At 39.5% G+C, this 61,294-nt stretch overlaps 1 protein-coding gene across 1 annotated transcript; it reads right to left on the bottom strand.

The window, feature by feature from the left end:
* Positions 1 to 10,995: 10,995 nt before the first annotated feature.
* On the bottom strand, positions 10,996 to 37,079 carry KBTBD8 (kelch repeat and BTB domain containing 8). The gene is made up of 4 exons (XM_083355694.1): positions 36,918 to 37,079; positions 26,388 to 26,598; positions 21,962 to 23,076; positions 10,996 to 15,741 (listed from the first exon to the last, which is right to left on the bottom strand). The coding sequence occupies exons 1-4, from the start codon at positions 36,931 to 36,933 to the stop codon at positions 15,278 to 15,280; spliced, it is 1,806 nt and encodes a 601-aa protein (XP_083211820.1). The 5' UTR covers positions 36,934 to 37,079; the 3' UTR covers positions 10,996 to 15,277.
* Positions 37,080 to 61,294: the final 24,215 nt, after the last annotated feature.

Here is a 61,294-nt window from a genome sequence, read left to right as displayed (position 1 = left end):
GAGCTGTTCCACTGGTTAATTGTTCTCACTGTTAGGAAGTTTCTTCTCTTCTTGGTTAGTTTCCATCCATTATTTCTTATCTTGCCTTCAGGTGCTTTGTAAAATAGGTTGACCCCTATTTTGTGGCAGCCCCTCAAATATGGGAACACTGCTATCACATCACCTCTAATCCTTCTTTTCACTAGACTAAACATACCCCATTTCTGCAACCATTCTTTATACGCTTTAACCTCCAGGCCCCTAATCATCCTTGTTGCTCTTCTCTGCACTCTCTCCAGAGTCTCAACATCTTTTTTATAATATGGTGATCAAAACTGGATGCAGTATTCTAAGTGTGGTCTTACTAAAGCTTTACAAAGTGGTACTAATACTTCTTATGATCTTGATTCTATCTCTCTGATAATGCAGCCTAGGATTGTATTGGCTTTTTGGCTACTGCTGCACACTGCTGGCTCATATTTAGGGGGTTGTCCATTAGGGCTCCGAAATGAGGTGAGGGCCAGTGGGGTGGGAAACAGAGCCATGCCCTGTGTGGACCCAGCATGGAGAATGGGGGCAGAAAATAGGCAAGGGAGGCACCACAGCATCCCTGTGGCCAGTTGTAGGAGCACACAACCATGAGGCACTGCAGTAGCTGTAACTTCAGGATCGGGTTGTAAACCCAGGGGTCCATTGTAACTTCATTAAACAAGGACCATTTGTATTAGATTTAAAATCTATAGGACTTGGGCAGCTGTACTAAATAAATAATTTACTTGGCCACCCATCTTGCAGACTCCAAATCTGGACTCTGGGTGGCTAGCACAGTAAGAACATCAATATAACAACAACAACGAAACCACAGGAAAGAAAAAAAACAGAAAAGCAAATAAGAGCCCATTACAGAAACCTTCCGTTTGCAAAATTGGAATCTGTAATATTTGTGGAGTAAAATGTAGCATAAAATGGTGACAAATCATTTGATCCACAATAGAATAAACTATGTGAAAAATTGAAAAGTACAGGACTTGATTGGCTCATCACCCAGACCATTGGCGAGGGTGAAGGTGACTATAGCCTCCTTTGGACAATATGGATTTTGTTCTTTTTTATTTATATCTACCCAGTCCTGAAGACCTTTTGCTGTATTTTGGCTCATTTCTCCTTCAGATTAGGAGGAAAACTCTTTCATATCCTCAGCTGAGAAATCCCCACTATATATATTGGAAACCCCAAATCTAACTATCTGACTAGCTATTTATGAGCAAGAAAATTGTAAAGAATATCTGAGAACTTTGAGTGTTTGCCCAGGAGGTGAGGGAGGATCCCTTACAGGGACAGGCCAAGGAGTTTAGTCACCATCTGACGGACTAAATCGCTCAGATCCGGGCCGGCTTGGACTCTGACTGGGCGGAGTCTGACGCAGAGGAATCGGATGGTCTTGAGCATGTTATCTGGACTGAGTTCGATCCTGTTTCCCCTGATGATGTGGACAGGATCATGGGGAGGCTGAGCTCCACCACCTGTTTGTTGGATCTGTGCCCCTCCTGGCTGGTTTATGCGGCCAAGGAGGGGACACGAGGCTGGTTCCAGGCAGTAATAACTGCTTCTTTGAAGGAGGGTGTCTTCCCCGCCGCCTTGAAGGAGGCGGTGGTGAGACCCCTCCTCAAAAAGCCTGCCCTGGACCCGGCTGTTTTATATAACTATCGTCCAGTCTCCAACCTTCGCTTTCTGGCGAAGGTTGTTGAGACCATGGTGGCGCATCAGCTTCCTCTGTTCCTGGAGGAAACTGATTATCTGGACCTGTACCAATCAGGTTTCAGGCCCGGGCACAGCACGGAGACGGCATTGGTCGCGCTGGTGAATGATCTCTGGCGGGCTCGGGACAGGGGTTGCTCCTCTGTCCTAGTCCTATTAGATCTCTCAGCGGCTTTCGATACCATTGACCATGATATCCTACTACGGCGTCTCAGGGGACTGGGAGTGGGAGGCACCATTTTACGGTGGTTCTCCTCCTATGTCCTGGGCCGCTCGCAGTCGGTGTTGACTGGAGGGCAGAGATCCACCCCGAGGCCTCTCGTTTGTGGAGTTCCTCAGGGGTCGGTTCTCTCGCCCCTCCTGTTCAACATCTACATGAAGCCGCTGGGTGAGATCATTTGTGGTTTTGGGGTGGGGTATCATCAGTACGCTGATGATACCCAACTGTTTTTCTCCACCCCGAACCAACCCAGCGATGCCCTCGCCGTGATGTCCCGTTGCCTGGAGGTGGTCCAGTTCTGGATGGGGAGAAACAGGCTTTGTCTCAATCCTGCCAAGACTGAGTGGCTGTGCATACCGGCATCTCGGGTTAACCAGATTATTCCACCTTTAACGATGGGGGTAAGGTGTTACCCCCCCGTTGATAGGGCTCGCAACTTGGGCATCCTCCTGGATTCACGGCTCAATTTTGAAGATCATATAGGAGCCGTGACCAAGGGGGCTTTTGCCCAGGTTCGCCTGGTGCGCCAGTTGCGACCCTATCTGGACCGAGATGCCCTACACACAGTCACTCATGCGCTCGTGACCTCCCGTCTAGACTACTACAATGCTCTCTACATGGGGCTGCCCTTGAGGACCACTCGGAGCCTTCAGCTGGTGCAGAATGCGGCCGCGGGAGTTGTGATGGGGGTTTCCCGATACTCCCATGTAACACCTCTACTCCGCGAGCTGCATTGGCTTCCGGTTGCCCTCCGGGTGAGATTCAAGGTGCTGGTGATGACCTATAAAGTCCTAAATGGCCTGGGTCCGGGATATCTGAGGGAACACCTGCTGCCAGCATCAAGTTCCCTTCGTCCAGTGCGCTCACACAGGGAGGGTCTTCTCAGGGTGCCGCCGGTAAAAGACTGCCGCCGTATAACACCCAGGGGGAGGGCCTTCTCTGTGGGTGTGCCTGCCCTCTGGAACCAGCTGCCTGTGGAGCTTAGGACTGCCCCTGACCTTCGTTCATTTCGCCGGGATCTGAAGACCTGGCTCTTTGAGCTCTCCGGCCTGGCTGAGAATTTTTAACTGGAGTTTTTATTTTTAGGGATGATTTAATCTTTTTAAAATTGTTTTTAACTTTTGTACTGGTTTGGTTTTAAATACCCTGTAAACCGCCCTGAGTCCTTCGGGAAAGGGCGGTATATAAATCTAATAAAATAAATAAAATAAAATAAATTCTGAATTTTTGACTAAAAGCTTGAAGGGAAAAGTCTAAACTGCTGCTCCTGTATTTTTTTGAACATTCATAAGTAGGAGTTACTTTGTGCACCTTTACTCTGGGGAAAAGCAGTTATAAAAATTCTGTTTCTTTCCTTTTTGACTATATTTGATTAATCTACTATTATTCTCTATCATTCAAACAAGCATGTGGTGCATCAAGCCCAACCTTGACATGGCCAAAGCATTCCCTTCCATTTTTTATTTACCAAACACATTTTTTCCCATTCAGTATATGATTAGTTTTGTTTGATTGAGATCAAGGCTGAGCAGCATGGTGTTTCTTTCCTAGGACGCAAAGAAAAAATATCTGCTGCAAACTCTGCTTGGCATCAAGAAGACCATCTGGCCACTAAATGCTCAGCTCCATCCACTTGCCTCAACTCTACCCTGAATTAAGGAATTACAGGGTCATAAAAAAGGGAGCTTGTTTATTGGGATGGAGGTTATAATAAACAAACACTTAAAATACATTTGTCTGTCATTTTCATCATACCCAGTTTAAGTACAAAAAAAACTGTAATACATTTAAACACAATAAACAGATAACAGAGCAATCCTAGACTTGCTCCCACTGTTTAGCTCTATATATAATGAGACAGGAGGAATTCCACTGGGCATGGGTGGGATATGTTTTTTAGAGATTTCCAGTGGTGCAGATCAAATATTGATAACCATGATGTGGAAGAGTATTCCGAGAGCAGCCTGCATTTATGGATCCACTGGATCTAAGTTCTTTTATCTGTCAGGCTGCAAAATCAGGAAGTTTGCACAGAATGGTTTGGAGAGAAAAGATAACCAAGGAAAGAAAATAGGCAGGTTCAAACACATGAACACATGGACAGATATGAACACATCTGGACAATATAAACCAAGAGGCTTTGAAAGTGTCAGAAATCTTTCCCTATAATTCCCCATCCACTCCCACACTGTGACATGTATATGTTTGAAGATATCGCAGTTTCTTTCCAATTATAGTTAGAGCTGCAACTATAGATTTTGTGTATATGCTACTATTGTTCTGTACCAGCCTGCTACTGGCCCTGCAGAAAAGGCAGGGACAACCCCTTTACAAACGGCAAGAGGCTGGAATTACACCTGCCAAATTTATTCACATAAAACAGAGCAAGACAAGACACCAACCATAAAACACGAGCTAAGAAGCAGGAACAATCCAAGCGGTTGCCTTCAGCAAACCAGTCCTCCCACACATTCCCCTTAAATACAGTTCAGGGCGTGGCCTCTCTGTGCCTCCTTCCGAGGTGCCCATTGCCTTCCTCTGTTTACTCCTGACTGACTGCCTCCTGCGTCGGGCGTCCTTGAACAGGGCCAGCTGTGGGTCATCTTCATCCACGCTGTCAGGCTCACACAGCTGGGTCTGCATTGTGACCAGATGAGAGGGGCCTTGCTGGGGGCTCTCATCAAACTGTCCAATCCCCTCAGCAAGCTCTTCAACACCCCCCTCCTCCTCCTCTGAGTCGTCCGACCCAACTGCCGAACCCACAGGCTGACCCTGAATCACAACAACTATTAGTTTTATTTCTACTCTGATGGCCACAAATATATATATGATCTGCAAGCTCTAGTAATAAAAGTCAAGAAGCACAGAGGGGGAAAAAATAAGACTACGATTAAATATAAAGAAGGCTAAACTAATAACAACCGGTACACAACTAGCCTTAGAATTGACAGTAAAGACTGCTGTGGATTAAGTCTGAAGAAGCTACTTGGATAAGCAATGAAACATTTCAAACCAACAAGAAAAGATGTCCAGTTTTTTAGGAAGATGGTGTATTAAGAGAGGAAATTAAGAAATTAGGAAAATCCTGAGGGACTCTAGAATACGGAATTGTATCATTTGGATCTATGTCACTACCTGCTATCATATAGTTATTATCAGTTCCTCCCAATATTTTGTTAGGCTATTAGTGGAGAGATAATATACATTAACTAGTAGGAAGCTGCAATAGTTAAATTTAACTAATGCTGATAAAATATACTCTTCCATAGGCATAATTTGATACATCAGGTTTAAAGCTTTATGGAATATATTTGTAGCCCTTCACTAGATTACCCACAGATTCAGAGATGCTGATAAGGAAACTAGGTGATCTCATCTAACTTAATATTCTCCCATATTCTGGTCTGCTGCCCAAACACCATATCACACCTGGATAACTGATAAAATTAGCATCCCTGTATGATGTTTTGCATTCTCAGGAGATGATTATAAATGGGCAGAGTGAAGTTGGGAGAGCTTTCATTTTATAATGTTATGTTTGCTATGTCTCTGGAATCAGTGGACTTCGGGATCTGCTTCATCAGAGATGATTTATTATATTTATGATGGGTAGCTAGGAAGGCTCCCTGTGAATCAGGGCATAGCATGCTGGATGGGGATGTCTGGGAGTTGAAGTCCACACATTGTAAAGCTTCCAGGTTTGAAAAAAACTGGTCTAAAATGTTGGCAACTTCAGCAGCTTCTTGCTTATGATCTTCTGTTAAAGCCTTCGAATCCTATGCAAGTTCACACCGTATTTCTGTTGTTCTATCATCTTATTTTTATTTTATTTTATTTTAATTCCATTTATATCCCGCCCTTCTCCGAAGACTCAGGGCGGGTTATGCCTGTTTATTAGGGCTTTCACACACATACCCCAAGCCTGCTCCACCAAATGTTCATTATAACCCGAGATGGTTGATTGCCAGTAACCTTCACTTAATTGTAGTGATAAATAAATAAACCCTAAACACTGGTCCTTGTCTAGATAATTGTAGGTTGTCCATAAATTCTGCTCTGCTTCCTGATCCATATAAAACTATTCCATATCCTTTCCTTTCCTTTCCTTTCCTTTCCTTTCCTTTCCTTCTTGCCTTGCCTTTTTTTTAAATTTGCTGATGCACTGAGCTGTTTAATGTTTATTAATTACAAGATCTGACTTCACTTGCTTATCTTTTCTTGGGAACAATCACTTGAAATGGTTGTGTTGCAGTTGTTGTTTTTTTACTTCACCTGTGTAGGTTTGTTTTTGCTCTATTGGTGGAACAGTTTACAAAAACAAAAACTTTTTTTTTTTTGCTGTGTCCTCTGCCTCCCCCTCTCCTTCCCCAACCCATTCCTTCCACCTCTCCCTTCTCTGCACAAACAAATTGGTTTTGGTATCTTTTAGCCTTGAAAATGTCTGCTGACATGTTATCTCTGATGGATTAATCGAGTTATAAATACCTCTTCTGCAATTCACTCCCACGTCAAAGTTTTTCAAGATTGAGGAATAGGTAAATATAACCATATTTAAAAACTCAAAAAATGTGATTCAAAATGTCACTAACAACTTTTTCATCCTAATCATTATCATTTCCAAAGCAGCTTATTTAAAACTTACCACAATTTCTTGCCTTTATTATGATGGGCAGCAGAAAAGTTAATTAAGGGAGAAATTGCTGCTTGCTCTTTGGGCCTCTGTCCTTATTAATTTCATTTGCAACAATAGTTACACATTGTTATTACAAAGTTATTTGTTTACAAGTCTGGAGTACTGGCTCCAAAGTAAGAGTGGGTTGAAGAGAAAGAATTCTCTTAACTTCTGTTTCTTCTTTCTTCCAAATCTGCTTTAATGCATCCCCATCTCCCAGTTTGGACCATTGTTCTATTTTTCTCCAATATTCATTTATCTTTCTTGTAACTTCAATTGTATCTGTCTCAAAAAGAATACTAATTTGACCCATTTCATTATTAGCAGTTGCTAACTGAGCACAAAGTGAGATTGGTGTTTAGGCTGTTAGTAAACAGTTTTTACCCATTAAATCCAAATCAGAATCCAAACGGCGTGATACTGCCTTCCTCAGAAGTCTTCTAATTGACAGAGCTCATCATAAATGTTTCTGTGCAAATATTGTCTACTCTCTAGTTACAAATCCCCTCTAAGCGTGATGGCTTTTCATTATCCCCATCTATCTCAGCATATATCAGATGACGGAAAAGTCGGAAAACTTACTTGTTGGCTTTTGGTGAGATAGTTCCTCTTTTGAATGGTGTTAAGAGCATCTGATAGTTGTCTGCCGTTCCAAACTCTTCCTGAAATGTTTCTTTGGCTTGTTCTTAACTTTATTGCTTTTCTTTGTGTCCTGGTTATTTGTATTTTCCCCTCTTCATTCAGGGAGACTAATTTCTCCTGTACTTTACAGCAGTAAAAATAATAAGTGTGCTATCTCTATAATAAGCAGCAATGAGTCTCTAGAAAGAGGGAACAAATAGATGAACGTTAACAGCTAGTTTTTCCCAAGATTAAATAGACCTGATATGGAGTCTGAAAACGGTACACTTTATTTTTCAAAAGTTGCATCCAATTCGGAAAACATTCGCTGCTATCTTTAAGCCAGTCCCATTAAGTGATAACTTGAAACTGATAGGAACAAAACTCTGCCTTGCAAATCAATGCTGCAATAATGGTTTTATTGCAAAATGGAGCAATTGCTAAGACTCGGTTGACTTCTTGATAGCTAAAAGTCTGTCAATGTAGAGAATTTTCTCAAAACAATGCAACCCTGCAATTTAATCAAATGTAGAGAATTTTCTCAAAACAATGCAACCCCGCAATTTAATCAAAGCCAAGATAACATGCCAGGTTTACTTCACCAATAAGGCTATGAAATGTGAATATGTAAAAGCAGGGCTTTTTTTCTCATAGAACGCTCAGAACGGAGTTCCGGCACCTTTTTTGGATGGAACCTTGTAGGGTAGGCAAGGCAGGTTGTATGACAAGTGTGAGTTCCGGCACCTTTTTCTTTTACAAAAAAAGCACTGTGTAAAAGAAAGAAAGCTATTACCAACTTGGTCAAATGGTGAAGTACACAAGCACGGCCAACCTTTATTCTAAAACTCATATTATTTTTAATGATTTCAATCTATAGTGTTATAAAGCAACAATGGAAGTCCGTAAAAGGTAACGGTTCCCCCGCACATGCGTGCTAGTCGTTTCCAACTCTAGGGGCCGGTGCTCATCTCCGTTTCAAAGCCGAAGAGCTAGCGCTTGTCCGAGGACGTCTCCGTGGTCATGTGGCCGGCATGACTAGATGCCAAAGGCACACGGAACGCTGTTACCTTCCCACTGTAGTGGTCCCTATTTTTCTACTTGCATTTTTACATGCTTTCGAACTGCTAGGTTGGCAGAAGCTGGGACGAGTAACAGGCGCTCAATCTGTTACACGGCACTCGGGATTCGACCCGCCAAACTGCCAACCTTCTGTTCAACAAGCTCAGTGTCCTAACCCACTGAGCCACTGCGTCCCTTAAGGAAGTCCATAGCAATTCTTAAAACAAGAAGACATCCCCAGTCCTAATGCTTCATACATAAATTCAAATTCCTTAGCAAAGCTAACTGCTATTGGCCGGGAAAGCAAGAAGTAGCAAATACAGGTAGTCCTCGACTTGCAATCACAACTGAGACCAAAAGTTCTTTTGTTAAGTGAATTTTGCCCCATTTTATGACCTTTCTTGCCTTAGTTGTTAAGTGAATAACTTCAGTTTAGAAGTTAGTAACCTGGTTAAGTGAATCTGGCTTCCCCCATTGGCTTTGCTTGTCAGAAGGTTGCAAAACGTGAAAACATGACTCAGGGACACAGCAAGGGTCATAAATATGAAACAGTTGCCAAGCATCTGAATTTTGATGTCATAATCATGGGGTTGCCGCAATGGCTGTGTGAAAACTGGTCATAAGTAATTTTTTTCAGTGCCGTTGTAACTGAGTGGTCACTAAATGAACTGTTGTAGGTCGAGGACTACCTGTAACACAGAAGATGGAGAAAATTATGTATTCCAAATTTCAATGACGACAATGCGAAGTGGTTACCAAGCAGTCTTCTGTGTTGGATACGGTGAAGGTGTGTATGAAGATCAGCATTCATGCCTGATTTTCTTTATTTGCATGCTTTCCTTTCTTCAACCAATCCCCGAAAGAGAATCTGTATAAAAAGAATTCACACCCAACCTATCAACTATTTTTAAAGGTAACTTACAGTAATTTGAAATAGTAAAACTCGCATAGACAGCCAAGGAGACTTCAGTTCCATGCCAGTGACTAGGAGTAAAAAATGTACAGTTTAGTTGCCTTTGGGCTACAGCATCAAAAAAAGCTGGAGTAAAAAAGTACTTTCTCCCACAAAAGAGGAAAGCAGCTGCTTTTTTTTTGTCAAAGATGAGACCAGAATATTTAATTCACACTTGAAATTTCTACCGCAAGTCATTTTAGTATTTTCATTTGATCTTACTGTTTTTCTGCATTTGATTTTCTGTATTTAGTGATATCTTGGAAACACTTGTGGAAAATGTTCAGCAGTATGTGATATTAAACATATAAGTAGTATGTCAATGTTACTACAGGGAGTCCTTGACTTACAACAGTTCATTTAGTGACCATTCAAAGTTACCACAACACTGAAAAAAGGAACTTATGACTGTTTTTCACACTTACGGCCTTTGTAGCATCCCTATGATCATATGATCAAAATTCAGACGCTTGGCAATTGACTCACTTATGACCATTGCTATGTCCCAAGGTCATGTGATCACCTTTTGCAACCTTTTGACAAGCAAAATGGGGACGCCAGATTCATTTAACAACCGTGTTACTAACTTATCAACTGCAACCGTGTTACTAACTTATCAACACTTAAGTCAGCAATGAACTTATTAACTGAAACTTAACAACTGGGGCAAGAAAGATCGTAAAATGGGGCAAAACTCACAAATGTCTCACTTAACAATAGAAATTTTGGGCTCAATTGTGGTCATAAGTCAAGGACTTACCTGTATTTACAATAACTCTTCAACATTTTTCTTCCAAACAAACTCAAGGGAGGTAATCTCTGAAGCCCTTGGTTCCATGGACAATGCAAAGGCCATTACCCATTTCGGCTTTGTAAATCCTAGGCACTAGTTCTTCCAAAGGATAGGAGGGCAACAAGTTTGTTTGCTGTAATACTCACTGCTTTTCCTCAGAAGTTAATCCTGGGTTGAGGAAGAACATTTTGCAACAGGGTGATTTACAGCAGAGAAGATGGTCAACATTGGGAACAGTGAAATCAACAATTCCCCTGAGAAACCATGAGCACATTTGCATATTACAATGGTCAAGCTTGAAGCTCACTTTGCTGGTGCAACAATTATTGCTTCTTAGCTTGCCCAAAAACTTGTGGGGAGGATGGGGAATTGGAATGCAGGCTACAAAGATAAAGAAGGCAGACCGTGAGAATCAAGGACGATTGCACCTAATTGGATAATGTGACCTATTCCTAAATGGGAGGAGAAACTCTATTCTTTACTACAGGGGTTTGGGCTGGGGTTTGCTAGAGCTGGTTTTGCTTTCATATGTGCTGAAATGATGTACTTAATAAAGAGATTGGAATGTCTCAGAAGTGTTTGCTTGGTTGGGTTCATCAGTCGGAACCTTGACAACTTTCCAAGGTGGGAAAGAGAAGAATCTAGAGAAAGCATCATTTGACATTTGATGATATGGGCCAAGTCATATGAATCCAACTCTAGCCCATCATTTCCCCTCAGAACATCACTTTGAACAATCCGTAACTGAACTGAGGAGTGTTTTCGAAAACATTTAAAATGTTCTTCAGAGTCTGAAAAGTGAAGAAAAGGGAGGCAGATGGGTCGCTAGTAGTTGTAGGAGACTGATCTTAGGGGGCTTGGTCCTCAGACCTTAGCCAATGCAGGCGTTCTTTAAACCTAAGAGAAAAGCAAGGAAGAGCAATAAAGCTACTGGAAACAACTGCATTTGAACAACAGGTTTATTATAAGAAAATTAACATGACATTACATAAAATTGCAAAATTGTGCAATTATGGCAAAATGTCTAAAAATCCACACATTTGCTTGCCCTCAGAGGACTACAGTACTGCTTTACTAACATACCTGAGCGCTGAACATCTGATACCATTTCTAAACAGATTCGGGAACTTTCTGATATTACACAAACCGCATATACAACATACAGAGGAGAACTGGCTCGGCAGGTTGGCAAACAACCAGCTGCACAGCCTCACTCCATATCTGTGGGGCAAGTGCAAGGTTGTGATAAATATGCCACAAATGTGCTTGGTGGATTTTCGCCTTTAATTGTGGAATTAGAAACGGAGAATGTTTTCCGTGTTTGTTTTTAAAAAGCATGTTAAACTGGAGGAATGATGCACCAGAAAAATAAGCTAAATAAAAAAAAAACAACCCAACAAGAATATAGGTAGAAATATCGAATGCAACTCTGAACTGCTCAGCACAATTTATGGGGACTTATGTCCATCTGGTCTCACACTGCGTAGGGTTCTTTCGGAATTAGATCACTCAAAAAACAAGTTTACACAGGAAAATTCCTATTGGATAATTTAAAGCATGTAAACAACTAAATTCCTCAGTTAATATTACTGCTTAAATAATTATTCATGCATAAGACTCATGGTATTTCACCCCCCTGGTAAAAATTTCAAGATTTAACTCTCAAGTACTGTAGTCCACAGCCTCTCCTCTATCCCCTTCCCCCTCTGAATGGTTAGACAAAGATTTTTATTTAGTGCAGATAAAAAAAAAACAACAAAAATTAAGAGCAAACCTACTGCAGAATTAACCACAGCATATTCTATTTCTATTCATCACATGACAACTTCATTTGCTAACAAGCTAAGTTCTTAAATTTCAAGTCCAATTGACACTTCTAAATAAATAATACAGAAGATTGTCAACAAGCAGCAATGTGTTTTGTAAGGTTTTTGAAAATGACGTAACACTTTTTTTTTTTTTGCAAAAAGTAATGCAACATTAAGGGGAGGGTGCTTCAGAAAGTTTGCAGCTAAGAGGCTTACAACAGCACAAATACAGCCAAGTAAATAATAAAAAACAATTAAATATATGAAAAACTAACCGGCTTTATACAAATGTCAAAGAAACCATAACATTTAAAAATTCAGTCTTGGCAACTACACACTTAAGACATCAAAGCCTTAATTATTCATGTAGAAAAAAACCTAAACTCATTTCTAAAGTAGCAGGTTAGTGCCCTACTATATTGAACTGTAGCTTGAACACACTTAAGTCAGCTTGGAAATTAATCCTATAGCAATCCAAAGAGCATTTGCTACTCTTGAATCATTCTCCATTATTACTTTCAAATTATAAGGGTAAACTATTCAGCCTTATAGTCCTGAATGGAAGCTATATAGAGCCAACCATATATACTATGTAGCACCAATTCCTATCTCTAGTTGGCGGCAAAGAAAACCAGGGGTCAAGAGTAGACACTGTAGAGACTATGTAGTTTTGCATTACTGGAGTTTCCCAACCTGAGCACTACTGAGGCAAGAATTAAAAAATGAAGTTATCGCCTTTCATAACGCTAAGTAATGTACCAACTACAGCCATCTAGCATGTATTCCTTGTCTCTTAATAATAATGCAATAAACACACATACACAGAGAGAGACATTAATATCTAGACTAATGTACCTCCAACATGGTATATGAAAAAGCCCAAAGAAAAAGCTGCCTGCTGAATCTCTGGAAAATGAGGTATGTAACAGAATGAGGCTTTATTGTCCATTTAGTTTCACAGTCATGTTTTCTACATATAATATTGTGCAAGACTTAAAAGGTACAAAATCAAGTGAGATAGTATTTATCCACCGGGGAGTGTGAACTGTATTTATCAAGCTGTGGATTTAAATTTGCTCTCTTAACTAAAGGTTGATTGATCTGACTAGGGTCAAAAGGAGTGACCCACCTTAGAGAAAGGACAATTTATCATTTAAAACAAGCCTTAAACTGAACCAAGATGAAAGTCAAGTATGCTTCTTTCTTGAGGATCAACGTTACTCTAAGAATTGCCAGTTAGCAAATGAATTCTCAGATGCCTCAATACTACCTAGGGATGCAAAACAAATAAAAGCAAACATTCTAAGTTATTTCAAATATGAAAGTAGAAATATAATATAAAAAAAAGTTTTGGACTCTATTTTTCAATTCCACATTTTTTTATTGTAGATTCCCAAAAATAATTATTCTAGGACCACAAAGGAAGCTCAGTAGTGCAAACTTTCACATTACTCCAGAAACAAATGGAGCCAGACGTGCTTTGACACTGCTGAAGTGGAAGGTAGGGATATATTTTTGAGTAACAACTCACCAACTTCATGCCAAGTTAACAATAGTGGAAACAATAAATACATTAGTTTGCTGTACTGTTACAAGAAGGCCCAATATTACATACTCCCAAGAGCTACCCTATACCAGGGGTAGGCAACCTCAGCTCTTTTATGACTCATGGACTTCAATTCCCAGAATTCCTGAGGCAGCCATGCTAAGGGAAAAGGGAGAGGTTTCCAAACTGAGCTATGCTGACTCAGGAATTCTGGGAGTTGAAGTCCATGAGTCATAAAAGAGCCGAGGTTCCCTACCCCTGCCCTATACCAATGCATTCCAATACATTTATCTGGAAGTTTATGGTCAACTACGTAGAACAGTTTTAAGCTACACTGCCAAAAATTAAAAGGAGGGTGGACAAAACAAAGTGCCTTTAGTGGTTAACTTTTAAAGATGCAAGTATTTCCAAAAGGCCATTAAGACTATCTATATTTATATAGGAACCAGCAACATATAAGGTATTTAAATAAAATAGGTGTCCATGCATAAAGCAGCAAGTGTGTTTAAGACTCAAGACATTAATACTACCAACTTGCTTGCATAGTAGCTCGATTTGACCTATTTTGGACTTACAAATATGAAAATTGTACTAGCACCATTGGGTTTGAGCCCTTTATGAAGTGACTAACATATTCAGCTGCTTTTGAACATCTACATTTAATTGGCAGAAATAGCTCTCCTAATACTAATGGAAGATTAAGGACCCCCACTAAATTTAAAATTAAATCTACAGAAGCAGCAGCAGTGTAGCCATCTGAAGAAGGGCAGCTCTCTCTCTCAAATGGGAACTTGTATTCTCCTGTGACTTTAAATCTATTTCTTTCAAGCTGCATCTCAGATTTTAGACAATCCTGAACAAACTGTAGGGTTTCAATGAAGCCGTGAGAAGGTGACATAATCTTTATATGATACAAAACCCTCAATAATTTCTCTCTGCAGATTTGAATGCACACTATTTATGTGCAGTTGTTCAGATTCAGTTTTGGTTTTTTTTAAAAAAATAGCAAGCCAGAGGAAATCTGCAGTGAAAAATGGGGGGGGGGGGGAATCCAAAAGCAAGAATACAAACACTTCTAGCTGACAAAAGAAAATACTTGCAAATCTGTTATTTCTGCCAAAGGAAATGTTACAATGCACTTGGTTAAAGAAAAATCCAAACTTCCCATATTCACAATAATCTTACTTTGAATCTGTAAACAACTGCACATAAATAGTAATTATATATTCAAATTTGCAGAAAGATCTTGTGAGTTTTGTACTATGTAGAGATTATGTCACCTTTTCTTCATTTAGGGACTCATTGAAATACATTATTTGCCTAAACTTTCACAACTTACCAGAGTGCGTAAACTTAAAATATTTCAGTACCATTTCAATAAATGGAAGAGGGCTGGGTATTTTTTATTTATTTATTTACCAAATTGAAAATTGCAACCCATCGATATTGCCTCAGATTTTACCCGTATTTTAAACAAGAAATCACTTCAAGCTTGATCTCTTCACCTTTCCTATTCATATTCATATTCTCGTTATAGTGCATAGTTACCCAATCCATCTACTCTTTCTTTTAGTCAAACTGTCATTCTAGAGTATGATCAAATGAGAAAATGTTGATAATTGCACTTTGTAACCCATTCCATAATCTACAAGAAAACATCCACTAAAAACTGAAACTATTCCCTCTCCCCACTGCAACCTTTAAAGAGCACCCATTCCCACTGTATGTGCGTGTAATTATGGGTGTGTGTTCAGCTCACATTAAATACTGACAGGAATGATTTTTTTCTTAAAAACAGATGTTTCTGACAGCAATGGAACACCAAAGTCACTAAGGCCTTTTACCAATGAAAAGGAGAGGGGAGAGGAGTCAAATAACTTTCTGAAGACACTGTGGATACAGTTTAGCAACAACACATTCAAAATGACGTCCAAGATCCCAAAGCTTATCTGGAGTTTCGTACACTTTCTGCCACTGGTCATTAGCTTCATCGTACTGATAAAGAGAATTTTTCCTGCTGGTTCTGAAGACGTGTTCTTCAACTGTGACTTGAGTAGCACGAACAAACAAATGAAGTTTATTTTTCAAGACAACAAGTTTAATATATGGATTAATGGACTGATCACATGGGAAATCTTTCTTTCTAGTCCACTTGTTCAATTCAATGTCATAAGCCTCTACAGTAAACATACGTTGATGGTTTCCACAGGTTCCAGCAATGTAGTAGATAGAGTTATTGTAGACAGCTGCCAAACCCTGGATCCTAGGCACAGTCATCGGAGTTAAGAAACCCCAATAATCTTTTCGAGGATCATAGCAGAGGAAGAATTCTCCTAAGGGACAGAAAGGAAGGGAAACTAAAATGTAAAGAGCTTGCCTTAAAGACACTATTAAGCAACCTCCAAAGCAATGGATTAAGACTTCAACTTTCCTCAAAGCAACTGACCCAACAATATATTAAGAATAATTTCTAATGAGCTATCAGATATTGGTGCATCATACAGAACATTAAGAGTTGTCCTAAAATATTTCTGCAAAACAATATGCAATTCCAGAAAATATTTACTTAACTTACTTATTAACTTTGTATACTACCAAATCTTGTAACTCAGAAGCCTCTAAACTTACAAGATTGTAAACCACATCTGTAATTTTGAGAATTTTTTAGACATCCCTGAAATTGTGGGCAAAGCCAATTCTAATACATTCACTCACTAGAAGGCAAACTATTTTATTTTTTGAAGGGGTGTGTGTGTGTGTGTGTGTGTGTGTGTGTGTCTATGTGTCTTAACATCTCTTAAGAGGGCGTTCATAACTGGGCCATGGTCACTACGAAGGCCTTACTTTTGGCTACCAATTGTGAGCCAAACTCACCAGTGGGTCCACAAGTAGAGTCTCTCAGCTGATTTTTATATATGAGTTTGATGGTACAGAGGGAGACAATATTTTAATTAACTGAGTTAATTAACTAGGCAAAACTAGAATTGTAGCTTACAGGAAACCAGTGCAGTGCATTTGTGAATTTGTGATATGGACCCTTTCTTTAGCTATATCTGTTCTCTGTACCAGTTACAACGTTCCTCGTCATCTCCACATGACAACTGCATTGCTATAATAACCAATCATATAGTTGTTAAGGCACGAACCACTAAGAATAGGCTATCTGCATTCAAGTAATATTGTAGCCGATGTATTAGCTGAAGCTAAGCATCAGCCCTTCTTGTTATTAAGGTTACCTATGTCTCTAATGACAAACTGGAATGAAAGGCAACCTGTATACCAATTCTTTCAGGTTGCACTACCTCATACAGTACTGACCAACTTCCCATTTCTGGGTCTGAGGATTATTTCAGTACTTCCATGTATCTATGTTCAGTTGCAGTTTGTTATTCCTCATCATGGCTGCAGGCAACACTCAAGCACCAGTTCAACCTCTTCTGATCCATGTGGGGGGAAAAAGCCAGAGCTGAATGTCATCTCTCACAGTTATATGCATTAAAGGAGTCAAACAGCTATTCTCTGGTGATAGTCCTACACGTCCTACATGTAGGATGTTGACAAAGTACCTTCAATTTGAAACCCACTGAGCCACTTCAGTGATATGCCTTAACCAGATGTTGAGCAATTCAAGAGAGTCAACATACCGGTAGTAACATTTCCCATGTCTCTCTTCTAAAATCAGGGCAACCAAAGATTTTGTTATGCTATTCAGGCCTCAAGATGACTTGAAATGGATCAGAGAAATGTAGCTGACTAGCCATCCTTTTCAGCAACTTGTCCAGGAACAGAATATTTGCAACTGGATGGTTTGTTGACAGTAGTGGCCAAAATTGTGGAAACCTTTTGGGAAAAGTGTACAGTAGAAATGCCACCTTTGTTTAAGTTTCCACCAATTTTTCTTCTAATTTCTTTATAACTGTAGCCTTGTTCACTTAATAATACTATTTTACATCGCTTTCTGGGCAACCAGTCAAGTCCTTGCACCATTACTTTAATTTAATTACGTTTTACAAGCACACTAGATGAAACAACACAAAAAACCCCCCAACCAACTTGATAGCAATCACATAACACACTGACAAATGTCGTCCTCTCAGCTTCAGTACATGACATCAATAACTGAATCATACTGTGATCTGATTGGCTCATTGCCAAACAAGATGACGCCTGATTGGCTCTCTATACACTCATGTTCATTGGCTACAATCAGATGAAGGAAAGCTACCTGATACCAACCTTTTTCTGGTTATTTGGCTATAACGTTTCATAAAATACAGTACAGATAATTGAACAAAGTTTGTTGCATTACATTTTTGATTAAATTATCTTTCCACTGATATATAATTTTATGGTACTACTCCAAAAAAAAACAACCAGTGGTGTTATTAGCCATCAAACCTCAAAAATACACTTTTCCCAAAAGGTTTCCACAATTTTGGCCACTACTGTACACTCTCAAAGTTTCAGGGCAGTTATCCAAACCTCAGGTTGAAAGGCATTGATTCCTCCCTGGAGACGTGCAATCATACCTTTCCTCCTGGAACTTAGCCGTCATATTGAATATGTAGGTAGTTAGCCTATCCCTATAAGTATCTGGCTGCAGTAAAGAAACTGATGTTACAATCCCTAGCAGATGTGGTCCCAAAAAATCCCAGGAATGGTGGCAACAAATTTAAAGCAGATACAGTCAAGTGCAAAAGAAAGTGTATCTTCTTTTGAGTTCTATCCTTTTACCTATCGGGACGTAATAAAAAAAAAATCATCCGGTCTTAAAAGTAGGAAAAGACAACCTCAGATGAACAACAGCACATGACATATTACACCATGTCATTATTTATTTTACAAAAAGAAAGCAAAAATGGAGAAGCCGTGTGTGAAAAACTAAGTATGCCCTTACTGCTTCCATAGGTATGAAAGGCTAAGGAGCAGCCAGGTGCTACTATCAAGTGGGGCCCTTGAACATTTGATCATCAGCAAGTGGGACTACTTGTATAAAAGCCGAAGTTTTATACTTCCTGTATAAAAGCCGAAGTTTTAGGCATTTCTAGCGTTGTGGTGCCTGTTAACACAATGCCAAAGAAGAAAGACGTCAGCAATGATCTTAGAAAAGGAACCGTTGCTGACCATCAATCTGGGAAGGGTTATAAGGCCATTTCCAAACAATGTAAAGTCCATCGTTCTACAGTGGAAAACATTCAAGATAGCTGCCAATTTTCCCAGGAGTGGACCTCCCAGAAAATTCACCCCAAGGTAGACTGTGCAATGCTCAGAAAAATTGCAAAAAAATAAAAATAAAAATGCAAGAGTTACATCTCGGATTCTATGTTAAATGTTGAGGTTCGTGACAGTGTAATCAGAAAAAGAATGAACAAGTATGGTTTGTTTGGAAGGGTTGCCAGGAGAAAACCTCTTCTCTCTAAAAAGAACATGGCAGCACAGTATAGATTTGCGAAATTGTATCTGACCACATCACCAGACGTCTGGAACACTCTCCTTTGCACAGACAAGACCAAAGGAAATGTCTGGTTATAATGCACAATGCCACATTTGGCAAAAACCAAACACAGCATATCAGCACAAACGTCTCATACTAACCATCAAGCACGGTGGTGGAGGGGCGATAATTTGGGCTCGTTTTGCAGACACAGAACCTGGGCATCTTGCAATCATTGAGTCGGCCATGAACTCCTCTGTATATCAAAGTATTCCAGAGTCAAATGTGAGGTCATCTGTCTGGCAGCTAAAGCTGGGCAGACATTGGTTCATGCAACAGGACAATGATCCCAAGCACACTAGCAAAACTACAACAGAATGGCTGAAAAAGAAACGAATTAAGGGGTTGCAATGTTCCAGTCAAAGTCCAGACCTCAACTGGATTGAAATGCTGTGGCGGAACCATAAGAGAGGTCTGCATAAACATATGCCCACAAATCTCAATGAACTGAAACAATGTTGTAAAGAAGAGCCAAAATTCCTCTACGGCGATGTGACAGACTGATAAAGTCATACAGAAAAAGATTACCAGTTATTGCAGCCAAACGTTCTACAGGCTATTGAATCATAAGATGTACTTAATTTTCCACACATGGCTTTTCTGTTTTTGCTTTCTTTTTGTAAAAAAAAAAAAGACATGGTGTCATGTGTTGTTGTTCACTTGAAGTTGTACATACCTATTTTTCAAAACTGCTAAGGACCAGATGATTTTTACTATGTCCCGATACTTAAAACCATATAGCTCAAAGAGGGTGTACTTTCTTTTTCATATAATTGTATGTTCAGTTCTTTTCTCTAAATGCCTGACAAATCTATCACAATTGGCTACTGCATGGTCAGTCAAACCTTTCTAAGGGCAAAATGTGTGTAGCCTGGTCATAAAATGAAAAGGCCCTGCTGGGGGCAACGTGAACGCATTGATGACAGACGAGCAAGATTTCTTCCCCGCTATGGGAAAGTTTAAATGCTGACCTGAATTCTATTGAACTCGCTATAAGATCCGTGCTTTAACACCCAAAACTGGTCAGTAAAGTGAGGAGAAAGAGCAGCAGCAGTTTCATAAAATTTGGTTTATAAATTATCTACATATTGTTCATTAAAATGTTAACAAATAGCAATAGCGCTTAGACTTAATATACTGCTTCATAATGCTTTACAGCTCTCGGAGCGGTTTACAACGTCAGCATATTTCCCCCAACCATCTGGGTCCTCATTTTACTGACTTTGGAAGGATGCAAGGCCAAAGCAATCTTGAGTCGATCAGAATTGAACTCCTGCAGTACTGCCTTCTAACCGCTGCGCTACCACAGCTCACCAAAATAAATATTATATCCATAAACTTTTAAAATTCCAATCCATTGGAAACATCCACCAGTTTTATTAAAAACAAGTAGCTCCCCACTGAAAACATAAAGTAATGAAGTGCAGAGCCCTTACATAATCCTGTCTATAGATCCTTCTAAAATTTAGTTTTAAAATTAGTGTAAGCTGTATATTTAAAAACCACTCTAAGATACCTTGTATAACATCAATGCATTTCACATCTGTATCAAGTCATATTTTTTTTTAGAAAAAATAATTAAGATACTTATGCATATTCACAGGAACCTTCAACTTTATTGTATTCTATATTTACCTTACATCACATTCAATCTCATATAGTCTGTTCTGCTAACATTTAACCAAACATAATAAATATTCACTTCTCTAGGGAGAATATATTGGTTCCAGACATGCAACTGCTAATCCAGAACCCATATTATTCAGTAGACCTCAGCTTTAAGTGTATCATTTTTATACTTCTACAGAAAAGTTGGCACATGTACCCAAGCCAACTCTCACCTATTCAACACATCTGGAGGTTAATAATTTGGGGAGGATGAATCAGAAAGCATTCACTAGAAACCTTTCCATTTATTGTGCAAACAGCATTAAAAAGCTTGGTACAAATAACAGAGAACAAAATAATAGTTCAGCTGTAGAAATAAACCTTTATCTCCTTTGGTTTACTGGCTTCATGAAAGCTGAGTACTGATATTATCACAACTGCGATTTTTATATCGTGTCTTTTAAGACACAAATCAAGTGATTTAAAGCAATACTTTAGAATGCTTCCCACACTTTAATTAATGGTAATGACCGTGTGAGTAGAATAGGAGTCCAGTAGAAGCAGGCTTCTAAGATGTCTTTAGATTCAAATGATCATGTGAAAGTGTTTGCAAACCAAATATGCCAGCTTCCAAGCACATTTTTTAAACAAAAAACAAACTGAAGACTGTTGGACAAACTCAACTAGGAATATGGTACGAGGATGAGGACATTTATCTCCCATCTTCACTATAGTTCTATTGGAATTCAGTCCTGACTGCTATTCACAACTGAAGGAAATATTAACTGGTGCCAAATAGGAGCTTTCTTTCTATGCAAATAGGTGCTATCTATATGTAGGTGTGTGGGGAATGGGATTAATACTCTTTGTATCAGAATCCTGAAAATGTGTGAGCTTTTTTCTCACTCCCCTCTCTTTTTATTGCCAATGACTAAGAATATCTGACCTTCAATAATCCAAACCATGGCCCAAACTCTGCTGGTTGGGGAATTCTGAAAATTGCCTAAAAGACCTCTTAAAGTTGCTAAGGTTGAGAAACACTTGTCCAAACATTAGGAAATTTGGAAAGAAAAAAATAGGATGAATGATGGAATAACACTTTCTAAAGTAGTACTTAAAAGTAATTTAAAGTAATACCTTTAAAGAGCATTCAATTATACTTGTCAGTGGCTGTCCCTATCGTCTACAGAGTGTAAATAATTCCTATTGTAGGTGATATCAGAACATCTCAACAGCATGCAAAATTATCACGTGCAAGTGATACGCACTATAGCATAATTATAGTGATATGCACTATAGCATAATGTACTGTAGGATATGAACAGGATCATCCATCCTCTATGGTACAATTAGAAGGGAAACTACCAGCCACAAATTATTCCCTTCTTCCAATACTTCAATTGTCAGTGCTAACTTCAAATCTCACCATATCCCCACACAAAGCATCTTACCCTGTAAAACATAGATACTGTCTTTATATTCCACAGCATTATGAAACTCCATTGCTACAGGCATCGGACAGACAGCTGTCCAGCAGTTCTCTCGACCATCATAACATTCCACAGATTTCAGGGAGTTGCGCCCATCTCCTTCATAGACTCGGCCACCTATTGCGTACAGTTTACCACAGCAATGAACCAGTTTGCAACCTATCCGGGCACGAAGCAGCGGAGCTTTAGGGATCCATTTATTGCCAGAGTGATCGTACATCCAAAAATCACTTTCTGCTCGGTGGTCTATGGAAACCTCACTGCTGCTTGGTCTGTATCCTCCAGCAATATAAATGTCATTGTCAGGTGAGACAAGAATCCCAACTTCTCTTAAATCGTTAGGCGGTTTGCATAGTTTGAAAACTCTCCCTGTAATGGAGTCTAAACAAGGCACTGTTTGTTTCTTTCCTGAGTGTTTGTGGGCAGCATCAAAGCAGATGATCATTTCTGAAGCCGTCATTCCAAGCCTCTGGGTATAGCCATTGGCACCATTTTGTCCTTTCTGTACACTGTTTTGGGCTATAGCCTGTGCAAACATGGGAGGAATGTTCTCTACGAATGCTTCATCCAGTAGGGGCATACGAATGCATTTGGCAAAAATTTCTGGCAGGTGGTCTTCTCTTTTACTAGGCTCATGCTCAAACCATCTTATAATGCTTTCGTAGACATGCTCTTCTTTATCAACGTTTAAGTCATTGCTGTCCAATATGCTGACAAGTTGGTCTTTCCTCAAGTGGAGAAACTCTTGTTCTTTGGTGACACTCAGGAACTTTTTACGAATGTAATCTTGCGATCTGATTTTCAATTCCTGGTGTCCGTAGTGATCAGCAAAAATAAACACCCCAATGGAGTTCTGTGGGTCCAAGTGACTGATCATGTATTTAGCACACTGATCCTGAATGGAAGGGATCTGGAAGATACTAGCTGCAGTGAACAAAGCTTGGACGTTGGCCTCTGTCAATGTTATTTTGGAGGTATATGCGTAGTTCAGTACTAAATGCATGGATTCTGCTTCAACACCAACAATCCGAACCTCTTTCTGGGTACTCTCAGTAAGGCCACTAGTGAACATAGATCTATAAAATGAGGATATGCACACAATTAATAAAAACTAAAATTAATGTATCAACCATCATTTCAACTTTGCTATTAATACTCAGACTTATTTTTTTCTTTGCAAAGCACATTAAGAGTTTAAATTAGTCAGCAGAATCCTGACTTTGTTAAGATCTTACCATTAGATTTTTAACACCTTTTTATTAGTTGGGAGTTACAGAACACTTGCTTATATGCATACTACTGCTCAAAATAAGGATTGCAACATGGATCATCAAAATGCCTAAGAGAGAACTGCCTACATTGTCTGGATTGTCTATGTACCTGTTCCCAACAATCCAGACTAAAATGTTTGCCGCTCCCACGGCAATAAATTCAAGAGTTTTCTTACATTTTGGATACAATGGAAACAAAACTTCAAAATAGTTACATCATGATTACCTGAAGAGTTGTTATTAGCAACTGGCTTATCTATACCACAAAGCACAGATCTGGCTTGGTGAAAGTTGTGCAGAATACTCAAACAAGAAAGTAACTTTTTAACCCTGAAGAATTAAGCCACAACCCTAGAAAGATTTACCAACATAAGTCCCGCTGAACTCTAAAGAGGATTCTAATTTTATTTATTTATTTATTTATTTTAATTCCATTTATATCCCACCCTTCTCTGAAGACTCAGGGCAGCTTACAAGCTTAGCAGTAGCCTTCATTCTATGTAAATGCCTGCTTATTAGGGCTTTCACACACACCCCAAGCGGCATTATTACAAAGTCAGCTTAATTGCCCCCAACAATCTGGGTCCTCATTTTACCTACCTCGGAAGGATGGAAGGCTGAGTCAACCTTAATGAGATATGTATAGGATAATACAGGTGTTGAAGTAAACAAACACCATAGTTCAGGGGTGTCAAACTCTCAACATCACGTGACATGTGACGTTTCACAACTTTTTTGCCACTGCCGGTAATGGAGTGGGCGCAGTTTTGCTATGATGCATCCAGCCCGCGGGCCAACAGTTTGACAGCCCTGCCGTAGTTTTAACAGGTTGGCAGACGTTTTGATGTATAATACGGAATAATTTATATTATTTAAAAGCAACTATTCAAGCATTTTTTTTCTTTCTTGAAGTGACTCCAAAATGGGCAGTGTTGGGTTTTGGGGTTTAGTAACCATAGTCTGACAGCAGATTTCCTGGTATTTTTCTAGTTACTGTGGTGGGCACCTTCAGAAGAAATTGGCTGCCACTAAACCCTGCAGCTCAACATTGCCCAATAAATACAAGTGTGAAAAGCCTATTCCAGTATAGACTTCCTATTGCTGTGAACTCAGAAGTATGTGGGATTAAATTATGGAAACATATTACATCTATATTAATATTCCTTGCAAAAATATGCTATCATGGATGATTCAAATTTCTAAAAATCCCCATTATTTAACAGAACAAAAGAGTTAGAAGGGACCTTGGAGGTCCTATACCATTGCAGACAAATGGCTGTCCAGTTTCTTCTTAAAAACCTCCAGTGTTGGAGCACCCACAGTTTTGGTGGCAGGTTTTCCCACTATTTAATTGTTCTCGCTGTCAGGAAATTTCTCCTTAGTTCTAAGGTTGGTTATCTGCTTGTTTAGTTTGCTTCTTGTTCTGCCTTCAGGTGCTTTGGTAAGATAAACTATGTGAAATAGTTTATCTCGCTTTAGAAGAATTTTGGGGGGGCATCAACCCAAAAGGGCATCCATTCACAAGAAAATCACCCAGGCATCTGACACACCAATATGTGCTGTGGCATTACTTGTGGCAACTGTTTCAATTGCTTTGTGGATTTTATTATTCTGATACTACGTTTGATACATATCTGCAGTTAGTATAGAAATGTAATAAAGGAAAATGTTTGTAGCTCAGAGTTGATATGAGGCGTCCTTGATGCTCCCAGGACTTGCTTGTTTTCGTGCAGACATTTCATTCCCCAAACTAGGTTAAGATTATCGGACTGATGATGTTACCTAGCCTGGGGAATGAAACGTCCGCAAGAAAACAGGCAAGACCAGGGAGCAGCAAGAAAGGACTCCTCAGAAATGGAATTCTTCATCTCTCCCCTTAACGGAGAGAACATTAATTCGGATAAGAATTTCTGTTGCTAAGCTATGTGGTCATCAAGCGTGACATCACGTAACTGCATCGTGTAGTGAAGGCAGTCCCCAAACTACCTACTGCTGTCATTAACCAAATTCCACCGGTCATTAACTGAAGACCCATCCCATACAAGCCATTCCAGTCTTGGTCCCTCCCAACCCCCTGCCTCGGTTCTTCCCAGGTAAGGGACTGGCTTCCTCTTCCTCCCCCCCAACAATTATTCCCTCCCCTCCCCCCGCAAAGCTCCAGTGCTGCTTATTATGCTGTGGCTCGGGGACGTGCCCCTTCCGCTAGCACAGGTGGTGTAGAGTAGACCAATTCTATTGGAGTGAGCCAGTTCCATATGCTTATATTTCCAAATATATTTGTAGGTGTCCAACCATTCTTTTAGAACAGAAGCTTGCATTTGCACCTTCCCAGCTCCAAGTGCCTGCCAGTGTGAGCTCAGCTTTGGCTTACCCCTTTCTTTTCTCTTTCGCAAAGGAGGCATAATTCACATTAGCTTTTGCTATTCCTGGCCTTTTCCAGAGAAGGTGCCTGCAAGTGCCAAAGTAGTGGTGATGCCAAAGGCATAACTAGAAGTCCCACAGATCTGATTAATGTACTGGATCAGATCTAAAGAAAAGACACTTTCAACTCAGTAACCAACTATATGGCAAGAGGTTCACATTAATCGCAAAAACTGTTTCCTGTGGCTGCATTAGGAAACGTGAACTCATTAAATGCTATTCTTTGCTTATCTATTCTGTTGTATTTGAGTTTTAAACAATCAATTGTCATTTCTAACAACTTTCTAAACTGGGAAAGGGGAACAGTGATTTGACTCATTATACAAAATTCTGTCATGCTATAAAACACGTGAAAAGCACATTTAAAATACATGTGGTCCAACTTCTGCAAGTTGTCACAATTTTTTAGAAATATCCGAGATGCCTTGAAAATAAGTTTGGAGAAATAATTATAGACCCTGAAAATTCAGAAGTCAAGAAATGAAGCAGTTAATGATAGCCAAACTACTCTTAACAGCTTTAGTTCCTACATTAATGTTGTAAATAAAAGAATGCTAGTATATGTTAGATCAGAGACTATTCAAATGAATTAATTTGTTGCCTGTTCTCTCTCTCACAAACACACATATACATACCAAAACAAAAATACTTTACGTACAATACAAATAATACACTAAAAATAAAATATTATATACCTAAAGTAAGGACTGATTGCAGCAAGGACATTTCGATGACAGGAAAATGTTTTCCCATGATCCACTTCTACCACAATATCTGTCAGTTGTCCTTCATCGTACATCATTTTGAGCTGTTGGAGAATGCTACAAGCATGAGAGGGATCCATCCCACCAATGGCTATGCTTGAAGAAGGAGTTCCATACAATGTTTGGGTAAATTTGCTTTGTTCTGGTGAAAAATTGAAATAAATGAACTTGAGAAAGAATGGCACATATTATGATTGATTCCCATGGTTCAAGACGTGAACCGTATTTCATTAGATGTGAATGCTGGAAAATATTCTGTACACCAACAAAAGTAAAGATACCTTCCCAAACTTTGCCAAATAACACCTCACACCCTAAATGTTTGTTTAAAAAAATTCTCTGCACAATTCAAATTTCTGAATTTTGGAAAAAAAACACCAAAACCCTCAGTACAATACTAGGATATCTATCAACTTGGGAAACCTTATTTTTATCATTCTGCAAACAAGAAAAAACTAGAACTATTATATTTGAGGACAGTTACATTATTATTTTGATATCCAATTATTTCAATTATATTTTTTCTATACTTTTTATTCTTTTGCTCTTATATGTTATGTTTTGACTTGCAACTCTTTCCCATAGCAGAGTAATAGGCTAACTGAATTGAAAGGGACCTTGAAGGTCTTCTAGTCCAAACCTCTGCCTGCTCAAGCAGGAAACCTTAATACCAGTTCAGACAAATGGTGTCCAATCCCTTCTTAAAAACCTCCAGTGTTGGAACATCTACAACCTCTGGAGACAAGTTGTTCCACTGATTAAATGTTCTGTCAAGAAATTTTCCTTAGTTCTGGATTGGTTTGTCTCCTTGATTAGTTTCCATCCATTGTTCTTATCCTGAGCTCAGGTGCTTTGGAAAATAGGTTGACTTCCTCTTCATGGCAAATCCTTAGATACTGCAGCACTGCTATCATGTCACTCTTAGTCCTTCTTTTCATTAAACTACACATATCCAATTCCAGCAACCGTTATTTATATGTTTTAGCCTCCAGTCCCCTAATCATCCCCTTCATGGATTACTGCCTTGTCGGGGCGAAGGGGCTTGCGTAATTCAATGAAGCTATGAGCTATGCCGTGCAGGGCCACCCAAGACGGACAGGTCATAGCAGAGAGTTCTGACAAAACGTGATCCACTGGAGAAGGAAATGGCAACCCACTCCAGTATCTTTGCCATGAAAACCCTATGGACAGTACCAAAAGGCAAAACGATATGACGCTGGAAGATGAGCCCCTCAGGTCGGAAGGCGTCCAATATGCTACTGGGGAAGAGCAGAGGGCTAGTACTAGTAGCGCCAGAAAGAATGAAGCGACTGGGCCAAAGCCGAAAGGACGCTCAGCTGTGGATATGTCTGGTGGTGAAAGGAAAGTCCGATGCTGTAAAGATTTTTTCTCCATAGGAACCTGGAATGTAAGATCCATGAATCAAGGCAAGCTGGACGGGGTCAAACAAGAGATGACAAGACTGAACATCGACATCTTAGGTATCAGCGAACTAAAATGGACAGGAATGGGTGAATTTAATTCAGATGACCATCAGGTATACTACTGCGGGCAAGAATCCCTCAGAAGAAATGGAGTAGCCTTCATAGTCAATAAAAGAGTAGGAAAAGCAATACTGGGATACAATCCTCAAAACGACAGAATGATCTCAGTTCGAATCCAAGGCAAACCATTCAATATCACAGTAGTCCAAGTCTATGCCCCAACCACCAGTGCTGAAGAGGATGAAATTGACCGGTTCTATGAAGCACTACAGCACCTTATAGAACTAACACCAAAAAATGATGCTCTTATCATCATGGGGGATTGGAATGCTAAAGTAGGAAGCCAAAAGATAACTGGAATAACAGGCAAGTTTGGCCTTGGAGTACAAAATGAAGCAGGGCACAGGCTGATAGAATTTTGTCAAGAGAATACGATGGTCATAGCAAACACTCTTTTCCAACAACCCAAGAGACGGCTCTACACATGGACATCACCAGACGGTCAACACAGAAATCAGATTGACTATATGCTCTGCAGCCAAAGATGGAGAAGCTCTATACAGTCAGTAAAAACAAGACCAGGAGCTGACTGTGGCTCAGACCATGAGCTTCTCCTTGCAAAGTTTAGGCTTAAACTGAAGAAAGTAGGGAAAAGCACCAGGCCAGTCAGGTATGAATTAAATCATATCCCCATGGAATATACAGTAGAGGTGACAAATAGATTTAAGGAATTAGATCTGATAGACAGGGTGCCTGAAGAACTATGGACAGAGGTTCGCAACATTGTACAAGAGGTAGCAACCAAAACCATCCCAAAGAAAAAGAAATGCAAGAAAGCAAAATGGCTGTCTGAGGAAGCTTTGCAAATAGCTGAGGAAAGGAGGGAAGCGAAAGGCAAGGGAGAAAAAGAAAGATACGCCCAATTGAATGCAGAATTCCAGAGAATAGCTAGAAGAGATAAGAATGCCTTCTTAAATGAACAGTGCAAAGAAATAGAAGAAAACAATAGAATAGGGAGGACCAGAGATCTTTTCAAGAAAATTGGAGAGATGAAGGGAACGTTCAATGCAAAAATGGGCATGATAAAGGACCAAAATGGCAGGGACCTAACAGAGGCAGAAGAGATTAAGAAGAGATGGCAAAATTACACAGAAGAACTATACAGGAATGAGCTTAATGTCCCTGATAATCACACTGAGGTGGTCACTGACCTAGAGCCAGACATCCTAGAATGTGAAGTGAAGTGGGCCTTAGAAAAGCTGAGCAACAACAAAGCTAGTGGAGGTGACGGTATTCCAGCTGAGCTATTCAAAATCTTAAAAGACGATGCAGTAAAAGTGCTACACTCAATTTGCCAGCAAATTTGGAAAACTCAACAGTGGCCACAGGATTGGAAAAGATCAGTTTACATTCCAATTCCAAAGAAAGGCAGTGCCAAAGAATGTTCAAACTATCGCACCATTGCACTCATTTCTCATGCTAGTAAAGTTATGCTTAAAATCCTACAAGCTAGACTCCAGCAGTATGTGGATCGAGAACTACCAGAAGTACAGGCAGGATTTCGAAGAGGCAGAGGAACCAGAGATCAAATAGCCAACATACGCTGGATCATGGAGAAAGCTAGGGAGTTCCAGAAAAACATCTACTTCTGCTTCATTGACTATGCTAAAGCCTTTGATTGTGTGGATCATAACAAACTGTGGCAAGTTCTTAAAGAGATGGGAGTACCAGAACATCTTATTTGTCTCTTGAGAAACCTATATGCGGGCCAAGAAGCAACAGTGAGAACTGGACACGGAACCACTGATTGGTTCCAAATTGGGAAAGGTGTCCGGCAAGGCTGTATACTGTCGCCTTGCCTATTTAACTTATATGCAGAGCATATCATGAGAAAGGCAGGGCTAGTTGGAATTAAGATTGCCGGGAGAAATATCAACAACCTAAGATATGCAGATGATACCACTCTAATGGCAGAAAGTGAATAGGAACTAAAGAGCCTCTTGTTGCGAGTGAAGAAGGAGAGTGCAAAAGTTGGGTTGAAACTAAACATTAAGAAAACCAAGATCATGGCATCCGGCCCTCTCAATTCCTGGCAAATAGATGGGGAAGAAGTGGAGGTAGTGACAGACTTTATCTTCCTGGGCTCCAAGATCACTGCAGATGGGGACTGTAGTCAAGAAATTAAAAGACGCTTGCTCCTCGGGAGGAAAGCCATGGCAAATCTAGACAGCACACTAAAAAGCAGAGACATCACCCTGTCAACAAAAGTGCGTATAGTCAAGGCTATGGTCTTCCCAGTTGCAATGTATGGCAGTGAAAGTTGGACCATAAGAAAGGCTGAGCGCAAAAGAATTGAGGCCTTTGAACTCTGGTGCTGGAGAAGACTCCTGCGAGTCCCTTGGACTGCAAGGCGATCAAACCGGTCAGTCCTAGAGGAGATCAACCCTGACTGCTCTTTAGAAGGCCAGATCCTGAAGCTAAAACTCAAATACTTTGGCCACCTAATGAGGAGGAAGGACTCACTGGAGAAGAGCCTAATGCTGGGAAAGATTGAGGGCAATAGAAGAAGGGGACGACAGAGAATGAGGTGGCTGGATGGAGTCACTGAAGCAGTAGGCATGAGCTTAAATGGACTCCAGAAGATGGTAGAGGACAGGAAAGCCTGGAGGAACATTGTCCATAGGGTCGCGATGGGTCGGACACGACTTCGCAACTAACAACAACCCCTAATCATCTTTGCTGCTGTTAAGAGTCTCAACATCTTTTTTTTTGGGTGGCGACCAAAACTGGATGCAATATTCCAAGTGTGGTCTTATCGAGATGTTATAAAGTGGTAATAATACTTCATATGATCTTGATTCTATCCCTCTGTTAACGCAGCCTAGGACTGTGCTGGATTTTTTGGCAGCTGCAGCACACTGCTGGCTCATATTTAAGTGATTGTCCACGAGGACCCCTGTCCACCTAGCAATTTGAAAGCATGGAAATTCAAGTAGATTAACTGGTACCATTTCGGTGGGAAGGTAAGTGTTCCATGTACCTTTGGCATATAGCCATGCTGACCATAAGACCACAGAAAAGGGTGGACAACGCTGGCTTCCTTGGCCAAGAAATGGAGATGAGCACCACGAGATGGACACAACTAGACAGGGAAACTTTTACCTTTAACATTTTACCAGTAGGACTCCAAGATCCCTCTAGTTACTACTGGTGGTCCAGGTACCACCTCTTCTGTACCCATGCATTTGCATTTTTTTGCCTAAATGTAGAACCTTACTTTTCTCATCACTGAATTTTATTTTGTTAGATAAGGCCCAGTGTTCAAGTCTGTCAAGATTCTTCTGTATCTTGAGTTCATCTTCTGGAGTGTTGGCTATTCTTGCCAGCTTGATGAATTCTTCTATCTTCTTGTCTAAATCATTTATGAAGATATTGAAGAGTACTGGGCCTAAGACAAAGCTTTGAGGTGCCCCCTGCATACTTCCCTGCATGTAGATGCAGTTCCATTAATGACTACACCTTGAGCTCAGATGGTCAGGCAGTTATGAATCCATCTGATGATGCTGTCTAACCCACATTTTTCTATCTTATCAAGTGTACGTTGTGGTCTACTTTATCAAATGCCTTACTGAAGGCCAAGTAAATCATATCCACAGCATTTTGCTGGTCCATTAATTTTGTCACACTGTCAAAGGATGCAATAAGTTCACCTATTTTATTAGAAGAGTTTCTTATTGATGCTACAACTTTTAGGCTTGAAGCAATAGGATGTGTCTGAGAAAACTAGTAAAAAAATGAGCTATAGCAGTAAATGTCAAAATCTTCTCTTAATAAAATTCAATCTGTTTCAACTTTAGACTTCAGCTCTGAGACCTAAGTATGTCTTTAAAGCAACTATTTCTGTAATTATACAGGAGTGTATGTGAGGGGAATATTTTATTTTCTTCTGTCCCCATGGAAGAATGATAAAGTATTGTTTGTTTGGTTAATTCTGGCTGACAAGAGCTACCAGAGGAAGTCTTAACTAATTAGATCAGCAGCTCCCAACCTTTTCTATACCCCACAACCCTAGAACGCTTCTGATATATTCTCACATCTCTTACAAAAGTTTGAAATAATGGCAACAAGTTATGCATATACACTATAATTTTGAAAACCCAAGTTTTCGCGTCCCCTGGAATAGTGTCTCGCACCCCCGGTTGGGAACCCCTGAATTAGATAACAAATATAGTTAATACTTACAGTAATTGAAAGAGGATTGTATTATTTTCTAGAATAGTGTTGTAAAACACTTGCTAAAGAAATCACCATTAAATCCCACATCACAAATAGCTAGTGTACTTTTTCCAGTCTTTTTTTCAATAAGGTTTTAGAGCTAGTGGTAACAACTCAATTCCAAATCTTCTTCAGTGAAGCTGACTGTAGAAAGCACTCTACCTGGTTTGACAATAGGACTTTATTTATATTTCTCATTTTTGGACCACCCATTTTCCTCAAAGAGGGCTTATTCTAGGAATTAGCCAAAGGAAAGAACATTCTATTATCTCACTGAAATGCTATTTAGGGTCTAATTCTACAATTATTATCTGATTGCTCTCAGAAAATGAAAGGGGGTGTATACCCAAGATTTATTACTATAAACCTATTAATAGTACCAGTGTTTCTATATTTATAGTACTTTGTTTTTACTGAAATAATCAACATGCCATATGAATCCTCAGTAATCAAAGTACTAAGTTTCAATAGAGTCAAGACTAATTGGAAGAGGAAGTAGCATACTGATGTTGGGAGATAAATAAATAAATCTCCCTTTGACTTAATGTAAAATGAAGCACATTCAAAAAGTACCTAGAAACAAAAATTTGATAAGGAAGTCATCTTCCTGAAGATTTATTGGATGGCTTAGCTTTATTGAAATTCTTTCAGAATACTGTGATCTTTCTCTATTCACTCATCTATTACTCAGTGTGAAAGGATTTCCAAGTGACTTTTTAAAATCAACAATACACTTCAGTTCCACATTATAATGACTTGAGACAATTAAAAACAAATAAAATGATAACTCTCATGGGTAACTTAGTATTAGGGGCTAACAATTATCTAATCTATATTTGTTTATAATAAATTTTACATACCGCTATTTCCTAAGACACAAAACATTCTTAGGAAACGGGGTTAAATAATAACCAAAATAACATAGAAAGTATAAGGTATATAACAGATAAATAACATGAAAATTCAAATAAAAATGCAAAACTAATGAACAGTAATCACGACACCATTAGCACCCAAATATTTTGTGAAGTAATAGGTTCTTAACTGCCCTCCTAAAGGCCAAGAGGACAGTGACACTCTATACTCCGAAATACATGTTTCAGAGTTTGGAGGCAACTACAGAGAAAATTCATCACTAAAACCCCCAGACTCCTTAATGACACCCTCAAAATGTCCTTATATATTGATTTACTGATACTTTCTTGTCTTGCTCAATAGGTTCTCAAGAGAAATGCTTGGTGGAAATTGCAGGCTAATTAGATGGTCGCTTGGTCTAATCCTGCAGGATTCCCTTTATTTTCTATACTTCAATTTTAAATGTTTTTTTTTCAAATAAATATTTCCATCCAAATTTTCTTTATCAATGCTTGTGAAAATACTGAAGTGATAGTCACAAAGGTATTTTTTTAGGAGGCAACTGGACTTTCTTGTTTTTCTTTGAAGACATTTTGCTTCTCATTCAAGAAGCTTCTTCAGCTCTGACTGGATGGTGGGGAATAGATGGATTTATATCCTTCCATTCCCCACCATCCAGTCAGAGCTGAAGAAGCTTCCTGGATAAGAAGCAAAATGTCTTCAAAGAAAAAACAAGAAAGTCCATTTGTCTCCTGAAAAAGCACCTTTGGGACAACCATGACCTGGATGACTGAGAATCTCCATAGATACATTCAGCTTTTGGGGATCAATTATCAACAGTAAAAGAACCAGCACTTCAGAAATATGCCACAAAGTACAAATACAAAGTAGCGATGAAGACCTTGTAAAAGTCATGTCTACACCTACAAAAATCAAAATTGTGCAATGATTATTTTTTTCTGTGACACTTTATGGACATGAAAGTTGGAGGAAGTGGAATAAAAAGTGTTGAAAGACTCCCAAGAATGGATGGCTGTCCTCTCCCCCTAAATTCAAACAAATAGGTCACAGAACAAAATTAATCCATTGTTCTCACTTGAGACACAAATGACCAGCTCAAACCACCTTATTTGGGACACTTCATGTAAAGGCCTAGCTTTCCTGAAAAGTCTGTATCTGAGAAAAGGGGAAGAAAATAAAAATAACCATCGACAAGGTGGATGGACTTAGAGTGATGATGGGTGCACTGTTGGCAGACTTGGAGGGTCAGATTTGGAACAGATTATCCTGGAGAAAGCCAGTTTCTGTGGTTGCTAAAAGTCAACATCAACCTGACTATACATAATGTATGAACTACAGATCATACATTTTCTGTTCTTTGACAATGTGCTCTTAACCCTAAAGGGCATCTCAGAAATGGCTGATACATAGATATGAAGGAGAGCCTATTCTGTTTGCATGGAACACAACAAGATTGCTGAAAGTCACCCAGTAAGAACTTACAAAATACCAAGATGTTGTATTTGACAATGATTATCATTCCTTTATTGAAGATGGATAGAAGAATTCACTTACGGTATGTCAAAAGAAGGGCTTAAAACTTCTGTCTTCCGTCCCATCTTTAAAACCAAGTCACTGCTCTTGGTGTTCCAAAAAAATGCTCAAATCCACATATCCAATTGGATCCACATATTCAGTTTTTTAAAATAAGAAAAGGCTGTACTCCTCCTAAAAGAAGTAAGCTATCATTCTGGGTGTGCTGTTGATCCTCATCTATCCTCATCTATTAGTCAACTTGCAGGAGTAGTTTTAACAAGAATCATGTATGATGTGAACTGGTAAAATACGGTAAGCATTATTCATGCAGTGTGCTCTATAAAGGCCTATCCCAGGAAAATGTTCCAAACAATGCAGCAACTAGGCTGTAACATGCAAGGGATCATATACCTATATGGAAAGAACTGTACAGGCTATCAAATATTTCTTGGCATTATTTAAAACAATTGGTATTAACTTTTAAGGCCTTATGTGAGTCAAGAGGGCTTTATCTTGCATTACTCAGAGAACATGGAATGCTTTCATTTGGGAGAATTTAGAAAATATTTTTGCCAACTGATAAATGGTTAATTAATTTTAGTGTGAATTTTATGACTTTGGCTTTTCATTTGTTAGCCTTGAATATGCAACACAGATGATAAAATAATAACAAAATAATACATCAACCCTTAGCACATCACCAGAAAGAACACCAAGCTTAGATATATTTCAGAACATCTGGCAAAATGCAATCAAGCAGTATTTCAATATAAAACCTGTTTTGGTGGTAAAAAAAATAAAGAAGCCATTATTCCAAAAGAAAACAGATGATGTGCTTGAGTATTTTACAAATCAGGTTCTGCTGCTTTTTAATTTAGAACATACATTCTGGTAATAATATACATAAAGGCAAGACACTCTCAGGTGAAGCTCAATTCCTGGTGACTGTAATTTTTGTAAGAAATGTGCAAAATATTAAGCTTTTCATATTCTGAAGTCTCATTTTTGGCATTCTATAGATTTCCTAGGCAATCTATCAAATGTATAATTTTACACACTGATGGTGATACACAGGGAGGTCTGGGATTAAGGGGGCAGGATGGAGTTACAGAGTGTGGGGTAGAACAGGAGGCACAGGGCCACAAATCTCCAGTCTTTTTTATTCCCCCATGTGTCTTCAGAACAAAATCCAACTTCTCTCTTAACTTCCCTACCATTTGCAAATTGTGAGATAAAAAGGAGTGTAGCGATGGCCTGGATCTCTCATTAACTTCCTGGTTTCAAACATGATCTAATCCTCTTTGAAACTCCCATCAGAGAACATGGCTTCTAAACTGGTATTTAACTTTGTTATCTCTGACGACATGCCATTCCAAAATAAAGGCTTTCTCTTTTAAAATTACTGTGCTTTCATCTAGGAGAGGAACCTGTGGCTTGCCCTGTTACTGAACTACAACTTCTTGGCAACCTTCACCATCAGCCATGTTGGCGACAGGTTCTCCCAACTGCAGTTTTTTGTCCTCTACCCAAATTTAACAAAGCAGGTGCTCACTGGAATAAAAAAAAAAAAAAGGGAAGGCACCCTCCTTCTTGAGTGCCCGCCCAGGACCGAGTGCTAGGCAAAACAGACTCCCAGCAGACTTCCTCGGAGATAGGGGGTTTCTAGTCCTCATGGGAGAGTCGCTGGCTATGAAAGTCTGCAAAGAAAGGCCGGGTGAACTTTTGAAGGAACCTCGATCCGTATAGCATTTCTTTCTCTGGATGACAGCAGCGGTTTACGCTCACCTAAAACGCCCCTCACCCACCCACCGAAGTATTCTGATAAAAGCCAACGGCGACCACCTTTCACGCCTCTATATTGAGGGGGGGGGGGTTTAAGACCTGGCTCTTCGAGCTCTCTGGCCCAGGCTGAGGATTAATCTTATTTTAAACTGGGGTTTTATTTATGTAGGGACAAATATAATTTTTTTAAAAAAATTGTTTTTAACTTTTGTATCTTGGTTTTTTAATCACCCTGTAAACCGCCCTGAGTCCTTCGGGAAAGGGCGGTATATAAATGTAATAAAATAAATAAATAAATATCATTAACATGAGCTTGAAAGAAAAAGAGCAAAGCAGCCGACCTCCCTCCCTCCCTCTAGCCACCTCTCCCCAGCTTCGGGACACCCCACAAAGAGTCTCGCTCAGGTTCCCACCAGAGGCAGATCCGCCCGGCTCTCTTCCTCCCGAGGCCCCATCCGGCCAGGCCTCGAAAGCCCCTCACCGCCCCCTTCCCCAAAGGCCTGGGGAGGCTCCAGACCGCCGTGCCCACCTCCTGTGGCAGCCATACTGCAGGGAGGGGAAGGCGGGCCTCAGAGAGTCTGCCGCTACCGGAGGAGACAGCCGCGGCTCCCGCCTTTCCACCTCCGTCACCCGCAGAAAACGCCGCCAACGCCGCCGCCGCCGCCGCCACCACTGAGCCTTTCTGTCGGCTCGCCGAAGAACGCCCCGCAGCGCCAGCGAGCCGGGATTGGCGAGAGGCTCCGTGCGAGGTTTGCTGGGAATTGTAGTTTTTCCTTTAGCCCCCTCCCTCTCCCCTCCGAGGTCCAGATGTCAAACGTCCCGCGAATTGCACCCTGGGTGTTGTTGTCCTTTCAGGGCAAGCTTATGTCTGTGAATGAATGCTCTTGTTTCGCGTGGCTCTGATTTCTCTCTGCTGCTGAAATCTCCATTTAGCACAGTTCTTAGGACGGGGGGGGAGAGAGAGAGGGAGGGAGGGAGGGGGAGGGAGGGAGAGGGAGAGAGAGAGAAAGAGAGAGAGAGAGAGAGAGAGAGAGAGAGAGAGAGAGAGAGATGTCTGCCTCAAGAGGAAAGGGAAGAGGACGAGGTCTGGGACTTGCTGTTGTCTCTTCTTTGTCTCTGGCCCTGCTAGCTTCCTAATGAGAAGCACCAGGTTGTCTTCCACAAATAAGGGAGGGTGGGTGGAGTGGGTGAGGGGGGCTCACCCAGGAGGTACATGGACCAGACCCAGAGTAAACTAAAGAGGTTTTTTTGGAAACGGGGGATGGGTTGGGCTAGCCAATGGTTCCACTGTGCCCTCCATAGTACTCAGACGTAGATAATGGGTTATTACTGGATGGCAGCCAACTGCCTTAACCAGTAGATGATGGTGTGTGTGTGTGTGTGTTTCCATACCTGACAATTTTAAGAACCGTGGACTTCAACTTCTAGAATTCCTTAACCAGTCATGCTGGGATAGTGAATGCTGGGAGCTGAAATCCACAATTCTTAAAAGTTATCAAGGTTGGAGACCCCTGCACTATACCATTCATTGGCCATTCATTGACACAAATGGGTATCTCATAAATACTTGTTAGTTGTGAAGTTGTGTCCGACCCATTGCGACCCCATGGACAACGTTCCTCCAGGCCTTCCTGTCCTCTACCATCTTCTGGAGTCCATTTAAGCTCACGCCTACCGCTTCAGTGACTCCATCCAGCCACCTCATTCTCTGTCGTCCCCTTCTTCTCTTGCCCTCAACCTTTCCCAACATTAGGCTCTTCTCCAGTGAGTCCTTCCTTCTCATTAGGTGGCCAAAGTATTTGAGTTTTAGCTTTAGGATCTGGCCTTCTAAAGAGCAGTCAGGATTGATCAGGACTGACCGGTTTGATCGCCTTGCAGTCCAAGGGACTCGCAGGAGTCTTCTCCAGCACCATAGTTCAAAGGCCTCAATTCTTTGGTGCTCAGCCTTTCTTATGGTCCAACTTTCACTGCCATACATTGCAACTGGGAAGATCATAGCCTTGACTATACGCACTTTTGTTGGCAGGGTGATGTCTTTGCTTTTTAGTGTGTTGTCTAGATTTGCCATGCTTTCCTCCACAGGAGCAAGCATCTTTTAATTTCTTGGCTGCAGTCCCTGTCTGTGGTGATCTTGGAGCCCAGGAAAATAAAATCTGTCACTACCTCCATTTCTCCCCCATCTATTTGCCAGGAATTGAGAGGGCCGGATGCCATGATCTTGGTTTTCTTAATGTTTTCTTTCAACCCAAGTTTTGCACTCTCCTTCTTCACTCGCAACAAGAGGCTCTTTAGTTCCTATTCACTTTCTGCCATTAGAGTGGTATCATCTGCATATCTTAGGTTGTTGATATTTCTCCCGGCAATCTTAATTCCAACTAGCCCTGCCTTTTTCATGATGTGCTCTGCATATAAGTTAAACAGGCAGGGTGACAGCATACAGCCTTGCCAGACTCCTTTTTCAATTTTGAACCAATCAGTGGTTCCGTGTCCAGTTCTCACTGTTGCTTCTTGACCCGCATATAGGTTTCTCAAGAGACAAATAAGATGGTCTGGTACTCCCATCTCTTTAAGAACTTGCCACAGTTTGTTGTGAGTGATGTCTCTGCTTTTTAGTGTGTTGTCTAGATTTGCCATGGCTTTCCTCCACAGGAGCAAGCATCTTTTAATTTCTTGGCTGCAGTCCCTGTCTGTGGTGATCTTGGAGCCCAGGAAAATAAAATCTGTCACTACCTCCATTTCTCCCCCATCTATTTGCCAGGAATTGAGAGGGCCAGATGCCATGATCTTGGTTTTCTTAATGTTAAGTTTCAACCCAACTTTTGCACTCTGCTTCTTCACCCACAACAAGAGGCTCTTTAGTTCTTCTTCACTTTCTGCCATTACAGTGGTAGGTTTCTCAAGAGACAAATAAGATGGTCTGGTACTCCCATCTCTTTAAGAACTTGCCACAGTTTGTTATGATCCACACAATCAAAGGCTTTAGCATAGTCAATGAAGCAGATGTTTTTCTGGAACTTCCTTGCTTTCTCCATGATCCAGCGTATGTTGGCAATTTGATCTCTAGTTCCTCTGCCTCTTCAAAATCCTGCCTGTACTTCTGGTAGTTCTCGATCCACATACTGCTGGAGTCTAGCTTGTAGGATTTTAAGCATAATTTTACTAGCATGTGAAATGAGTGCAATGGTGCGATAGTTTGAACATTCTTTGGCACTGCCTTTCTTTGGAATTGGAATGTAAACTGATCTTTTCCAATCCTGTGGCCACTGCTGAGTTTTCAAAATTTGCTGGCAAATTGAGTGTAGCGCTTTTACTGCATCGTTTTGAATAGCTCAGCTAGAATTCAGTCACCTTCACTAGCTTTGTCTCTTCTGTCTCTGTTAGGTCCCTGCCATTTTGGTCCTTTATCATGCCCATTTTTGCATTAAACATTCCCTTCATGTCTCCAATTTTCTTGAAGAGATCTCTGGGTCTCCCTATTCTATTGTTTTCTTCTATTTCTTTGCACTGTTCATTTAAGAAGCTATTCTTATCTCTTGTAGCTATTCTCTGGGATTCTGCATTCAATTGGGTGTATCTTTCTTTTCCTCTCTTGCCTTTCACTTCCCTCCTTTCCTCAGCTATTTGCAAAGCTTCCTCAGACAGCCATTTTGCTTTTTGCATTTCTTTTTCTTTGGGTTGGTTTTAGTTGCTACCTCTTGTACAATGTTGCAAACCTCCGTCCATAGTTCTTCAAGCACTCTGTCTATCAGATGTAATTCCTTAAATCTATTTGTCACCTCTACTGTATATTGAACAGGGATATGATTTAGTTCATACCTGAGTGGCCTAGTGCTTTTCCCTACTTTCTTCAGTTTAAGGCTAAATTTTGCAACGAGAAGCTCAGTCAGCTCTTGGTCTTGTTTTCACTGACTGTATAGAGCTTCTCCATCTTTGGCTGCAGAGCACATAGTCAATCTGATTTCTGTGTTGACCGTCTGGTGATGTCCATGTGTACAGCCATCTCTTGGGTTGTTGGAAAAGAGTGTTTGCTATGACCATCGTATTCTCTTGACAAAATTCTATCAGCCTGTGCCCTGCTTCATTTTGTACTCCAAGGCCAAACTTGCCTGTTATTCTGATTATCTTTTGGCTTCCTACTTCAGCATTCCAATCCCCCATGATGATAAGGACATCATTTTTTGGTGTCAGTTCTATAAGGTGCTGTAGGGTTTCATAGATCTGGTCAATTTCATCCTCTTCAGCACTGGTGGTTGGGGCATAGACTTGGACTACTGTGATATTGAATGGTTTGCCTTGGATTCAAACTGAGATCATTCTGTCATTTTGGGGATTGTATCCCAGTATTGCTTTTCCTACTCTTTTATTGACTATGAAGGCTACTCCATTTCTTCTGAGGGGTTCTTGCCTGCAGTAGTATACCTGATGGTCATCTGAATTAAATTCACCCATTCCTGTCCATTTTAGTTCGCTGATACCTAAGATGTTTAGTTTTGTCATCTCTTGTTTGACCACGTCCAGCTTTCCTTGATTCATGGATCTTACATTCCAGGTTCCTATGGAGAAAAAATCTTTACAGCATCGGACTTTCCTTTCACCACCAGACACATCCACAGCTGAGCGTCCTTTCGGCTTTGGCCCAGTCGCTTCATTCTTTCTGGCGCTACTAGTACTAGCCCTCTGCTCTTCCCCAGTAGCATATTGGACGCGTTCTGACCTGAGGGGCTCATCTTCCAGCGTCATATCGTTTTGCCTTTTGGTACTGTCCATAGGGTTTTCATGGCAAAGATACTGTAGTGGGTTGCCATTTCCTTCTCCAGTGGATCACGTTTTGTCAGAACTCTCTACTATGACCTGTCTGTCTTGGGTGGCCCTGCACGGCATAGCTCATAGCTTCATTGAATTATATAAATACTTAGCTAAACATAAAACCATAGAGGAGTCTCCAAGGAACATTTTAGCTTTCCCCAGTCAGATATCTTGAAGTTCAGCTACCATAATTTCAACTCAGGCCACTCAGCAGGAGTTGAAATCTTACACATTTTGAGGGCACTAAGTTGGGAAACCTCTTTTAATCTATCTGATGACTCTAGTGTATCTGTGAAAAGCAATGTTTAAACCAATTAGATATCAGTCCTACCTCTTGTAATAGAAATCTAATCAGTATATTCAAAACAGAAATCATAGTACATGTCACTCGATAAAAAGATGTGAGCATTATGCATTAGGACAACATAAAGCCTTGAAGAGATGCTTCAGTTTTGACAAAGATGTCTTTGAATGACTGCATCAAAAAGTATCATGGATCAAAGTTCAATAGACTAGTGAATTGAATCAGATGACTGCAAAGCCTCTTTCAACTTCAATAAATAATTTGATTCTGGGATTGTAAAAACATCATACAGCATTGCAACTTTACTTCTTTATTTTAGGAATACTGGAGTTGAGTTATCAGATACAGATACGAGTTCCCAGCTAATGAATTTTATTTTCCAAACAAACCCAGATTATAAGTTTCTTCAATCTTGTTATGGAATTAAGTTTTGTCAATAAAACCTGTCATCCTGGCACCAAATTAAATCCACTGAGATCATTCCTAGAAAGAAAGAAATGTTCTACTAACTAAATTAATTCTCCAGTCAACCCTGAAACAGATGATCAGAGGCAGAAAAAAATATATCACTCCACAAAAGAAAGTCAAGTGAGGTTTTTTCCATTGGCACATAAGCTTGGTCTCTTAGAAAGACATTTGTGTGTGCATGAAATCTACCCTCTAAATCAGTGTTTCTCAAACTTGGCAACTTTAAGATGTGTAGACTTCAACTCCCAGAATTTTGTTCTAAATCATTTTTGCAAATGTTTATTTTTAAATTGGGATAAGGTCTTAATCATGAATTTTTTAAAAAGTGCTTTATATTAGAGAATCTGGAAGTTGCTTTGTTGACTTTTTCTCATCTTGTTACCTGTAGCTTTAAAAAAAATCCAAGGATGTGCTTTTTAAAAAATTAACACAAAACTCTTTATCCATATGAAACCAGGCAGGATTAATGTCCTTTGAAAAGTCCCATTCTTGGACTTCCAGTTCCATCTTGCAGCAATGCGGCCGAGAGACTGCTGGGCTCCGCACCCCACAGCTGGTTTTGCCCTGCCAGGGGACCCTAAATGGGTCTGATGTCACCCCTGAGAGGAGGGGCACCCCAGTGATCACAGAACAATGACGGTTGACCCATTTGATCTGGGGAAAGCCTCTAACCTGACAGGAGAAAGGCTAGCTGCACACCAGCATCTACCCCAAGCTGCTAGCAGCCAAAGTCCAAGAGCACAAACCAGAACAACGGTGAACAGAGTGTGTGGCACTGGGTGAGATTATCATCTCCTGTCTTCTATTTTGTAACTGATTCCTTGGAAAAGATCCCCAAAGCAAGAAATCCTCCGAAAGTGAAGGGAGGGGATCACATCCCCACCCCTCCATAGACGGAAACAGCGAATTAACTTTCAGGGGGAAAGAAATAACTGAAATGAAATTAATATTCCTATAGTCTGGATAAATCTGAAAATTAAGAAAACCATTAAGATTTTATATCCTGGATTACAAAAAACATATATAAAGATAAGAACTATATAAGATTTGGTTGTTTGGATTTTAAGACTGGATGTTTTGATAAGGCTAAATGCAGAAACTATGGTACTGGTGAAAGACTACCTGGAGGGAGGAGACAAAATAGATATTGCATACGTACCTAAACCACACCTAACATTCCCTTCTGAAGGACCTAGCTTGGAACTTCAGAGATCTACAGGAGCAATACTCCAAGATGAGACAAATACTTTCCAGGAGGAAATGTATGCAATGCTACAACTGATTCAAATGACAACAGTTTAAACCATGATAAGATTAAAAACCACTTTGATGACATAAATGAGCACATCTTTAATTTAAAGTCACAAATAAAAAACTCAGAAAACGATGATAAAGAATGAACAAACAAACCAGATAACAGAACACAAATTAGAAGAAAGTGGCTTAAATATGGAAGCTACAAATCAGGAGAACTAGAACTTAATACAAACATAAAAAATCTACAAAATTTTACCATAACAATGAAAATGGAAAAGATATCTATCAGGACTTCAAAACAAACTTGAGGATAAGAAAAAAGATTTAGTAAAATGGATTACAGAGCTGCCAGGAGAATCATTAGAGTCTGGGAGACAAAAAGCGTACATCATGTACAACCTGTCTTTCTTACTCCCAACAATATTTACAAAAATACAGGAATCCTCTGGCAAGCGGAATATACTAACTTGGAAAGCTATCTGGCTAGAGTTAGATTAAAGAGACCTGATTTGACTTACCAGATGGAGTACTACATGATTAAACACTTGTTTGAAGATGGTTAAAAGAATAGATAATTTTGGATATAAAGGAGCTATAGTAAGATAGATAAGAGACATAAGTAGTATAGTATTTTTTATAATATATGAAATGTAAAAATGTTGGGATGATGTATGTGAATGAAAAGTTACGACATTTAAAGGTAATTAACGGAGAGAAGTATGACCGAGAAGAATGATTTGAAGACTTAGGGAAAACTAAGCATAAATAAGAATTTTGAAAAACAGGACATATAGTGACTTAACAAGATGACTATTACAAATATAATTGAAACATAAGCTGACCAGAAAAGATGTTATATGTGGATGTTATAAGGGATATAAGTAGTATACTATCTTTATAATATATGAAATATAAAAATATTGGATGGTATAAGTAAATGAAAAGTTTGAATATTTAAAGGTAATCAATTTTGAGAAAATTATGACTGATAAGAATGGTCTGAATATTGAGGGGAAATTAAATATAAATAAGAATTCTGAAAATGGGATTTATAGTGATTTAATAAGATAACTTTTACAAATACAGTTGAAATATAAGTCAATCAGAAAAGATGTTAGATATGGATGTCATTGTTACTTGTACAAATACAAAAAAATGTCTATATCCAACTTTGCATGCATTGAAAATAGTAAGAATTATATTTGTCTGATAAAGGAGAATATTATTGGAAGAAGGGAAGATCAAGGAAACAAACAATTAATATATTGAGCATGGAATTATAGAAATTATTATTGATTAAATATATGAACAGACAACGTGCTGTTTACGAAGCACTAAAAATTGTCATTGTAAATAAATATATCTGTATTTTATTCCAATTCCATTTTATTTTATTCCAATTTCATTTTAAATTGTATTTTATCTAATTCCATTTTGAATTGCTTTTATCAAATTTTAGCAATAATTTGTCTCTGGAACTTTGCACATTGATATGGCCCAAGGGCTAATAAATAAAATAAAATAAAATATATTTAAAAAGAAAAGAAAAGAAAAATCCCATTCTTGCTATTTTATTTCTATTCTATCAAACAATGAAACTGCTGAAGGCATTTGATTCTTGCCCAGTAAAGCTTATGCATGTATCTTTCCCCCCCGCCCCCAAACTGAAGCTCGAGTTGCAGATTCAGGAGCCCAGATTGAATTGCTTTGCCCTGGAACCACAAAGTCAGAACGAATCATGCCCCTCTCCAGTTCAAATTGAATCAGGGCTGATTCGCATACAGACTTATTAAGGCTTTCTAACATGCTTTGTTCATTCCTTACTGGTTAATTGCAGCACACTGTCTAACTGAAGAGAGAAACCTTCTCAGTTGGGGCCATTCTGTGAAGTTACCCAATTTTAAAAATTAAGCACTGACCCTTCCCATGTGTGATCAACAGCTGCATGAAACATTCAAGTCCCTCTCTTCTGAGCATCACAGAGCATCTCCGAGAACAGCTCCAGCCTTTCTTACCAATTACGAGTAGCAGCCAGGCTACTTTCGATTATAATACCCCCTAACGCGGGAATGATAGCAACTCTGATGAGAGAGCTGTAAAAGAAAATAGACCCTCACTTCTGCAAATCGATTCTGCAGGTTTCCAATTTCCCCATTCAGTATTGCTATGGGCTGTGAAATTGACCAGAGCTGTATAAAAATGAAAGTGGAGTAACAAATGACATTCCTGACTGTTTGTCCTCTTCAGCCAGTGGATCCTTCTTCCTAAAAGCTTTCATGGTGTCAAGGCTCCAGAGGCAGAGGCCAGCTGAATTAGGGGATAAAATGAAGCAGTGGAATGGCAAATGGCATCTACTAGAGATACAGCCGTTCTAATCTTCTATTTCACTGCTGCTTTTTTTGTTTTGTAAACTTGCCTTTGTGCATAAGAGGGAAATTACAAAAAACACTGAGATTTTATTTCTCTGTCCTCCCCTCCTTCCTTCGCTCTCAAAAGGGGCAGGGACCATCCACCTGCCCAGAGAGAAGGAAACGAAAGCAAACATCATGCTTTAACACCAACTAGATCAGGGCTCTCCAAAGTTTGCAACTTTAAGACTTGGGGACTTTGACTGTCAGAATTCTTCAGCCAGCCATGCTGCCTGGGAAATTCTTTAAGTGAACTAGATCAAACTTATCCAAAATGGCCTCAACCCAACTCCATTATTTTTAGCCACCATGACCAAACTCAGTGTTAAAGGTTCAAACGTATAGTCCCTTCCTAAACCAACGTAATAAAATATCCCAAATTTGGGAACCTGGAGCATAGTGTGCAGCATGGTCTCTGAACAAGAAGTTCAATCTGTCAGTTTATTATTTGTTTGCAAGCTTAGCTGGAATGGAGATAATTCCTTCAGCTGTGGGTGATACTTGACTTGGGGATTCTGGGATTTGAAGTCCACACTTCTTAAAGTTCCTGAGGTTGGGAAACATTGCTCTAGGCAGGGGTGTCAAACTGCTGGCCCGTGGGCCGGTTGCATCATGCGGAGGCCACACCCACCCCATCTCTGGCAATGTAAAAAAAGTTGTGATTTGTCGCAACATCTCATGTGACGTGGCGAGTTTGACACCTGTGCTCTAGAGCTTCCTGATTTGTTTCAAAATATAAATACCTTACTTAGATGGTAACTGGGGTAATAGGAAAGATAGTGAAATCCTGGAAGTGTTCCTTTATGTTTCTTGAAAAGTCAAAGAAAGAAAGTCTGGAGAGTGGTGTTTCCTTCTATTCAGGTCAATTTCCTTTAAATAGAAAAGAGGGAGATAGAGGAAGGATTCTTCCTGGTACCTTGTAAATTTGAGGAACAACAAAGCAATGTTATTTGTTTTATTTTAGCTATTAAATTTATTAAATGCCCATCTGACTGTCCTCTGACTCTGGGTGGCTTAAAATAAAATGATACTATAAAATACTATAATAAGAATAAATATATTAAAATTATCTGTTGTGTGTGTGTTTGTGAGAGTGGTTCATCATATGAAAGGAAGTTTACTTCGAATCTTATTGCTTGGCGTATTTTTGATTTTTATAAAGGAAACGGATGGAAACTAGTCAAGGAGAGAAGCAACCTAGAACTAAGGAGAAACTTCCTGACAGTTAGAACAATTAACCAGTGGAACAACCTGCCTCCAGAGGTGGTGAATGCTCCAACACTGGAGGTTTTTTAGAAGAGACTGGACAGCCATTTGTCTGAAATGGTATAATGGTATAAGGTTTCCTGCCTGAGCAGGGGTTGGACTAGATGACCTCCAAGTTCCCTTCCAACTTCTTCTTCTTCTTCTTCTTCTTCTTCTTCTTCTTCTTCTTATTATTATTATTATTATTATTATTATTATTATTATTATTATTATTATTATTATTTGTTCTGAGGGGCCTGTTTTTTAAATTCCTTTAAGAGAGAAATAGTATGTGTATGTACACATATGCATAGCCACACTTAGGTGATCGAATTATGAACCATGAAGTTGGTGTTGACTTTTAGCAACTACATAGACTTCTACATGATAATCTGTCCCAAAACTGGTTTTTGGCATCTTCCAAAAATGCACCCATTGCTGTTGGGATCATATCCACCCACCTTGTTTCTGATGGTCCTCTTCTTCTTCATTTCCTTCCAACTTTCCCAACATAAGAGCCTTCTCCCAAAAAAATCCCAGGTCTTCTTATAATGTTTAAAATAGGGGTCTTCAAACCTGGCCCTTTTATGACTTGTGGACTTCAACTCCCAGAATTCCTCAGCCAGCGTGCTGAAGTCCACAAGTCATAAAAGGGCCAAATTTGAAGAGCCCTGGTTTAAAATATCGTTTGACACTCTGATCTAAGTACTGCCTTGTATTTAGTTTCATGAGCAAATGACTTCTCTTTTTGACTCATTGACCTACCACCCATAAGAACCACATTGTATAGTTCCTTCCGTCTATTTTAATCTGTTTGGAGAATTTGCTGTAATTTTTCCACAGTGGGTTTTGTTTTTTTTTGAAACCACAATGGAAATGTAGAGATCAAGTGATGAGGTCTTGTGGATGTTGGATTTGGGCCAAGAGCCCCAGATTCAAATCTGTAATTCTCTGCAAAGCTAGCTTGGTGATGATGATGATAATAATAATAATAATAATAATAATAATAATAATAATAATAATAATAATAATAATAATAATAATAATAATATAAAGTTGGAAGGGACCTTGGAGGTCATGTTAGACTAGTTGCTCAACTGGACTGAAGAATTGTAATTCTATAGGATTTGGAAGAGAATAGGTTAGGTTAAAAATCTGACAAATAAATTGTGCCTTCAGTTTGCAAAAGAGGACATCTACAAGACATCCTTTTATTGAAACAAAGCCTTTCCACAGTACTGTCTGTCTTTCATCTCTTTTTGGAATATTTATTTGATGATAGGCCAAAAAAAATAATCTAATCTTGGCAGTGGTTTCGTGTTGCTGCCTCAGTGAATTATAATAACAACATGGAACTCTTTGGTTACTAGTTCCTCAGCCTCAGAATTTCTTTCTGGCTGATAGAAGTCAAGTATTTATTAATGCAAAACAGTGTCCTGGAAATTATATCCATGATATTTGAAATAGTAACGTTTTTGTTGTTGTTGTTAGCTGCGAAGTCGTGTCCGACCCATCGCGACCCTATGGACAACATTCCTCCAGGCCTTCCTGTCCTCTACCATCTTCTGGAGTCCATTTAAGCTCACGCCTACTGCTTCAGTGACTCCATCCAGCCACCTCATTCTCTGTCGTCCCCTTCTTCTATTGCCCTCGATCTTCCCCAGCATTAGGCTCTTCTCCAGGGAGTCCTTCCTTCTCATTAGGTGGCCAAAGTACTTGAGTTTTAGCTTCAGGATCTGGCCTTCTAAAGAGCAGTCAGGATTGATCTCCTCTAGGACTGACCGGTTTGATCGCCTTGCAGTCCAAGGGACTCGCAGGAGTCTTCTCCAGCACCACAGTTCAAAGGCCTCAATTCTTTGGCGCTCAGCCTTTCTTATGGTCCAACTTTCACTACCATACATTGCAACTGGAAAGACCATAGCCTTGACTATACGCACTTTTGTTGACAGGGTGATTTCTCTGCTTTTTAGTGTGCTGTCTAGATTTGCCATGGCTTTCCTCCCCAGGAGCAAGCGTCTTTTAATTTCTTGGCTACAGTCCCCATCTGCAGTGATCTTGGAGCCCAGGAAAATAAAATCTGTCACTACCTCCATTTCTTCCCCATCTATTTGCCAGGAATTGAGAGGGCCAGATGCCATGATCTTGGTTTTCTTAATGTTAAGTTTCAACCCAAGTTTTGCACTCTCCTTCTTCACCTGCAACAAGAGGCTCTTTAGTTCTTCTTCACTTTCTGCCATTAGAGTGGTATCATCTGCGTATCTTAGGTTGTTGATATTTCTTCCGGCAATCTTAATTCCAACTTTTGATTCATCTAGCCCTGCCTTTCTCATGATGTGCTCTGCATATAAGCTAAATAGGCAGGGCGACAGTATACAGCCTTGCCGGACTCCTTTCCCAATTTTGAACCAATCAGTGGTTCCGTGTCCAGTTCTCACTGTTGCTTCTTGACCCGCATATAGGTTTCTCAAGAGACAAATAAGATGGTCTGGTACTCCCATCTCTTTAAGAACTTGCCACAGTTTGTTATGATCCACACAATCAAAGGCTTTAGCATAGTCAATGAAGCAGAAGTAGATGTTTTTCTGGAACTCCCTAGCTTTCTCCATGATCCAGCGTATGTTGGCAATTTGATCTCTAGTTCCTCTGCCTCTTCGAAATCCTGCCTGCACTTCTGGTAGTTCTCGATCCACATACTGCTGAAGTCTAGCTTGTAGGATTTTAAGCATGACTTTACTAGCATGAGAAATGAGTGCAATGGTGCGATAGTTTGAACATTCTTTGGCACTGCCTTTCTTAGGAATTGGAATGTAAACTGATCTTTTCCAATCCTGTGGCCACTGTTGAGTTTTCCAAATTTGCTGGCAAATTGAGTGTAGCACTTTTACTGCATTGTCTTTTAAGATTTTGAATAGCTCAGCTGGAATACTGTCACCTCCACTAGCTTTGTTGTTGCTCAGCTTTTCTAAGGCCCACTTCACTTCACATTCTAGGATGTCTGGCTCGAGGTCAGTGACCACCTCATTGTGATTATCAGGGACGTTAAGCTCATTCTTGTATAGTTCTTCTGTGTAATTTTGCCACCTCTTCTTAATCTCTTCTGCCTCTGTTAGGTCCCTGCCATTTTGGTCCTTTATCATGCCCATTTTTGCATTAAACGTTCCCTTCATTTCTCCAATTTTCTTGAAAAGATCTCTGGTCCTCCCTATTCTATTGTTTTCTTCTATTTCTTTGCACTGTTCATTTAAGAAGGCATTCTTATCTCTTCTAGCTATTCTCTGGAATTCTGCATTCAATTGGGTGTATCTTTCTTTTTCTCCCTTGCCTTTCGCTTCCCTCCTTTCCTCAGCTATTTGCAAAGCTTCCTCAGACAGCCATTTTGCTTTCTTGCATTTCTTTTTCTTTGGGATGGTTTTGGTTGCTACCTGTTGTACAATGTCACGAACCTCTGTCCATAGTTCTTCAGGCACTCTGTCTATCAGATGTAATTCCTTAAATCTATTTGTCACCTCTACTGTATATTCAACAGGGATATGATTTAATTCATACCTGACTGGCCTAGTGCTTTTCCCTACTTTCTTCAGTTTAAGCCTAAACTTTGCAAGGAGAAGCTCATGGTCTGAGCCACAGTCAGCTCCTGGTCTTGTTTTTACTGACTGTATAGAGCTTCTCCATCTTTGGCTGCAGAGCATATAGTCAATCTGATTTCTGTGTTGACCATCTGGTGATGTCCATGTGTAGAGCCGTCTCTTGGGTTGTTGGAAAAGAGTGTTTGCTATGACCATCGTATTCTCTTGACAGAATTCTATCAGCCTGTGCCCTGCTTCATTTTGCACTCCAAGGCCAAACTTGCCTGTTATTCCAGTTATCTTTTGGCTTCCTACTTTAGCATTCCAATCCCCCATGATGATAAGAACATCATTTTTTGGTGTTAGTTCTATAAGGTGCTGTAGTGCTTCATAGAACTGGTCAATTTCATCCTCTTCAGCACTGGTGGTTGGGGCATAGACTTGGACTACTGTGATATTGAATGGTTTGCCTTGGATTCGAACTGAGATCATTCTGTCATTTTGAGGATTGTATCCCAGTATTGCTTTTCCTACTCTTTTATTGACTATGAAGGCTACTCCATTTCTTCTGAAGGATTCTTGCCCACAGTAGTATACCTGATGGTCATCTGAATTAAATTCACCCATTCCTGTCCATTTTAGTTCGCTGATACCTAAGATGTCAATGTTCAGTCTTGTCATCTCTTGTTTGACCACGTCCAGTTTTCCTTGATTCATGGATCTTACATTCCAGGTTCCTATGGAGAAAAAATCTTTACAGCATCGGACTTTCCTTTCACCACCAGACACATCCACAGCTGAGCGTCCTTTCGGCTTTGGCCCAGTCGCTTCATTCTTTCTGGCGCTACTAGTACTAGCCCTCTGCTCTTCCCCAGTAGCATATTGGACGCCTTCCGACCTGAGGGGCTCATCTTCCAGCGTCATATCGTTTTGCCTTTTGGTACTGTCCATAGGGTTTTCATGGCAAAGATACTGGAGTGGGTTGCCATTTCCTTCTCCAGTGGATCACGTTTTGTCAGAACTCTCTGCTATGACCTGTCCGTCTTGGGTGGCCCTGCACGGCATAGCTCATAGCTTCATTGAATTATGCAAGCCCCTTCGCCACGACAAGGCAGTAATCCATGAAGGGGATAGTAACGTTTACTAATACCTTATTTTCTTGCAGCCTACAAAGACCAAAGATAAGTTACAAAGAGATCTGCTTATGCCGACAGGCCTGGAGATCCCAGGGTACAGGTGTACTAGTGGGGGTCTCCTGTCTTGTTACTATTCCTTTGTCTAGTAGTTTCTTTGTGTTTTAGTTTTTTTATATAGTTTTCACGCTTTTTGATAATTATATAATGGTTTTGAATAATGACTGTACTATATTTCTAGCATTTTATTGGATTTTTGAATGCCCAGAGTCACTTTCTGTGAGAGGAGTGACCATATAAATTTAATAAATAAATAAATAATTGAATTGGAATAGTTTCAGGACTCTGCCCTGGGGCCAGTAAAGAAAACCAGTGTTTCCTTAATGTGAAGCACAAGATTCAAAGCATATGGACTCCTGATTGATCACTGGTTGTGAGTTCTCTAATTTATTAACAGTCTGGAAATCTTTATTTCTAGAATACTTTAAAGACTATCAGCTTCGTTAATCAACTAAAACAGAAGTGAATGATAAATACTTCTTAAACAAAATAATTCCAATTTTAATAAACCAGGTAATGGGGATCTCTACCTCTTGCAGCAAAAATAGATCAGTCTTGTTCAGTGGTGTGGGTCTTTCGTTAGATCACATTTTTTGAAAGATCGTTGACACTGAATATCTTTGTGCAGCAAGCAGTAAATACACTTGCTTATTGTCGTGCACGCTTTTTGTTTCTAAAGCATCTAAAATCAAGGAGAGAAGCAACCTAGAACTAAGGAGAAACTTCCTGACAGTTAGAACAATTAATCAGTGGAACAGCCTGCCTCCAGAAGCGATGAATGCTCCAACACTGGAAGTTTTTTAAAAAGAGACTGGACAGCCATTTGTCTGAAATGGTATAGGGCCGTGGTGGCGAACCTATGGCATGCGTGCTACAGGTGGCACACAGAACCCTCTTTGTGGGCATGCACGCCATCACCCCAGTCTTAGGCTTTCAGCTGGGTTTTATAAAACTTTTTTGCTTTAGGCCTCCACTGCTGTGTGCAAAAAAAGAGAGAAAAGGTTCAATCAATCAATTTAAACTTCTCGCAGGAAAAAAAAGATCTTGCAAAGTTGGCATTGATTGATTAAACTTTTTAGTCCCATCCAGTCTGCCGTTACCACCGCAGACATGCCTACCCAAAGGGCCACAGCCATTCAATGGTCCACGCCCACCCGGCACCTGACGATACATAAGTGGGTTTTGGGTTGCAGTTTGGGCACTCGGTCTCTAAAAGCTTTGCCATCACTGGTATAGGTTTTGTTGCCTGAGCCAAGTGGTTGGACTAGAAGACCTCCAATGTCCAACTTCTTTATTATTATTATTATTATTATTATTATTATTATTATTATTATTATTATTATTATTATTATTATTATTATATTATTATTATTATTATTATTATTATTATTATTATTATTATTATTATTATTCAACTTTTATTCGTAAAACATGAAAGTCAGTCACCTGAACACTCAAACTGACTGGCACTAATGGTTGACACGAGTTGCTGTCCGCATCCTAGGTATCAACCAGGTATGATGATGATGATGATGATTACACAGACACATGGGCAATTTAGCAGAGAATCTTCTAGTTTTCAGGTTGGGCTTTCTAGCAGTTTTTATTTATACATTTATCTTAATAATAAAAGAAACTATTCAGCTACCTTGTAAAAAGTAACTTTTTCTTTACTCTACTAAGCAGGAAAGAATATCCAAATTCTGGCTCAGGAGAAACCAAAAATTATCTGTGGCTATCCCACTTTTGTAACGAGCTGATGGGTGAGATGGGTATATAACCTGGTTTGTGTGCATATTATTTAGAAGAGTGGTCAACTGTCTATGGAGATTCTCAGTCATCAAGTATGGTTGTCCCAAGGGTGCTTTTTTTACAGGAAGCAACTGGACTTTCTTGTGTTTCTTTTGAAGACATTTTGCTACTCATCAAAGAAGCTTTTTTAGAGCAGGGTTTTTCGACCAGTGGTACAGGTACCACCTGTGGTACATTGGGACCTGGCAGGTGGTACATGACCATCCTAGAAAAGTGGTAGCGGGGGAGGGGAATGAACTTAACCGGTGGCAGCACCGCACAAGCCTGAGTGAGAGACAGCTGGAGCTGCAGGGCTGTCAGGGCTCAGCAGAAGTGCCAGGATCAGCTGGAGATTGGCACTGATCCTGTCATTTCTGAGCCCAGAAGGCAGATGTCTTCCTCGGCTGTGGCTTGGGGGGCACTTTTTTCAGTGCCATTGTAACTTCGAACAGTCACTAAGTGAACTGTTGTAAGTCGAGGACTGCCTGTACTTCATCACTTTTTTCCTTCTTTTTTTTGGTCATCAAGTTTTTGACACCTTGCTAGGTGACTGGTGGTACTCGGATGTTGCCATATCCTAAAAATGGTACAATGGATGAAAAGGTTGAAAAGCCCTGCTTTAGAGTCGTTAAAATCATTTTGGAGGTTTACCTCAGGGTCACCTGAGAAGTGCAAATGTGTGAGGAACCTGGCTGCAGGATGAGTCTGTGCTCTCTGAATCAAAAACTGAAGCACAAATGGTTCCTGTAGTCCAGAAGGCTCCACACACATTTGCACTTCTCAGGTGACCCTGAGGACACAGGTAAACCTCCAAAATGGTCGCAATGACTCTCTAAAGGAATGCAAACGACCATCTGTCTGCAAGCAATATAAATCCTTCCACTCCCCACCATCTAGTCAGAGCTGAAGAAGCTTCTTGGATGAGAAGAGAAATGTCTTCAAAAGAAACATAAGAAAGTCTAGTTGCCTCCTGTAATAAAAAAGCACCTTTGGGGGAATAGTTGGCAAGACAACAGAGCAGCTTGGGAGAAGAAAAGCAGGTTAGAGGGAAATTGGTAAACTTCAGTGTGAAATTGGAGGCTGCTTGTCTCCTCTCACAGTGAAGAATAGCTACTTCAGCTGAACTACAGTGTCTCTATTTGAGGCCTATCACAATCTGTTTAATGGAAACAAGCAGTACTGCATAACCTTTCAGTAACTGTAGAAAAAGGTGGGGGAAGTACAGAACTTTGTGTTAAGCTTTTAAAAACATTTATATCTTATTTACTATTGTGATGTTGTTTCCATTTTTTAAAGAAATCCTGCACTAGGTATATCTGTATGTAGATTTAGCTAACCTATATCTTGAAAGGTAAGTGCTGTATCCAGCATTTTTGGTGGATTTTATTTAGTTTTTATTATTATTATTATTATTATTATTTCAGGAAGCATTTTTGAAGAGATGCTGAGCATTACCGGGCATTAACTTGATGAGGTGAAGGAAGAGAAGGGAAATCACAAAGGGATCTTATCCTTGAAAGCAGATCAGTCTTGTGGCACCTGTAGAATATGTTAGATCTGATTGGACCACAGAATGGCAGGGGCCAATTAGATCACATAATCTATTTCTGAGTACTCCAGGTATTCAGTGTTGTTTAGATAGCCTGGTGGAAACAAGCCCTCTTATTTTCATGATGGTCTTGGTCAAAGAGAATATTTGTAGCTCAGGGTTGAAATCAGGAATTACTAGCACTGCTAGCACTGATGATGTTACCTAGCTTGGCTAATGAAATGTCTGCAAGAAAACAACAAAGCTCAGAGAGCACCAAAGACCCCTCATGATGACCTCACTTCAGTAATGCCGTCCATTTTCTTTTAGGACAGGGGTCAGCAACCTGAAACAGTGAAAGAGCCACTCGGAACCGGTTCCCTCACAAAAGGAAAAACTGGGAGCCGCAAAAAATGTGTGCACATGTGCGTACATGCGCGCATGCGCAGAACAGGGTTTGACTGAAGAGTGGAGCCAAGGTGAGATATGCACCTACCCTGCATATTTGAATTGATTGGCTGAACTTTTTTAGTCCCACTTTTTTTTTTTTGGACTGCACATGGCAGAAGACTGGGAGCCGCGGGTTGCAGACCTGTGTTTTAGGAAAACAGAAGCCCTTAACAAAGGGGCATAGTGAAATAGTGTTCAAGGCATAGAACCTTATCTCTAGTTGTAAATACCACACACGAATTGCCAGTGGTCCTGAAATGAAAGATTTTAATTTTAAAATTATAGTCATACAAATGAATATTGCAAACATCTGTAATTTCAAACATCATGCATTTTGTATTAGGGTGTTTTTAGTATCAATGTTTTCCCCAGGGGTTTGTACAAATTTATCCTGGACTGCAGTGCTCTGTCTGGGTAAATGCAATTTGTAAATAAGCAACTTGAAAAATGCAATTTGTAAATAACCAACTTCTTAATCCATCCTCTGCCTCAGCTCCAATCAAAATCCTGGCACATCCCATTACTTTAAACTCTGAACTTTTTATTTCAAAGCCCTTGAATTTTACTTTGGGAAACAGTCTTTCATATTCTTTTTGGAAGAGTACTTTCATATTTGCTCAGTTCATACATTTTATGCTAATAAGCAATGGGATTCAGCACTATTCATTTTCTACTCAAAAGAGTAGCTTTCCAAATTTGAAATAAGAAAATAAAATAGCCATAAGCTGGTGGCATCTGGAGTTTATAGTGCATCTCTTTTTTAAAACATGAAAAGCATAGTATAATCTTTAAAAAAGTGAATCTAATTCTTATATGAAAATCCTCTTTTCAGTACAGATAAAAGGAGAAAAGAATACATAAATTATTTAAAATCGGTAGATAGCAATATCATGGTACTCTATAAAGTTTACAATAAAACTCTGGTTTTATCTATAGTAACTGGAATTTTTAAAAAATCAAATCTATATCCCCATCAAATGCAATTGTGTCATAATATTATCATTGAGACAAGTGATGTTTAAAATGCTTTTAAGTCTTTCCAGACAATTGTTTTGATCAAGAAAACTGTGTATACTTAATGGAGCAACATAATTCATGTAATTCTGTCTACTGAAATTAATTTAATTTTACTTATTAAGTTTAGAAGACTACCCAACTTCAAAAGACTCTCACAGCTTACAGGCAATAGAAACCAAAAGAGAAAGAAAAGAATAAAGTACACTCCAGAAGAAATAAACTAAAATAAAAAATTCTAAATCAAATTCAGTAGGGAAAGCATGAATGCATAGAGATGTGTCTATTGCTAGTTTATGACTGTTCTTCTATATTGTAAACAATATAATTGTCATTCCCACTAAAATCAGTAAGACAACCATAGTTAATTTTCACATGGAGGTTATTGAAACCAGAGGTCCAATAATTTAGACTGGTTTGCTTATTATGTTAAGTCTGATAACCAAGCTATGTCACCAGTAGTGACCCAAAGCATCTTCATAATTTTGTCCAGCCATCATTGAAAGATGTCTTTTTAAAGATGTATATTATGTTACATTAGAGTTATTTTGGCCCAATGATACTTGCACAATTAGAAGATCTTACAGTTATTAATAAGTATTGAAGCATGATTAGAATGATTTAGGAAGAATTGTAATACAATAAATTATCTGATACAATAAATACAATACAATACAATAAAGTATCTGATAGAAATAAAGCATATTTCTTTTCATAGTTTAAATTAGTATTTCTCAACCCTGGCAACTTTAAAATGTGTGGACTTCAACTTCAGCTATACTGGCTAGTGAACTGAAAATAAATTAACAGCACAGAGAAATATTTCTACATTATGTGAAACTGGATTTATAGCTTTCTGTATAGATTGAACATTTATAGGCACCACAACTCATTTGATTTTAGCAGATTTATAATTCTGGAAGAGGTAGATTAGAGAATAAACTGGTAAAAATATACATCAGTCTGAATATGTGCTATATACAATATATATGAATGAGCTCTTTTAAGACATATTGTATTATCATTTTTAATATCAATAGTTTTAGTAGTAGTAGCAGTAGTAGGAATATGATCATTCAAACACTGCAGCTTTATGCATTTGTAGTAGGATTAAAAAAAAATGATTTGGCTGAGACTTAAATATTCTGTAATTCTCCTGAAGTGGAAAAACAGGGCAGTTAAATTTCATTACTGGCTTCCTCTACTTTCATTCAATGCCAGAGGCTAAATTCATGCTTGGCTCAGTTTCGATAGGAATTAAATCTGGATCAGTCAAGCATTCAAAAACCAACCTGATGAAAAGTTAGAGAAATAGCCAAATAATGTGCTGTATGTGATCATTAATTAAGTCACAGGAATTACAGCCATGAGATAATCTTTCAACACCTGGAAATAGTCTTCAGGTAATATGGACAGATTAAAAATGAAGAACTGCATTCCGTCTTCAGGGATGCTGCCAATTTGGAAGTGGCCTCACACTTTTTCTTGGCTAGTGTTGGAAGTCAGCACACCACCTTCCTAGAAAAAGAAATATTTTGGGAAATATTTAAAAAAGGCAGAATATTATATTTCCCCAAAGGAATAATAGAAAAATCTTAGGGGAAGCAGAAACAGCCCAGTCTCCCCAGGCAGAAACTGAGCAGGCCAGCTCTGTAGAAATGCAGATTTGATAATCCTATTCAGAAAGACTGGGCCACCTATTCATAAACAAAATGCCTTTAGCCACAGCCCCAGAGAAGCAGGACATAACCTTTAGGATATAATAGGATTAATCCACCACCATTAGAATACCAAAATGACACACTCAAGCTCAGGTCAAAGTACATGCCACAGGAACAGGAAGAACTTCAAATACAAAGCCCAAAGAAGATATAAAAACCCACTACTCCCAACTCCATTTTGTCAGCTTTCCAAGAATTACATGCTGTTGCTTTTGTTCTTCAATAAACAGATCCTTCTTTCCTGAGCAGTCTCCATTTTGTTTATTCCTGGCTTGGACTGGACCTGAAGATTTTTCTTTCAACACTAGTTTAAAGAAGAAACTAATCCCATGAAATGAAGCAATCAGAGAATTAGAAAGCTTCAGCCATAAAGTAATGTGTTACTAAATAAAACAAACTTTGAGATTTGTGCATTGCATTAATAATGTGTTTCAGATCATTTGATCAGAAATGAAAAGGGATAAGAGAGCACTTTGATAAATAAAAATCTGATTTATGTGGACAGTTAAACTGGTTCTCTTGCCTTAAAGGCATTGCGGTTCTGTTAAATACACAATGATTTATCTTTATCTGGTGGGAAAGGGCAGAGATTTCCTAACTGTGCATCTCAAACTAGGAGATGTATTTAATAATGTAAGCATTGTTCCTTCTAATATTATTGCAAAAGGATAGTCCTTTGTGTTGAAGACTTCAAAAGAGGGACAACCTCAGATTACTTATGTTATATACTGGGTTCTTTGCTTGATTGATGAGACGAGGCGAGTGAGTTCAGCAAGAATCATTCTTTATTTGCTTACAGGAACTGAACTGAGAAACAGGGCTGTGAATGCAGCTATTTATACTCTGGCCCCTAGGTGGTGGCCAATAGGTTTAAAGCAACCTATTGCCACCCTAGAAGCAGCCAATGGCGGCGCTGGAGACGGGTTGTCTGAGGAGCTGGGAGCCATTAGCCAGCTTCCCTGCTTAAGCAACCTTCCAGCAATTAACCCCCCAGTGATACTCTTGGTAAGACAAAGCCCAATACATTACAACTTATTTGATTTTCATTCTTCCTTCATTGTTGTTTACAAACAACTCAAGGCCTTGAACATACCTAATACTCCTTCCTCTTCCTATTTTCCCTACAACAACAACCTTATGAGTTGGGCTGAGAAAGAATGACTGGCCCAAAGTCACTCAGCTTAATCACTAAATTAAAGCATGTCTGTGATCTTGTATGACTACTTGATTAGTTTGGGTTGCCTGTTTGTTATAACTGTTGCGGATGCTCTGGATTTAGTTCTAGCTGTTTCAGGAAAGCAAGTGACAGACGAACCTGCTTCTGCCATTTATCCCTGCTATGCAAAGGATATCTGAGCCTGGAGTAGTCCATAAACAAATTTTAAATTCAGGGATTCTTTGATTTAACCTGGATACTTAGTTATTTCATTTGTCTGACATGTGAAAAGGCAAGTTAGGAATCATTAGTTTCCTCAAGGAATGAGGAATTTCTGAAGGTATTCCAAAGCTTTTTAAAGAGACTGCTTCAGCCTCAAACTCCAGTTCCTATGAATATTTTCTAAACCTTGTTTTTCATCTCAGCTATTTCTTAGAAAGATTTTTAAAATTATGAACAAAAAGAAATGGGCATACTGAAAATCAAAGCAGCTACATCTAGCATATTTCTTTCCATGAATGGTAGTAGTTTTATTAATCTGATAGGTGTTCCTGGGAAATAAAAATGGCAACATTATAGCATTATAGAAACCTAATGTTAGAAATGGCCATTAAGACATCAAATATGCACTTACCTCTAGTAGCTATGTTAAGACATACACAAATGTTTCTGCTTCAAGAAGAGGAGTTCACCATCTCCCTAAATATTTTGAAATTGGCATCTGCCCAGATAAAACAATTAAAAATAATCTGAGAGTCAGTGAAGATCATCCTGGTGAAAAGAGAGGAGGGACTAACTAAGATGATTGGAAGCTTGCCAATAAAAGTTTTTTTGTGACTTGCCATGCCCAGCTGCAGCCATTTTCTGGGAAAGCAATTCTCCCCATTGCAGCCATCTTCTAAATTCCATCTAGAATTCCAAATGTGCCCACCAGCTCAAGATGGTTGCCTGGCTCGTTGTAGATTTGTCAAACAATTCCTAAAATTTGCCACCATTTCCAGCTTATATTCTTTCTGCCCTTTAGTGGCAAGCCCTAACACTTACTATTATGACATCCCACTACTTTGAATGGTGCCCATCACCTCAAGTTCTCTTTTCTCCCTCTGATCATAAATAATATAACACTATGGAGACCCCAATTTGTGTGTAAATTGTTCAGGTAATCCTCGACTTACAACCACAATTGAGCCCAAAATTTCTTTTGCTAAGCAAAACAGTTGTTAAATATTTTTTCCCATTTTACAACCTTTCTTGCAACAACTGTTAAGTGAATAACTGCAGTTGTTAAGATATTAACACAGATGTTAAGTGAATCTGGCTTCCACGTTGACTTTGCTTGGATGCTGCAACTGTCATAAATATGAACCAGTTGCCAAGCATCCAAATTTAACCATGAATGAATGAACTTTTATTGTACAACCATGTATACATTGAGATTGGCTGAGCCTGCCTTCATGCCCCCCGCAACTCACAGTGACAACAAACCCTCCATCTTATTACACCATGTGAGCTAATTATACAACACATCAGCCTTGCAAGTTAATCATACATAAAGTTTATAAAATTATTTCCTGTTCAAGAGCCTAACAGCCCATGGATAAAAGCTGTTCTTCAGCCTGTTGGTATGGTTGGCTATACTCCTATATCTCCTACCCGATGGTAGGAGAGTAAAGAGATACTGACCAGGGTGTGAGTCGTCCCTGAGAATTTTCCTCACTCTTCCAAGGCAGCAAGCTCTGGCGATGTCATCCAGTAGTGTCAGGGGATAGCCCACAATGTCTTGTGCTGCGCTCACCATCCTCTGTAATACTTTCCTATCCATGGCTGTCAGACCAGCATACCAAACCACAATACAGTACGAGAGGACACTCTCTATAGTAGACTGGTAAAAGAGGGTCATTAGCCATTGTTCTACGCTGTTCTTCCGCAAGACCCTGAGGAAGTGGAGTCTCTGTTGGGCCTTTCTGGCCACCTGGGTTGTATTAGCTTTCCAGGTAAG

The sequence above is a fragment of the Vipera ursinii genome (genome assembly GCF_947247035.1).
Source record: "Vipera ursinii genome assembly, chromosome: 2".
Classification (NCBI taxonomy): domain Eukaryota; kingdom Metazoa; phylum Chordata; class Lepidosauria; order Squamata; family Viperidae; genus Vipera; species Vipera ursinii.
This window is presented reverse-complemented; position numbering and strand designations above follow the sequence as displayed.

Excerpts from the sequence above, each read along its gene's own strand:
- KBTBD8 (XM_083355694.1), bottom strand. Across the intron at positions 23,077-26,387 it reads GCAATCAGTCCTTACTTTAG|ATCTATGTTCACTAGTGGCC; the intron begins GTATATAATATT and ends CTCATTTTATAG. Across the intron at positions 15,742-21,961 it reads CAGTATCTATGTTTTACAGG|GAGAATTCTTCCTCTGCTAT; the intron begins GTAAGATGCTTT and ends TCTGTCCCTTAG.